This window comes from Colossoma macropomum, unplaced genomic scaffold (genome assembly GCF_904425465.1).
Source record: "Colossoma macropomum unplaced genomic scaffold, Colossoma_macropomum, whole genome shotgun sequence".
NCBI classification, from domain to species: Eukaryota; Metazoa; Chordata; class Actinopteri; order Characiformes; family Serrasalmidae; genus Colossoma; species Colossoma macropomum.
Genome location: NW_023494789.1, coordinates 19245549 through 19317637, shown reverse-complemented (window position 1 = coordinate 19317637; position 72089 = coordinate 19245549). Strand labels below are relative to the sequence as shown.

Here is a 72089-nt window from a genome sequence, read left to right as displayed (position 1 = left end):
CTGCAAAAGATATGCAAGTTTTGCAGTAATTCAAGGGTCAGGGGAATATCTAAACCCATTTAATGTTCATGAATCAAAAGGAGAAATATGGCAGAGAAACCTTTTTTTCCTCACTGCAGGCTGTGAAATGTGTTCTGAGTGGCCTCTGCTCAACAGAGAGCAATTTCTCACAATTCAGCACTGACTGGAAGCCAATTAAAAATTAAACGCCACAGAGAAAATGAAAATATAATATCGGGCATTAAGAATTCCTTTTAATTTTGATAATTAGACCCAAAAGGCCAATGCAGCAGAGATAATCAATGAAATGAAAGCTCATCCTTCAGGACTTCTATGTATTACAGCCATAAATAAATCAGTGGTGTAATGAACCCCTCACGTTTATTAAAAGTAGGCAGTTTAACTTGGTAATAACTTTAAACAGGGTAAAACATTTGAATTAAGGGAAGGGAGTGAAATTATTGAATGACTGGATGTAATTGTGAAGCTGTGAGTACTGCTGTTCAAAGGAGAAATGTAAAGGAATACTAACATATTTGCCTTAAGGTTAGAGTGTAAACCTTGTCTTAATGATCGAGAGGAGAAATCATTAATAAATAAAGCCTGCTCTGCACTGGATGTGTTAACTTTACCTTTTCATTGTGTAGCTTAACTTTGGCAGTATAGTGACCAAAACTGCAAGGCCTGAGGGAGGAACAAAACACACTCTTGAGAGAATTTAAGGACAACTTAATTCTGTCCAAATTACTGGCAACCTGTCCAGGGTGTTTCCTGTCTTCCGCCCAGTGACCGCTGGGATAGGCTCCAGCTCTCCCCGTGACACAGAAGGGATGAAGCGGCTTAAAAGATGTGTGTGTGTGTGTTTGTGTGTGTGTGTGTGTGTGAGTTAATTCTGTCCAAAATTTTTTTTATAATTGCACGATTAAAAACAAAAACAACAAAAAATCCCTCATTCATACTGGTTTGATGTGAAATGTTCCATTCTAGAGAAGCTTATCTTGTCAGAAATGTTCAAAGTGGTGGTGATAGGAACCAGACATCTGAAGAGATATAAAAGCTCCCTGGCAGAAAGTTATTACATGAAAAACGCTCTCTATTGACCCTAATAATAATTTTAATAGAACTTAAGCCCTTTGTCTTTAATATTTTTTTTATGTTTTTTTTTTTTTTAATTTTGCTTTTATTTACTTCATACTTCCTTTTAAAGCATCATTATGCAAGAACTGGTGTTTTTTTGCTCTTGGGCTCTCCCTACAGTTCCTGAGTGTAATTCACTTTTACACCGCTGTTGTAAACACAAATTGTGCTGTAAGCCCCCTTCATGGACATGTGCCTTTGTTACAAGCTGAAGGATACATAATCTGACTCCCCTTCTGAGTAGACTGCTAAACCTCGTAAGTCAACATGGTTCTTTCTTTTCTAATGTTGTGTTTGCAGAAGTTGTGCTGAATTCTATCTCACCAGCAAAATCCGACTTTGCGTGCAGGTGCATTACACAGGCATATGGACACTACAGATTACACTCACGAGCCAGCAAGACACCATTCAGCACAACACCTGAAAACACAATATTAGAACAGAAAGAACTTACTGTTGAATTACAAGGTAAAGTAAAATTACAGGATTATATTACAGGAATTTGCAAACTTTCAAGGCTTATTTAGCATGAGATTGACAAAGTCTGACCAAATTTTTGCCATGAGATGAATTTATTTCTTTGCATGCTAGCCTAAAACGGGACTGAGGTTAGATGACTTTTGGCATGCGGAAAAACTACAAAACCCAGTGAGACAGGGATGACGCCGAAGAGGTTACAGCCTACGTCACAATCTTTCATAAATAACATTAGCAGGGATGAACACACTGCTTCTGAATTTTTGTTGTTTTCCTGTTAGCTATGAGACTGTCCGGAACCCTTTTGTCTCTTTTAGCTCGCGCCAACAAGTAAAAGCCAGTCCAAGATTTACTCTTGCTTGATCACTCTCTCTTTTCCTCTTCCTTGCTTTTTCTGACAATATCTTTTTCAGCCTCTTTGCAGCCTCTGCCATGATGTCCATGCTGGGAATACCAAGCTAGCTTCTTCTTATAGCTAGCTCAAGAGCCATAGCTACTGATGTGAGCACTATAGCAGATGTTCCAGGCCAGAGTGGCAATGACAGAGACTCCATATTATACCATTCTCCCTATTGTAAGTCAGTGTGCCATCAAAATGATTTTTAAGCTGTTGTTGATCTGACGTGATATTATTACATAGTGCACTTTTTATCTTTTTAGCAATTTTATGTGCATTGTTTTTTACTCTTAAGCACTACATTTCCTTTTGATGTTTAGATTTATGTATGTAGCTTTAGCTTTTATTTATGTAAAGCACATTAAATTGCTTTATGTATGAAATATGCCACATAAATAAACTTGCCTTGATACCTGAGACATTGATTAACAATTGTTTAGAAATTAGACTTTTGCCTAAACTCCATTCATGGTGGAGAGGTACATGTAGAGTGATGCTATTATAGCCACTATAGTACTATGATCAACATTTCATATAATAACCCAGTCATACGCATGCTCACTGATCATTTGGTAATCTGAGTCAGTAGGTTTCTCTACAATGAACCATTTCACATCAAACCACTCTGAATGACTTTGTTTACATCAAATTGACTGAATTGAACAGAAATTTTGAAAAAATTAGTGGAACTCTTTCTTAAAGGACTATGAAAGCTTACTTGATTTTGTGTGTTTAATAGTGCATTATATTTCATTACAGGTGATAACCTTCGTGTTCACAGAACTGTGATCTGCAGGCCTACTTGAAAGTGGTCTGCTGTGAATGAGACGTCTGTCTGAGCCAGGTTTAGGCCTACCTGTAGTTGTGTCTGTATGTATAATTATACACAGTCTGAGGGGTGTCCTGCCCAGCAATTGCCTGCACCAAAATAACTAATTCAATTCCTCAGCTAGTTTATCCAGCCTGTTATGAATGAAACAGGTGTTGGAAAACACAAAACTGTGCAGAGCAAGGCTCACCCAGGACAGGGCCTGAATCCTGCCCTGTAAAGCAATGTTTCTCAGTCCTGCTCTGGACCTGTACTGCACATTTCCCTGTTTCCCTCCACTGTCACACTTTAAGTAACTTAATAAACCCTTTTGTGAGATTATATTGGGTAATTAGCATTAAAGTGAATATGCTGGGGCAGGAAAACACTAAAACATGCAATGTAGAGACTTGAATCCAGTGATTTCATTGGAAACATTGATTTAGCTGAAGCCTTTTTTCCCTTTCAAGCTGTTTTAACAAGCCACAGATCATGAAAAGTAAGATGTTTTTACATGTTTATACATTAATTGTACGTCATTGTAGTGGAGATCACACTCATGAACGGGCTTGATAAGCAGCTGATTAGCTAAATCAGGTATGTTTGGGCTGGGAATCGTTGAAAGGCTGGCCACTGTGAATAACGCTAAAAAGTGTTGACCACTCAGGACCACTGGAAGCAAACAAATGTGTATACGTTGTGTATTTACATGTTGTAATTTTGGTATTACAAGATTTTTAGGAATGAAATATGTAAAAATTATAATATCGTACACTGGCGTTTTGCTAAATTTGCTACAAAAGCAAGGGTGTTAATAGGAGGCATACATGTTGTTGGACTTTCTCATGCAGTGTCTTATTATTTTCCACGAAATGGTGCTATGATACAGTTTAGAGCACGGGTGTCCAAACTTTATTCAAAGAGGGCCAGATTGTACCGTGTCTAAATACCGGAGGGCAAAACATTATTCACCAATGATTCATAATATATGGTTTCAAAATATCAGTGCACAGAATCAGAGCGTTCCATGTGTTACTGTGTTTCCTATCACTGTATAAAAGATGCACAAGGCTTCTTTCACTGTTGGATTGCTCAGAGATACTCGGATTGGTAAGCACTTGTAACAAATAATTACATTGTTTAAGAGTAACAAAAAAACATGCCTGATGTATTAAGTATTTTCCTGGTCAAGTGTTTACTTCTTCAAAAATATAAATTGTGAGACAAACTAAGTATAAATCTATACAGTTGTGTTAGCTCATGTTCTTTATATGTCAAATAAATGCAGCAATAGCATTCGTAAATCACTTTATTAAATGAGAAGAGGAGATTAAACAGCATAAATAGCCAAGCTTTCGTTCAGCCTTAAATGGTTAATATTTACCAAACTACTGAATTTGCTCTGATAAGAAGTTGGTGCTGTGAGATTCAAGTAGCTGCAGTTGCTTTAGTTTCTTTGCCCTCCCCTAAATATTTATTGTTACGTCCATGCTTTGTTTGATGTCTATTCATATTAAATTCATTACTGTCTTTTGACATACAAGGCACATACATTTGCTGTGGCGTTCGTTAAAAAAGTATTCAAATTTCCATCTCACTAAAATTGACCGTTCTAATTATTATTTTTATTATTGTTATTGTCGTTGTTTATTTTCTGGATAAAAACACTATAACATTTACATTTCTTGTTTATATTCGAGGGCTTATGACGTACATGGAGTACAGAAACATTTTGGCTCCAGTTACCTTAAATCTTGATAGTTATAATTGCTGCTCGGTGCTGAAGAGTGTGTATCAGCGTTAGGCTCATATGAATAACTAACCTGGTGGAAAATAATTCATTGTCATAAGGAATTGTAAAAACTCAAGTTTATACATGGATTTGGCTTATTTTTCTTTGTTAATACATGTGGCCCCTATATGATTTAATTTATATGAAATGTATATAGAAGGTTTTTTTACATTGTGGAAATGACTTTTTCCATCACATCTCTGTGATGATGTTGCACAGAAAGTCCTCTTTTTTCCCCAATATCTTAAACTCATGTCATACTATTAAAGATGTTCAAATTGCATCTGTGTTTAGTATAGATAGATAGATAGATAGATAGATGTGAAACAGAGATGCATTTAACTGAGACCATGAATCGTTCAGGAGACCTATGTGAATAGTTAATGTTTCATTGAATGAATTTGGGGTCAGGAGTTCCTTTCTGTCTTGAACAAAAACAAAGTTCAGAATTAACCCCGAACAGCAGCTCCTTCAGCCAACACCGTGAGTATTAGCAAGTTACTGCTCTGAACCGCCATAATCTGCCACAATTTGTAATTTGTAGAGGTAAGAAACACTTTTTTCTTCTGGGCTGAGTTAGTCCTTCTTTATGTAGTTTAACACGACCAGCAAGCCGGCCTGCCTTTTTTTTTAAAATAGTTTTTCTGGCTTAAAAATAGAGTATTTCTTTAGAAAAACAAGGAAAAAGCTGTAAACAAACATACACAACACTGTATGCATTAAGGATTTCTAATGATAAAGTCCCTAACATTAGAGTAAGACAGAGGAAAAGCGGTGAAGCAGAGTTCTTTGCCTGCTGACAGGTTTAAAAATTAGTGTTTGTGTAAATCAGTGTGAATAAATTGTTATTATAATTATTAATATTATTTTAATTAATTATTTTATTTGTACTTAAACCGGTTGACGTTGCGTTGTACGGCGCTGCAGAACCGCGTAATTTGCGCATCCTGGAGACTCGGTGATCTCCGTTATTTCCCACGAAAATATTTCTGTTCAAGCCTGCGCAGATTCTGCGCTGAGCGAACGCCTCTTTTTGTTGCATTTACGCGATTGGTCAGTTCAGAGGCGGTGACAACTACGTCATGCAGAATCTGCTCCTCGGAAATGTAAAATATTGTTGTTTCGAGAAGGAGGCGAGTTTAGGAATTTGTTAGAAACTGTTTACGAGTGTAACAGTTACAGTTTAGGACTTTGTTATGGTTTAGGATCTAAAACCTGACCTGCAAACTGCTGGAAAAGGTAACGATGAAGTCTTTAACTGTATCTCGAGCACCTTGAAATAGAAGCTGTAAACGTGTAAACATGTGCTTTGACTCAGACAGTCACAGTGTGGGCATCTGAGTGAGGACAGAAGTGTTTACACACCTAACCTAATACGCTCATAGTCGAATACAGGTTTAAGTCTTTAAATTGACCACCGTGTCGTTCTGTCTGCTGATGAGGCTTAAGGCAGAGGACTGGAGCTGCTTTCAGACTCGAATGGACAGAGGTCTGAGTTGTCTGAGTGTCAGTACTAACAACCTGCAGCCTGTTTAAATCTGATTTGAAACCTGACTAAACCTCATTGGATCTGATCGCTGTCTTATTGTTTCCTGTCATTGTGAACAGTGGAATCTCATGCAGGCATTATTAGCCCTTGAGAGGAAATGTTTTATGCCGCAAAAGTGATATCGGCTTAATGTAATAGATAAATGTTTTAAAACATGTTAAAATGTATATAAAATCAGTAAATTGTTGAATGACCAAAAGTGGCATACAGAAATACACTTTTATCACTAGGCATTAAAATGTCTCGGTGTTATGATGGAGCGTTACATTCTAGGTGAGTTTTTGCAGATGGAGGTTGGGGTGGGCAATATGACAGAATACAGTATCACAATACTTAATGACGTTTTCACAATATACAATATATACCATGATCTTTAGTTAGTAATTTTGATTTTTTTTTTTTACAGCTACACTGTAAAGTTTTGTTTGTTTTTGTAGTTCCTAATAAGCCATACTTTGTTCTGAACCACATTCTCAAGTCTGCACGACCTTAGTGAAGAGCTGGGTGCAGTTGGAGTGGGTTGAGACAATTTTGGAGAAAAGACTTGGGCAACTGTTGACTTCGAGTGTTTGTTAGCAACATCAGCCTCGTAGCTCCAGAGCTAAACTAAAGAAGTAAAATTTGGACAGCAAACTTTCCTAGGCTCATCATTTTTTCTGAATGATTCCTATAAGTACTGATGATATCCACGATATCCAATGCTCAGAAAAGTGTATTGTGATGTAGCTTTTCATGATATAAAATTGTCATACTGCCCACTCCTAGCTGTAGATATAAAGAAAAAGAAATATTTATGTACATGTAGGTATGTATATATGTATGTTTATATTAGTTATTAGTTTGTTAGTGTTATTATAAAAGCTATTTAAATGGACTGGCCTATATGGGAAGCATATTAAAAGTGTTTGGATGAGTTATTTGGTAAAAAAATAAAACGATTTTATATCATTTCTTTCACAGATATGAATATTGCGCATGTGGTCCGTAGCTGCAGATCTGTTTGTTGCTTATTAGAAACTAATCCAACAAGAAAGTTCTTCTCCACACGAGTAAGTATTCTCTGATTAGTCCACCACAGTAATTGTTCCTGTGTTCTAATCTGACGATTTCATGTTTTCTTCTAGTTCAATATGGCATCAGCCAAACACAAGAATACTAAAAGGATTGAAGGGCTAGACAAGAATGTTTGGTAAGAGTGCAGTAAATTTGGACACTTGGCTGCCACTTGCTACGACAATAACAGATGGTTTCATGCTTTTCCTTTCTGTGCTGTAATAGGGTCACCTTCACTGCAATGGCAGCAGATCCAACTGTTGTTAACCTTGGTCAGGGTTACCCAGACATTCCTCCTCCATCTTATGTGAAAGAGGGTCTCGCTCAGGCTGTAATGGTGGACCAGCTGAACCAGTACACGCGTGGCTTTGTAAGACAGTCCTTATGCTTATAAACTTATTCAGTTTGTTATTGCTGGCTGGAATTGTTATACCTTACTGGTTTCCTGAAGACTACAATAAAAGGTCATGTGTCGTTGGAGAGGGGGCATAAGGCCCTATAATCCTATAAAGTTTGAAGTCGGTTCCTCTTTGGGCGTTTTCACATTTGAGTCCGCACTCAAGATCGATTCTGGGTACGTGTGGGGGAGGGGCTCATGATCGCTGGTTTGCTTTCATACTCACTACTTCTAAATACTAAAGTATTTGCATTTAGAATCACTCAGCTGGTTTCCTGATACTTTAATCTGCAACAGGAAACTGTCAAACATTAAAAAGTCACGAAGCTGAAGTCAGTTTCTCATTCACCAGTTTCTTGTTCGAATTTTCCCGTTCCACCTTAAATGGTTCAGCAGTTACATTCTGGTGCCTCAGGCACCATTTAAGGTGGAACTAATGGCAAATGACGAAGTGCATTCGCCGAAAATGGAAAGGTAAATGGTTAGGGCAAACAAATTAATGGCTAAATGAAATGTTTTAACATCTTTCTACTCTTTTTCGGAGTGAACGCGGTGTGTAAATCGAGTTGCCACTCTCATCTCGAGAGTGCCGATATTTCTTATCCCGTGCAAATCGCTCATTCACAGTACAGACATCCTGTATCCACCTCCCTATGGAAAACTAATCCCCTCTGAATAGGGCTAAGTTTGATACAAATTTGCGAGATTCCAGGGTCCGTATCTCCGGTTCCCTGAAGGCTAGCAGTGATCCAGGGCTCGTTAAAAAGTGCACGTTGTGCTCTGTGGAGTTTGGCTTTGTCGCTGATTTTTAAAGTGGCTTGTTGCAAAGCATTCCCTTCTCCTCTGGTTTATTTCATGACGTCATCAGTGATTAGTGGACATCGACTCGAATTTCATCACATAACTGTTGACTTTTAAAAATCTGAAGTCGTGTGGCTCCTAATGCAAATACATCATACAGCCATTAGGAATCATGTGGTGTCAACCAATGCTGCTATAAGCTAACACATATTTTCAGCCAAAGAAACTGATGTGAGGTATTTAGAAAAACAGGTAGTTACTTTGCTAACTGTAGTTTTTAGCTTCTTATCGTTCCCTTTCCTGATGCATCTACGTTGTTTTAGTAATCTGTTCACTCCATTGTAATGATGAAAAGTTGCCAGGGTTGTGGCTGCAACAATGTATATTCAGCATTCGCAAGGAAAAAAAAACAGGCCGCCATCAGAAATTCTCTCCAAAGCAGTTGTTTCTTTTTTAGCCACATTTGATCTTCACATTTGTGCTAAGGCAAAATGAAATGTAAAATTTCATACAAGGACATGAAAGGGTTAAGGAGCTACACAAGTTTTTTGCCCATTAGCCTTAAAATCACTGTCTAACTGGGTAAAACATTGTCTCAGTTAAGCACAGTTTATTCTTAATCCCAGGCGTCTCAAGATCACTATCGTTTAAAGAGTTTCTGGAATTTCTCTCATTTCTTTAAATGGCTGTATTCATTCTTTTATACAAGACTCATTATAGTCTCTTAACCCTCCAGCAAGGGACACTAATCTTTTGCACAACAGAATCACAAGTCATAGTGGTGTTCTTTTTAAATCTGGGAAGGATTTGGAATGATGTAGTTTCTGTAATTGTACATCGTATACACAAACCAAGAAAGTGTGATTTCTTGCAACTTAGTCTTAAACAGCCAGAAATTCACTTTTGGATTATGACGTGGAGGAAGAAGCTATATTGAAAAGCCCTTCTGTTCTATGCCTGTACAAACTTTCTGAATAGGCTGAAGGTTGATGTTTTCGACAGGGACACCCAACACTGGTGAAAGCCCTGTCTCAAGTGTATGGGAAAGTTTGCGGCCGTCAAATTGACCCCTTCAAAGAGATCCTGGTGACAGTGGGAGGCTATGGCTCATTATTCTGCTCCATTCAGGGGCTGGTAGAAGAGGGAGATGAGGTAAATTAGTAACAGCATTTTCCAGATTTGAGAAAGATGCATTGCTCCCTCTAGTGGATTGATTGTGTAGCACATTGACTGGTTTTCTTTTGTCCCCCTCTTAATTTAGGTTATAATAATTGAACCATTTTTCGACTGCTATGTTCCTATGGTTAGGATGGCAGGGGCCAAGGCGGTTTTTATACCACTTCGACTTGTAAGTTTCTATCTTTTATTATTTCTTTAAAAAAAATACTTAATGATGCGTTGAAGATCCACCGTTTTCCATCATGTTTTGTAGAAGTCCAATAAGAACACAGACATCAGTAGCGCAGACTGGGTTCTGGACCAGGATGAACTTGCAAGTAAATTCAATTCTAAGACAAAGGCCATCATTATCAACACTCCTAACAACCCCTTAGGGAAAGTAAGGCCAAACTCCTTCAGAAGTCCATTCTAGATGTTTCTCAAGTTAGGAACGTTTTGCTGTTATTGCTAACTGTTTTATTTTGCTTGGTTAAACAGGTCTTCACCAGGAGTGAACTGCAAGCTATTGCGGACCTTTGCATTAAGCATGACACGCTGTGCTTCAGTGACGAGGTTTACGAATGGCTTACATATAAAGGCCATGAGCATGTGAAGATAGGTATGGCAGTACATCTTGTGTAATAGTGTATTTAAAGGAGTAATGCAGTCAAAAAATGATGCTAACAATGAATGAAAGGAATAACTAACAATAAACATTGTGCAAATATGCCTTGGAAATGTGATTTCACAATGCAGTGGTCCACCTTTGTAGAGGGATTGGTTGGTCTAGGGTGGTTCTGAATGATTAAATGAATCTTGTTTTCCTTCCTGCTTTCCTTGAATTTGGCTGATGGACTCGCTAAGTATGTTTGCAGAGCTCGCTAGCATATGGGTAGAGCAAAAATCAAAGCGTAATCAAGAAAAGCAAATAGGAAAGGAAAAAGGAAAGGAAAGGTCTGAAACTCTATATGTCTGGCCACAGAGCTGGGAATACTGGGGGAATTCCCGTTTCCACTATTGACATTATTATTATTATTATTATAATTCCATTATTATTATTATTCCATAATAACTACTATGTAACTAAAATGTAAGTGATGAAGTTGAAAGTGAGGAAATGAATGGTTGTCTGGATCCTTATAGCTGAAGGGATTAATAACATAAAGGGTCCATATGATGGACAACCCAATTTCACTCACTTTTTTTTAAAATAAAGGAGTATTGAAGTAGTATTGTTATAGTAATTTATATATATATATATATATATATATATATATATATATATATATATATATATATATATATGTAGTATTGTATTGTTTGAAGTAATTACTGCTTTCTGTTTTTATTAGCATTTCACACCCTGTCCCAACTATCTTGGAATTGGGTTTTTATATGTGGATATATGTGGGGAAAAATATAAAATACAAGAAAAATGTATGATATGGGCCATTTAAAAAAAAACTTGTAGCCCAGTGATCACCAGCTCTGCACGGTTTAGTGTTTTTCTTGCTCTAATAGACCTATTAGGTTAAACTCATAAGTACTAAGGCATTTGTTTTTGGATAAGCTGTGTTTTGAGAGGCCACTCCACTGTGTGTGGCTGTGTTCTTCGAAGTTAAAATGTAAGATTTGTGCTATAGTTATATTTCTATCATTTATAAATTGCACATTCTTCAGCAACTCCTAAATAACACCCTATAGAGCAATGATTTGTATGTGAAGGATCTGCAAATTGTAGTAATTTTCTCCTGTTCTTTGTATAGCGACTCTTCCTGGCATGTGGGAGCGAACCATCACTGTTGGCAGTGCAGGAAAAACCTTCAGTGTGACTGGCTGGAAGGTAACAACTTAAAATGAACTGGCCTGTTGCTTATTCCTTTTGGAAGGTTAATAAGGCAGAACATATTCTTATAATTATTATTTTTTCTCTCTTCTCAGCTGGGCTGGTCAATAGGGCCCGAACACTTGGTGAAACACCTGCAGACTGTTATGCAGAACACGGTGTATACCTGCCCAACACCACTACAAGCACGTATTGCTCATGTTCATATGCGTACACTTACTCACAGTAATCACTGTGGTACCAAGCCCAGCCCTGCAAATTTTGATGTTTTTTCCTACTCTAATAAAGGCCATATTTATATCTAAGCTCTGCAGTGGGTAGTGCTGTCGCCTCACAGCAAGAAGGGCCTGGGTTTGATTCCCGGCCCGGGTGACCAGGGTCCTTTCTGTGAGGAGTTTGCATGTTCTCCCCATGTCTGCGTGGGTTTCCTCTAGGTACTCCAGTTTCCTCCCACAGTCCAAAGACATGCAATCAGGCCAGCTGGACATGCTAAATTGCCCCTAGGTGTGAGTGTGTGTGTGTGAATGTATATGTCTGTCTGTCTGCCCTGCGATGGACTGGAGACATGTCCAGGGTGTTTCCTGCCTTCCGCCCAGTTTTTTTTTTGTTGCAATGCCAGTGACAACAGCATAGATCAGTCAGACCATTGAGCAAGCATCAAGCCCGCTCAGCTGCTTTACTGTATAGTTACAATATGGCAGTTATGTTGATGTGACTTATGTAATAGGCTTATGCCAACTAATCACCTAATTAAGCCCTTTTTGAATTGAAGTAGGTGTGGTAGAGCAGGAAAACACTAAAACGTGCAGGGCAGTGGTGCTCTAGTCGCTTGTTCCAGTACTCATTTTAACATGCCCTTGTTAACTTGGCCTTGCCCTTTCCAACTGGGGGAATTTCTGATGCCATTAATGAAGTTTTTTAAATAAGCCCTCGGAGGAGCATGGGATCAGGTGTCTGTGTTGTCAGCAGAACTTGCCTAGAAACCGTTGAGATCTGAGGAAATTCCTGTTTCAACCCAGTTAAAAGTGGCCGACAAAGCTGTTTATAAGCAATGGCAATAAAATACTTGAAAATACTAGAGATGCATCAGTATGGAAATTGTGGGCCAGTGCTGGTATCCAACATTTTTTATGTACATATCTGCTAATGCCAATACATAAACATTTATGAAACACAGAATTTGGGACTAGAATTGCTCAGCTTTGCCTTACAGGGAAATGTGACACTTATTTATATATGTAGTTACAGGTGCAGTAAAATAAATAAAATAAATAGACATTTTGGCATTGAAGCCCAGCATCACCTGAACATTCTGTTCTTCCATCAGATATTGCTTTGGAATACCAGTCAGATCTAAGCATCTGTCATTTGTTTATATGTCATAATGCATACTAATTAAATACTTAATCTGTCAAAACTGTAACATTTAGTTTGCTATGGTCAGAATGATGTATGTAGCAAACTACTCCACCTGTTATGACTTCATGACTGCTGATACAATTATTACCCTGCTAGCTTGTGTTAGCAAGCTAAAGGCTACACAGCTGGCAACAACAAAAAGAAAGGCAACACACAATGGTTTTAAAGCACAGCTTGTAGTCAGACAAAGTAGTTATTAACAAAGTTTGCTTATTTTATATTTAGACTTCTCAAAAAATGTTTTGCATTATAAAGCTGGCATGGCTAGTGTATTAGCTCACCGAGGCTAACCTAGCTGAACATCATGTGCTGTGATTGGCTACTTGTGCAAGGCAGGTGTGATGCATGTCAAAATGGTAAGAGGTGAGGTAAAGTTGGTGAGGGCATGTTAAAAAAAAGGCTGGAACCACTGCAGTAATCCATTGTGTGCATGTATTAAATGTAATGTTTTTTTTATAATTCTGTGGTAATTCGGTAGGAGGCGGTTGCGCGGGGGCTTCTGCGTGACTATGAGGTGATGGGGCAGCCGGACTGTTACTTCTCTTCACTAGCGGAAGAGTTAGAGGGCAAGAGAGACCGCATGGCGACCGTACTGAAGCAGGCTGGAATGAATCCAGTGGTCCCTGAAGGGGGCTACTTCATGATTGCTGATGTCACGGCTCTCAGTGAGACGCTTCTTCACATTCTTTTTATTATAGTTTTCCAAAAGCAATATTATAGAATATTATGTAATTATATGGTACTTAGCATTATACAGTAAGTACCTTTGTGGGGTTTCTTGTATCGCCTTCTCTATCCATAGATCAGGATCTTTCACATGTGGAAGATGATGAGCCATATGACTACAAGTTTGTCAAATGGATGATAAAGGAGAAGGTATAATGGGCCGATCTTGTTTTCAGTGGAACTATGACTGATTTCCATCTTCTCTCCATGTAGGCAAATAAAGCAGACTGTGCTGATTCCAATTTCTTCTGAAGTAGCAAATCTGTCTCTTCTAGAAATTGGCTGCCATTCCTATGACGGCATTCTGTGGGGAGGAATCCATAAAACACTTTGAGAAATACATACGACTCTGTTTCATCAAGGTAGGGAGTGATAGATTATGAGACATACTAGTGAATGAGTGGAAAAGAAGCAGTAATGTTATTGGTTGGGTTGAATCAATGTCTTGTTTAGTCGTTATTGAACCTGGCGATTCAATTAAGAACACATTTTTTTTTACACTGATATTCTGGCCAGAAGAAATGCTCAGGTTAAAGTTAATACAAAACCAATAAGAATTGTGAGTTTGATTTATTATACTCTTCACAAGTTTGGAGTTTTAGCTCAAACCAAAGCAGATTAATCAAATTTATGAATGTATTTTTTTCTTCACGGCAGCAAGACAGCACACTTGATGCAGCAGAGGCTATATTGAAGAACTGGAACAAAGCTTGATTTTGGATGAAGCAGTATAGTGCTGCACTGGACTCCCTTCATCACTTTACTGGGGGAAGAAAGAAAAATCTTAAATTATAATGGAAGTTAATGTTATGATTGAATTTCTGTTGGTGAATTTATCATGAAATTTTAACACTAAGCAGTGTAATCAGAGTTTTAAAATTGTAAAATAAAAACAGCAGAGGTTATGTCTTTGAAATCTTTTTTTTTGATGTTGGTGTTGTTCTGTGTTCTGTGTGATGTAACATTTACCACTGACAGGAATCAGCTGCCTTGGGGCTCAGAATAAAACTGTTATTTGCATTCCTGAGCTCAGTTTCTGTTGCTGAGTTTCACTCAAGCTGAAATTCCACAAGCTGAAAACATGATTCAGGACAACTCAGAAGATCCCTCAGCACAGCACAGCAAAAATGTGCAAAGTAAAATAATTTTAGAATAGAAACAAAATTAAAAGGTCAAAGCTGAGCAAATTTCTACAGTACAGCCTTGACTAAAATGGTTTGTGCATGTTTCAGTATCCTTTTGGCATTTTCATGTGATGCTTGTTTTAACCACTAGATGGAATCATTTAACATTATTTGCATGTGATCACTGTCAGTAGTGTTCATTGGTTCGATTCAGCAGCAGCAGAAGTCTGATCTGACAGTGAATTCTATTAGAAATCTGTGCATTTTTTTGGCAAAGTTTTGTTTGCACACTTACATGTGTTTGTATATGGCCAGTCATATTTTAGAGGGTCTGAGTGAACAGCACCATTATACTCTAAAACGTGGCGTGTTAAGAACACACTAATGTGTTTTAAGACTTTTTTTGTGTCATATTGTTTTAGTAAATTTAAGTTAAGGACTAAATCTGGACAGAATTCCAAATTCTTTACAGAAGGAGAATTGACTCTCTGGTCAGTTGGAAAAGTAGCTCATGCAAATATGCTAACATTGCCTCCAATAACCACAATGTCATTGTGTACTAATAATTGGTGGCTCTTCATTCTCTGTTATCAACATTGGCATTTCTAACCTTATTATTCCTTTAATGCAGGGCTATTAAGTTCTGGTCTTGGGAGTCCAGTGTCCAGCGCAGTGTTATTTCCCTGCACAAACACACCTGCCGAACCTGGCATTTATCATGACCTAGTTTTTCAAAAACATCAGTATTAAGATTATTTTAACTGGTAGAGTGTTCAGTGTGATGCTTGTTCACCATGCTTACCATTTAATAATCATCTTTATGCCAACATGCTTTTGGGAGACTCAGCCCAGATGAGTTGAATCAGGTGTGTTTGAGCAGGGAAATAACCAAACTGTGCTGGACACTGGCCCTCCAGGACCAATGTTTAGCATCCTAGAGGTGCACCGATATGGGAGTTCTGGGTCATTGCCGATAAGCAGTATTTTAATGTGCATATCTGCCGATATATAAGCATTTATAAATTGTAGAAATTGGGACTGAATCAACCTGGACTAGCATTACAGAGAAATACTGTATTATTTCTGTAGAGCTACAGATGCAGTTAAGTAAATGCAAATGCAAATTAATATACGTTTTTTGTGTCATCATTCATTGGTTTGAAATATTAGTCAAATCTAAACATTTGTCTGATGATTGCTGATTTTTTTGTTTTTTTTTAACAATCATCTGCTGATACTGATATGATTCTAATGTCATTGTGGATCCCTAAGATATCTCTGCTTGAAAACATCTAATCTGTCAGTTTGCCTTTTTGCAGTTTGAAATACAGGGGGTACGGCCTATGGAATCACAGCCATAGATAAGCAGAGGACTTTTCACCAGGCCCATCTAATTCCAGTTTCTTTTTTTATCACCATCGTCCCAGACCACACTATTCCTCCACTTCCTGTGGCAGGATAGAAGATGGAGTCAGCGCTGCTCCCTGAAGGCCCTGCACTGTGGGGCGCAGCCGCTCCTCTCCGGCCTATTTCCCAGCTTCCCTTTCCCTTTCCTGTTCGTAAATCTGTCCCATGTCCTGTCATTCCCCTGGAGAGCACACAGCCCAAAGACCATTCCCACAGGGTCCCGTCTGCTCACTCAGTGCTGGGGGTCGACTCGGATAAATTCAGAAACAGATTGAAAACTCACTAAATCTGGATGTATATGGATGCTTGTGGGTGGGCTGGATGCGTGAAGTCGCAATGGAGGACGCACTTCAAGGCTCCAACAAGGGTGGAAAAAAGGTGATTTTACAGCGGTAGATGGAGTCCAGTGAATGAAAAAGGTCAGGGTGTATTCAAGCCCAGGTCTAGAGCTGTCATGATTACGTGGTTAAAATATACCTTCTCAATAAATGAGCAGTAATTAGTGCTCAGTTAGCATTATGACTGTGCATAAATTATTACAGGTCTCTCTTACAGTAATACAGAAATTCAATGTTTACCATATATTTATATGCATTTTTTTTGTTTTTGCTACAGTGTGCATATATGGATGGGTGACAAATTAGAGGAAGACCCAACATGAAGTGTCTTAGTAAGGTGTTGGGCCACCACTGTAACCATACTACAGTATTCCTCTCCAAGTAGTTGTGGATGGACCATTCTTGAAGACATTGTCTGATCACGTCCTGCACTGACATTTGTAGAAAGTAGAGAAAAGGGGTGTGAGGCCACAGACTCTAGTACAGAATGATTCTCTTTCATTGCCTATGTGATTGATTTTTGTTCCTACTTTATAAAACACCCTGTCATAAGACCAGTCCAACCAGTTCAGCCAGCTTTTTTACAGCCTCTTCAAAAGAAGTTAGGAAACAACTCACTAGTCATCCTTTTCAAGCTGAAGCCCATTCATGGGCTAAATTTCACCATAAGCCAATTATTATGATCTTACTGATAGGAATAATCCTGAATTTCCTGAATTGCCTTAATCTGTGTCCAAAAACCAAGTGCTATTTTTAATTTGTCCCTTTGAAGTACAGCAAAAGGATCAGCAGCATGACGTGAACCATTAAGGCTTCAAACTGGTTTTTAATCCGTTAGTGTTTAAAAAACTCATTGTAAACTACTTCGTTGCCAAACTAGTCAGTCAGGTTTTACCATGTGCAAGTGCTATTCAATGAAAATGACAAAAGAAAAAAAAAAAAAAAAAAACTATGACTGTAGCCAGTCAGCCTGAAGCAACAAGCTGCCTTCATGAATCAAATGCAGCCTGGAATAAACTCTCATTTAAGCCAACAAACTGCACCGAACTCAGTGGTTTGAAGAAAGCATGGGCTAAGCATCGGTTTATTTGGTGCACACATTCCTCTGTGAAGCCCTTACCAGGAGGAAAAGAGAGACAGACCAGACCTCGCTGTGTGTACAGAGTGTATTTGAAAGAAGTTTGGTGATACACTGAGTGAAGTTGTTGGCAAGAGTCCATAAGAGCTCCTTCTGCTGGGGCGGGTGGGAGTCCAGGGAAGAGCTGGATTTTTCCATGGGATTCATCCATGTCAAAGCATTAGGAATGCAGACAGTGCCACCAATTCCCAAATGTCAACTTCCCAATTTTGTATACTTGATCACTCCACATTACTGCTTGCTGTTGGCACACAGAACCACAAAATGGCTTAACTGTGTGAAACTGTCTCAGGCTGACAAGATCCTGGAAGAGTCACACTACGAACACCTTTAAAAAATGACTATTAAAAATACAGCCTGCTTTGGCATATCCACGTGCCAAAAAATATACATTTTTGTTTTTTTGAATATACATTTTTACATTCCATTTGAGAAGTTTATGATTGCTCTCAAGTTTGAGCTGCCCTCTCCTTAATGATTACCATACAATTCATATATTTAAAATCACACATATGCATACCATACAGCAGATCCAAGATGCTAATATCCTAAAAATATAGTATAAAACTATAACTTACATTTTGTTTTCAATGATAGGAGTACATGTTTAAGCAGAAATTAAAAGTCTGAAAACCACCAAAGATGAAAAATTAAAAGCAATGTTCTTTCATCTTTTGTCCGCCTCTAAAGCTCAAGTTCATCCAACTGTATGTTCTTGGCCAAGGATCCTTCAAATCCAGTGAGAGGATACGAGAAAGACAGTTTGGCAGGCTATTTTGGTAGGTTTTCAGTACCTGACAGTTACTGTCTGGAAGCCCGTTATCTGTTAAGAACTTAAGGCATCACGGGGAGAAAAGACTAAATAAATACTTGGATCAAAAGATAGTGTTCTTAAGTGGGACAATTTGTGGGGGGGGATTGTCTGAGCTTCAAGTAAAAGCCACCTCTTGTGTAGTCTGAAGAAACTATAATTTAGTCTTGGTTGGATTCAATGACTCTCCTCCTGTGTGTTTCTGATAATAAGTACATTTTAGGGTTGAAAACGAGTGGAAAAGGAGACAAACTGTGTTCTTCTCTGAGAAGCCAGCAACAACGAAGGGAGAAGACTTCATCGAACCTGTTCAAGAGGTTAGCTTGTAAAAGTCCACTTACCAAAAATCCCAGTGCTCTGACAAAAAACAAGCCACAGTGGGCTTCACTAACTATTTTTGTCTGAATTAGAGTTGGTTTTACATTATCATTTTCAGCTGAGAAAAAACAACAATGCCAGTCCCTTCCATGGCACAGGTTAGAGCAGAGAGAGGAAAAGCACATTTTGTTTTGTAGCAAGTCCTCCACGAGAGAGTTGCTTGCTCTGGCAGTGGGTGTTGTGGTTGTTTAGTTTGGTTCACAGTATTGAACATGTATGGGCAAGGGCTGCGATGGTCAGAGGGAAGGACTAACACCAGTCAGCTATGTAGTCAAAGTCTGTGAAAAACTCTTGTTCACTGGCCGTTAGAACCCTTGGCTCACGGGGTGGGGTCAGTATTGGCGCCTCTGAGGTGAACTCGTCATCAAAGTTACTGACATCCTCGCGGCCTTTAATGGTTGGGACGAACGGAGGCTGAATCTTCTTTGCCAGCAGCGCCCCCCAGTCCACGTTCTGAAAGAGAACAACAGAAGTCATAAGAGGCACGTCTATGGAAACAAATACAGAGGGTAGAAACAATAATGCAAACACCAGTCAATATACACAGTTGCCAGCATAACAAGAGAAAACAATTCTGTGACAATTTTGGACCTTTTCTATTGGTCTATTCACCATGAAACGATGGGAAAAAAAATAGAGGGGATATGAACTATATCTGGTCTATTAGCAAGGAGTTTGACTGGCTTCAGAACAGCTTCAGTCCCTCTGAATGGCTGCTATTAACATTTTGAGCAGTTTAAGTTAAAAACAGCACCTTTTTTCAAGAGCAGGACCACTATCGTGCTACGCAGACTAAAGTAGCCAGTATGAGTTCACTGTTTCTAGTTGCCTTCTGAAAAGGATAAACAGATTTTGGAGTAATTTTATAAAAAAAAAACCCTTGTCAGGACAAATCATGCTCTCTTTTTCCATCTTTTTTTTGCCCAATCGCTGAATTGCTGCAACTGGTTTGTAGATGTCTTTATTGGTTGTATGAAATCTAATGATGTACAGTTTTTGGTTAGAGTAGAAAGGAACATTAAAAGGGCACTTTGCCTAAATCCAGCATTTAATGTTATCATGTTATGTAATATTTTGCAGCACAGCACTGCATCTCTCAGCCTCATTAGTTTGAAAGAATTCAGGATTTTGTAACCTATTTGTTTTCATCCATCAGTGTTCTCTCATTACAATACCCAGCATGCATTTGACAAATACATCATACAACCTCTGTGAATCCCCCACAACAATAAAGACTGACTATCAGACATGATATCAGCTTCCTAGCAGTAACATATCTACTGATAGAAGCTGTCCAGCTTCTTTCTGCATTGCCCAGCTTGGGGAAGGGGAAAAAAAACACCAAGATTCTCTCACCTTCAAGATATGTAATCTGAATGGAACTTTCCTAGTCTTTAAACTAGAAAATTTAACTCTAGAGTAGGGGTGTCAAACTCAACCAGTAAAAGGGCCATAGTAAAAAATCTCAACAAATCTACAGGCCAGAGAATGCCTCTCTTTTTTATTTAATTTTTAAATAGCATATTGCTATAACCTGAACTGGACATTGTTTATTCAAAATACAGCAAAATATAGGCACTTGTGGTAGAACTTGAAATAGTGCATGCAGTCCCCGACGAGGTAGGTCCTTTAAACCTACCTATGTGCTTGATCTAGTCACCTGGCATCTTTGCTGCAAGTTCATTCATTCTTGGGATGACTTACTGAGCTGCTGAGTCTATATGTTTATACTGGTGGAACTGCAGCTGAAACACTGGTGTGGTACAACTGAAATGTAAGCGCTGCCCCACAGATTACTGTTGGAGAAGTGGAGGTGGGAGTGTTCATTACATTGCAGCGCATGCTGAGGATTGTAGTGCAGGGCACTGTGAAACAGGCTAATATTAACAGAAAATTAAAAGAATTTCACGGACTGGATAGGATTGTGTCGCAGGCTTTGTTTTGGACATTTGGGTTCTAGAGACTACTGTGGCACTGCTGCACGAGGCTAGCAGACATGTTTATAACAGCTGCAGTAATCATTATTTTTTATTTTGTCTGGAGTGCTCCTTTGACATTCCTGGTAAGTAAACAGTGTTTTGATGTGACTTCTTTCTTGAAGTACATCAAGAAAGAATTTAAAAATTTTCCTTTTAAATTACATTATGACCAAAGTTTTGACCCCTTTTTCATCTCATGTTTCCACTACTTTGTCTGGCCTCTGCACCTCGGTGGTCAAATAAGAATCAGAGCATACTCTGAAAAACGGATGCTTCTTCACTTCTTCAGCGTCTCGCTCCCCTGCACCAAGGCGCCGCTCTGGATTTCTTCTCAATAGCTGCAGAGAGTGAACACAGTCCGAATGAACTCATGTTAAATGCATACATCGCCTTTTCTAAGAGCAATAAACAGGATTTATGTTATTTGGAACATACCCGTCTCATTATGGATATGGCCTCCGTGGAGAGGAATCTTGGATAACGAACTTCATCATTCACAATACTATCGAACACCTCTTCTTCATCATCACCTGGAAATGGGGACTGCAAGCCCACAGGAGCAGGTTTTATGACCATGTTGTCAGGAAAGTCATTCTGCTTTAATATGTTTATATCAGTAGCATAGCTGCTTGACTTTGCCCTGCTAAACAGTTTCATGGTGAATGTTCAACTTAAATGTTCACCTCTCCAACCAGCATCTCAAAGATGAGCACGCCCAGACCCCACCAGTCGACTGCTCGTGTGTATGAGGTTTCTGTCAGAACTTCAGGGGCCAGAAACTCTGGAGTGCCACAGAAGGTACTAGTGCGATCTCTGAAACCCATTCCTAAAAGGCAAACAGTAAGCTTAGCATCTTAATTCTTATTTTCTGCCTCACAACAATTAACCATACAACATAATAAGGATTATAAGAAGAACGTTATAAAAATACTATCCCACAAAAAACAAGCTTAAGAATAACCTGTATTAAATCAGTCAGTCATTCAGATGATATCAGGTTAAACTGAGCATGAATGGGTCATAGTACCCACTGTTGTGTAAACCAGGTGACTGTACACCTAGGTGATGTACAAAAGAACTCTTTGAAAAGCTAAAAAAATAAATGGAAATGTCAGAAAGCATTACTGAAAAGTAAATGGAAACCACTACCACCCTCACCATGACCTGCCTAGAACAATTCATTTTTCCAAACTGAATCACCAAGCAAGGAGTGGACTAATCAGAGAGGCCATCAGGAAGTCAAGAACAACTACAAGCTGCCTGAGGCCTTAACGCCCAGTTTTTCTCAGTGGCAAAAACTGAGGGTCCTGATGGCATAGAACCACAGAAGTATAGAAAAGTACTAAATAGGACAAAAATAATAAAATGTGACCAAAAAAAAAAAAAAATCATTTAAAAGAAATTCACTTCTCAGTATGTGAAAAGTCACTGCCACACAATCTACACATCTCTGGGTAGATCTTAGTTGTAGCCCATGCAAGAGCCAAATGACAAATAAATAAATGGCAAGTTGATAGAGACAGATCCTAAAATACCACAATACCATTACCACTGACATATTCATTTGTACTAAGTAACAGGGGGATTTCTTAGATCAAACGGATGGATAAGGTCTCACACTTTCTCTCAAGGTAAGATCAAGTATGTCCTGTTAAAGTGTGAGATATAAGTACTAATCAGACGTGATTAGTTTTCCATGGGGAGGTGGGGTAATGCCAATTTACCACAGCACAAGAAAAGAAGAAAAGAGCAGCTTACTTACCTTCTTTACAGAGACCAAAGTCAGCAATCTTTACATATCCTTCAGTATCCAGCAACAGGTTATCTAGCTTCAAGTCCCTGCAAGGGTTAAATTTGTAATCACATGGGAGGTTTATGAAACTCAGTATGAGGGCAAACACAAAAGTCACAAAGGTTTTGTTTTCTAAAACCGAAACTTACCTGTACACTATTTTATGCTCGTGCAGAAACTGCAGGCCCAAGACTACACATGCAGCATAGAAGCTGCAGTGGGGAGAAAAAGGAAAAGGAATGTGTGCATTAGCAAACACTTTTTATTACTTGGTAACTAAAAGGGTCTGAGAGTAAATGCGGTCACTCACACGGCTCGTGGCTCTGAGAACACATCAGCATGGATGTGCATCATCAGATCCCCTCCAGCAGCATACTCCATCACAAAGCACACATGCTCCTTGGTCTGGAAGCAGGCAAAAAGGTTCACCAGAAACGGGTGCCGAACACTGTTCACCGTCTCAAAGATCCTCTTCTCACACATAAGACTGTGGATGTCAGCAGGAAACGCACAGAGACTCATTGTTAGAGTGAAAAAACTGGTACACAGCAACAGACCATCCAACGTGAAAGAAACCATGTGATGCAACTACCAGCCATGCATCAACACTTGGAGAGAACTAATCAGTACAACAGTCACTAGTCTCTGTTCTGTTAATATGTAAAAGACATAGGATGTGGTCCAAAAACTCTCACAAAATCTTTTAATTTACTATTCCAGGCTTTACAAGGTGACTTGCACCAGCACACAAACACCATACTTGAGTGTGTTTTTTTTCATCCTGACTAAGTAATGCTACTTCTTTAAATTCAAACCAAATAAAACCTCAGTGCAGCCTTAATATATGGAAAATGTAAAAAAAAAAATCAATTATAGCTGGTTTAGATGAATTTTTGTGACAAAATCACAAAAGTTTTTACCACTGTACCAGAAAAGAGTGTCCTCCATATGCTGTTAGTACAGCATAGGAGCTGCTCTTCAGCAACCGCCCAATCAAGATCATTACACTGTAGTAAATTATTATTTTAAATATATTTTAGAACACTACAGAACTTGTGAGATTTGACTACTGAGATTTGAGTGTTGAGTTTATGCTCAAGGTGGCTGTTGGATGTAAGACATGAATCTAGCACAGCCAATGTGAACTGAAACAATGATTAAAATGGAAGCGTATCTGTTCTGTCTGACCAATGATTAAAATAAAAATAAAAAATAATTTTTTTTAAAGGTGATTAAAGGAGAGTATTTGAATACTCATTTGAAAATATAATTTTTTTGCCTTTGCTAAAAAACAGACTAGTATTTCATGTAAAAATACTGCCAAAAAATACCTGTTGCACTATGACCATCAGGCTCCATTCCTCATCATAAGATGGATCAGTATGAGAATTTAAAATACACACTGTAATCATGCAAACATCATAATCCTTGCCAATTCATTAAGAAGAATTAATCAATGATTTTTTTAAAATCAAGTAATCAGGTTCAATCGATTAATCGTGACAGCCCTTAAACATACAGATTATATTAAGTGCCGCTTTGTTTAGCTACCCTGCTAATTCTCCCTTGCCAAGACAATGCAGTCAAGTGTGTTCTGGAAGACGTCTGGCCAAAAAAGGCCCAGCTGTGCTAAGAAGTGTTTTTTCCTCAGGAGCATTTGCTGGCAGGAACTTTTTTGGGACTGTACAAGATCTGTCTCAAGGACACTTAGGCACAAGTAGCTGTGAAAATGTTTTACCTGTCGACTTCATCCCGAGCGACAATATCCCCTTTTTTCAAAGCTTTGATGGCAAACATTTCTCCAGTGCTCTTGTATTCAGCTAGTAAGACCTGTTGAATTATAGAGGAGACTAGACTGAGCCAATGAAACTGTAGCTAAATGACATCAAAACCCACAGTGACAGACAATGTGCAAAGAAACAAGGCTAGATTAATAGTTGTTCTCTCTGAATACTGTTCAGACATACTGCACTCGGTCAAACAATGTACAATCCTTTTACCAGTGTGTAAACACATCTTAACTGAGCATACCTTTCCAAAGTGTCCACGACCCAGAACTGCCACACACTTAAAGTCTTTGAGACTGAACTGGACCTCCTGCTCTTCCCTAAAAATAGATCAATATTAGATAAGCCGATTTCTCAAACTGACATGATTTGAAATTCTGTCTCCAGTTAGTTGAAAATCCCCCTCTTTAGTATGTGTATAGGAAATGGATGGGTACGACACCTTGTTTCAGTTTTCTGGATATTGGTGAGCTCCAGATCAGGCTGCTGAATCTCATCTTCTACCAGACTGTCATAGTCTGATTTGGTTACCGTACTGTTCCGACTGTCATTCAGGAAGTCAAAGGTGGCTAACGCATCCTGAGGATAAGAGGCACTTCAGAACAGGCCTACAGACTGTGCATCTCAGTTGACACCCCTCATCCCCCAAAAATACAGCAACTAATAGGTCAAACACATGATTATAGTTAAAGTAAATATGTACCACAGTTCAAATACTTAGAACAAGTAGAGTAGTAGCATAACATGGCATAGTCTAGTGCTGAGCGATGCTGAAAATATTCAGTACTAGTTTTTGACAAATTTATCATGGTATCAGGTGATATTTAAGTTTCCAAGTGTGTAATGAAGTTAATGAACATTATTCTAGAGTGCTGCTACTCTATGCTAAAAGTATGTCTTATAAATCTGATGTAGCTTATTTAGATTGGACTGTTCTGTTGTTCTTCCTTCTTACACAGACACAAACCACATTTCCAGAAAGGAAATGTACAATTCATGGAGTTTTAATGATCTTTGCACTGTTGTTTCAAAATAATCTTAAGCACCAAGCAAATGACACAAATTGCAGTTAACTAAGCTTCTGTTATCCATCATCCATCAGTACTACTAACACTGAAAAACAATACTGCTGCGTGACACCTTTATACCTTTATATCGTCCAGCACTAGTGTAATTAAATTTTATTTGCCTAAATGACTTCAGTACCTGCACTTCCTTTCCATCAGGGATTTTGTTCTGCGATGGTGGTTCCACTTCTAGTTCCACAGCATTAGAATGGCGGTTCGAAGGAGGAGTGGCCCCTTTGTCAAAGTCTAATTTGGTCACAGTCGGGTCACTAAAGGAAAGGGTCAAATCACAACACTGTTGACAACATTCCAATTTCCGTTTTAGCCCTGGACTATGGCCATGTTTGGGCCTGGACTCTTTCTAGTCAAACCAGACTCCTTACTGAAGGACTCTCATTAGAGCATTCATGTTCAGATAAAGTAAGGCACCTACAAGTCACATGTACTTCCAAACACTGAGTGAATGGTTACTATATTTAAATCAATACTAATTACTGAGATAGTTGGTTGGGCACTTTTTTCAAGACAGAGTGTAATTACTGTGACTCAGCAAATGAAGGTTATACTCCGTAGAGTAGGAGCATGTTTGGTTCCTGCTTGAATTTGTATGTTTTTTGAGAGCATGTATGTTTTTTTGAGGTTGAAACGTTGTCATTTGGTCATGAGCAAGAAAAAAGTCTTTGTGTTACTGTGTAGGTTTTGATGGCTCAGTTTCTTCACACTGCAACTTGGCCTGAAACCTGGCATTAAAATTGTATATTACTTAACTTTATTACTATTTTCCACTGTACGTTTCATACTATATATGATTAAGCATTAGACAAAGAGTGTTTCACCACTAAGACACCACAAAAGGAAACTTAGTGTGTGAACCTGCAATGAGATTTTATCAAGTAAGTAATCTCAGGTGGGGACCAGCAAAAACGTTTGCATAAATTAACAAGGGCTGGCACTGGGGTTCTGGTGGCAGCGTGTAGCATGTTCAGGCATTAAATACTATGTGGGAACTGACATGTCCACAATCCAGCCACAAACAGGTTCTTTCATAGCAACTGTTGCTACACTGTTAAAAATCACATTTAACCTAATAAGAAATTCTAATCAGGGTTGCTGCACAATTTTTAAAATTAAATTCTTTTAAAAAATCTTTTAAACAGGGGAAAAAAAAACCAAAACAGAAAATCCATTTTCACAACAGATCACTGCACACAAACTCAAATATAGCATGTTCTAATGCCTGTTTTATTCAGACCAACCGGCTGAAAAGCCCGGATATATGCTTTGAGACTGCATGTATTTGACTTGCCAGTTTTCCCGCCCCCAGCCCTTTATCAATGGTCAGTTTCTGACCACAGGACTGCTGTTGGTTGAATAGTCCTATTTGGTGGACTTTTCTGAATTAGTTTAATATATAAAACTATTCTTTGGGAACTATGGACTCATACTTGCATTTGAATTAGGCATGTCCTGATTCATCCCTTTCATCATAAGAGTTCTTTAATGTGGAGTATCAGCTGATCCTGAGTATGAAATGATCTTTGTGTTTTCATGGATAACACATTTTCATTCTTTACCTGAAAGTAGTTCCATAGTGTAAACATTCGAATTGAATAAACTTTATTTGTCCCTGAGGGACCAAATAAAGTTTATAGACGGTGTATAGCACTGTGCGTGTACCTGGACAGAGAGGGTGAGTCTGGGTGCGGCCCTGGTTCAGGGCTCAGTGCTGACCCCAACTCTGCCACAGGAGGACTGAAGGAGTTGTTGACGGACGGGATGGCTCTCCTTACCAAACGACCCCACGTGGCAATGTTTATGTTCATTTGAGGGGCGCGCAAAAATGTTTTGCCTGGAAGGAACAGAGAAGCAGCTTTACAGAAGCACATCATCACAAATCATATCACAAAAACGGCACATCTGCTTGCATACCTGACATTAATAGGCCAAAATTTGTCCCTTCTGAGAGGGAGAACAGGCCTCCTACACTGTGTCTAGGTCATCAACCAAATTGCTGGTTGCTTAAACTAATCTGTTTAAAGCACATAATAGTAAATTCATTCGTAAGGATTAACAAAGTGATGGAGCTTCGAAGACAAAGGACGACTCCTTAATAAGACAGGATACCCTGACCAAAGTCAGCTCTCTGACAGAGACATACTTTCAACTTACCTTGCTGTTTCGAGAAGATTTTTTTCTGCCTTTGTAGTTTTGGTCGCCTCTCAATAACTGGGTTGAAAAACGTAACCTGTATGAAGAGTAAATAAACAAATTAAGTAAGACAAAGAAGAAGAAGATGAAGACGAAGAAGTATTATTAGATAATAAAAATATAAATAAGAGAAAACAAAAAGACTAGACAAAATTAGCACGTAATGCCAACTGTGCCACATATAAGGTGTTTATGTCTGTGGATAAGTGGTGTTACAATTCATTTGCTTTCCTAATGTATCATAATATTCCTTCAGAAGCAACTGCATCGATCGTGAAAGAACCAAAAATACTGAATTGTTTACATCAGTCAAACATCGAATGTAAACGCTATGAAATGAATGGAACATGATACATTAACAAACACTTCTTAAACAAATACATGTGAAATTCTCTTCCAAGTGCCTCACAGTGCGAGTGGGTCAGGTAGCACAATCTAACACAAAGAAAGATATACAAACCACTGCTCACGCACTGCTGATCATAAATAAATCAAACAACATGTATCTACTTTTGTTTTAATTTTAGAATTTGATAAGTGGATGACTTGTTGATGCTCAGTACAATAGGTGGCTAATAATAACACTGAGTTGATACACATAGGAGGCAGTAAAGTTAGAAGTTAGTTTCTGCTCAACAGTGCCAGTCAGACACCTTTTTGCTTCAACTCAGTATGACTCAGTATGAGGTTTAACTACCCTGACAGTTCCTCTCTTTTTGGTTAGAAAGCATAAAATTGTACCTTTGACAGTAAAGAATGAGGCAGGACATGCTGCAGTGAATCCAAAGCTCTTTATTTGGAAAAATACTTGGTGCGCAAGCTATACTGAACTCAAGGTTACAAGTCCATCTCCAGAGATCTTGATGTTCCTTTGTCCACGGTGCCCAACATAATCAAGAAGTTTACAACCCATGGCACTGTAGCTAATCTCCCTGGATGTGGACGGAAGAGAAAAATTGATGAAAGGTTGCAACACAGGATAGTCCGGATGGTGGATAAGCTGCCCCAATCAAGTTCCAAAGAAATTCAAGCTGTCCTGCAGGCTCAGGGTGCATCAGTGTCAGCGCTCACTATCCGTCGACATTTGAATGAAATGAAACGCTATGGCAGGAAACCCAGGAGGACCCCACCGCTGACACAGAGACATAAAAAAGCTAGACTGCAGTTTGCCAAAATGTACATAAGTAAGCCAAAATCCTTCTGGGAAAACGTCTTGTGGACAGATGAGACCAAGATAGAGCTTTTTGGTAAAGCACATCATTCTACTGTTTACCGAAAACAGAATGAGGCCTACAAAGAAAAGAACACAGTACCTACAGTCAAATATGGTGGAGGTTCAAAGATGTTTTGGGGTTGTTTTGCTGCCTCTGGCACTGGGTGCCTTGACTGTGTGCAAGGCATCATGAAATCTGAAGATTACCAAAGGATTTTGGGTCGCAATGTAGGGCCCAGTGTCAGAAAGCTGGGTTTGCATGCTAGGTCATGGGTCTTCCAGCAGGACAATGACCCCAAACATACTTCAAAAAGCACCCAGAAATGAATGGAAACAAAGCACTGGAGAGTTCTGAAGTGGCCAGCAATGAGTCCGGATCTAAATCCCATTGAACACCTGTGGAGAGATCTTAAAATTGCTGTTGGGAGAAGGCACCCTTCAAATATGAGAGACCTTGAGCAGTTTGCAAAAGAAGAGTGGTCCAAAATTCCAGTTGAGAGGTGTAAGAAGCTTGTTGATGGTTATAGGAAGCGGTTGATTTCAGTTATTTTTTCCAAAGTGGTGTGCAACCAAATATTAAATTGAGGGTGCCAATAATTCTGTCCAGCCCATTTTTGGAGTTTTGCATGAAATTATATCATTTTTGGCTTTTTTTCTCGTTTTTTTTGTGTTGTTCCAATACACACAAAGGAAATAAACGTGTATAACAAAACGTGTAATTGCAATAATTTTCTGGGAGAAGTACTTCATTTCCTGGAAAAATGACTGTATATGCGCGTATGAGAAGGCAAATGTGACTACCTCCGCAAACAGCGTTCCTTGAGGCTCCAGGTAGAGGCACATGCCATGGCGCTGGTTGTCCAGGAAGTCCTCCAGCCGCAGGAACTTCACAGCACACAAAGAACGCCAGTCCCTCCAGTACACAGATATCTCCAACTCACGAGACTACAAACACAAAAGAGAACTTCTATTAAAACACAGCAGAAATAAATGCAACTGATGGAAACTGTGAGATGGAACGCAACTGATAATAAATAACGTACCAGTTTTGACGTGAAGGAAAAAAATATGGAAAAAAGAAAGGTAAGCAGCACAGGAAATCAAGGTTAGGCCAGACTATCTGGAAAAAAGCCTGCACATTTTTCACCTCTGTAGTTAACTATAAAATACATGCTTGAAGATCAGGAAAGCAGTCCAACACAGCTATTACTAACAACAAATCTGCTAATCCACCCATAAGCCTGACTTTCACAGGCAGGGTGAACTAACAGCAGCTTTAGTGCTGTCTGGCTGTTACATTCAGCCTTTCATTGCTCAACTACAGATTACTGCCCTCACGTTGCCTGCTGTGACATAACCAACAACACATCAGCCAATAATGTAATGAAACACACAAACTCATGTCAGAAAAACATCAATAAACACAAAGATGCCCCTGAAAATCACTATAAAAGCCATAAAGATGAGTTCTGATTATGTGTATGATGTTAGTACTGGAATCGCTTGAATGCACTCACTCAACTTGGCCCGTCTTATTCTTATCAGGCAGTCGTTAATAAATACATACACACAGTGGGTCAGTCACCTCGCAATTGTTGAAATTCCGTTCAGGATGGTTTATGTAAGTGTGACTAAACTATCGACACAACCACATCACAGAGCACAAAAGAGATTAAGGAAGAAGACCGAAGAGCCTAGCACAGGTTTTCATAAATACTGGGCCAAGTCTGGGATTAACATTCTTACACTTAATTGTGGTAGTTCTTGAGGTGGTGGGGGGTGACGCAAGGTGGAGAGCATGCAAGCGTCAGTGTGAAGGTGGGCATTTATTTGTGTTGAGGGGATTATCAGTTTTAAGCCTGTGTTTGTATGTGCGTGTGTGTGTCTGCGAGACAGAGTAATATTGCTCCATTTACCCGATCGAGCTCCAGTGTGAACTTCTGGTCCCAGGACTGATTGCTGACTGGCTTCCAGGTAGTTTGTCCCACAACTGTGTTGTCCAGTTTCAGAACAGCGCTGATCTCATCTGATGATGCAAAACACAAACACTACCTTTCAGTCTCAGCCATGAAGACAAACAAATGCATAGTGAATAAACAGCTGAGCAATATTTCAGTTAGATGTGAAGCTCTAGCTACAGTAGCCTTATGACTGAGGCAGGCAGAAATACAGATGATCACAAGAAAATGTGATTCCAAAATGCCTTCATTTAAATTCAGGACCTTGTTTGAACAGAGTCATGAATGGCTATGATTCAAAGTTCTCCAAGAATGTCAGTAATTTATCCCACATACATTTCAAACCAACAATTCAGCATCTTAGTTTGAAATGGAGAAACGGTGAAAAGCACTCAACTGGACAGCTCGTCTGCTTTGGAGAGGTTTTTGCTACTGCCCGGTCTGTTCTTGTTTGTTCGGCTCATGAAGGAGGAGCGTGTTTCGCTGGGGCTCCAGCCAGGCAGGGACACAGACGCTGCTTTAGACCGGCCCGGAACATTTTCCAGCAGGTCCTGACAGCCCATGAGTCTCACCTCTAACGTCCCTGTACACCATACATACACAGGGAAAAATCTCCATCAGAAATCTATGTAGCATAAAAGTATAAGCAAGCTATATATATATATATATATATATATATATATATATATATATATATATATATATATATATATATATATATATAATGTATATATTTCAGAATTACAATCAGCTGATTATATCTGATTATATTAAACGAAAGGGAGCATTAAAGATTATAAAAAAAAATAAATAAAAAAAAACAATGCTTCAGGTGTGCATTTTATTTCATCAGGACTGGCTTTTTTGATACGCCCTATCAGAATAAAGGAAAGGGCCGATTAAAGGGTTAAGAGTCATGTCTGTGCAGAACCGTGAAAACCTGACTGTGGTTGACACATTAGCTAAATATGTGTTCACCTTTGGCACCCACCCTGACAGTTACTATACCACTACAAGTTCTTTGGTAACTTGAGGACATGAACAAACTCTTACCTAGCAAATATTAATAATAGCAATAACAGCAATTGAACCTACAAACTCCCTCGTGGCTTATGAACACACAGACTCACTTATGCAAAAATGTTTTAAATAGCAACAGATTATGGAAAACATCAATAACATTATCTTTTCAAGACATATTTTTGTGTGTAACATCTGTCAAACTTAACAGAACATCCACCAGATTGGCTGTAGAGAAGTGTGAGTCAAGAGGATGAGTCATATGTCATGTTTACCGGTGAGAGCAGCAGGTTTGGCCACAGTGCTGTACTGGTTTTGTGAGGAGATGATGCTTTGCCGTGGGCTTTGAGGAGGAGAAGCAACCATGGCCAGCTCTTCTGAGATTACACTGGCCTTTGGATGGTTCTTAGGCAGCTCGCTTAGCCTCTGCTCCAGGGAGAACCTCAGCAGGTCCAGCTTCTGGCTAGATTCATTAAAGCGTGCCTGGGCCTAGACACAGAGAATTACACCATTATCAGCATCAGATACTGCAGAGCACCATATGTATGGATGCAACCTCTCATGCCTGATAATGATGTACTGTTTCAACCTAGCAAAGACTATATTATTTGTTGGATGTTTAGTTTGTTTTGCACTTGGAGATTAGTGGGAGTCTAAGCATAAATAAACACTGTGAAACCCAGAGCAAATTCAGGGATGAAAATGCAAATGAACACACTGCTCTCATAACTCATCTTGTTGGTCTGAGTAGATTTAGACATTGGCATCCTGATGAACCATCTTCAGCTTTCAGCAATCTATAAGCTTAAGTATATGTATACATATAATATGTATAATGACAAAGTTAATAAAGTTAACAAAGTTAAACAAAATATTGACTCTGCTTATGCTGAAAGATCTAAGACAAAGCTTCACTGTAAAGCACAGGAGTCTGAATGAGACATTACATGCTATATAAACAAGACCTAGGCCAGAGATGGTATAATGTCTGATGAACATTCCACACACAGCTGTGACACTGCTGCTAGCATCGCTAGACCTTCAGTAAGAATTCACACTGCCCTGTTACTAAACATTTTCTTTCATTACTGCAAGCCTGGATGGCAGTTCCTGGCCCATGTGCTTGTAATAGATTTAAATACCTCAATTAGCAGAATTCCATGAAGGCTTTGTTTCCTTTCTCGCATAAATAAAGCAAAGCACATGCTGGATTGTCATACGGAATACCGCTGGTGAACGGAACGCACCTCTGAATGGGCTTTCTTCTCAGTCACCTTCCCCGAACCCAGCAGCTTCATCACATTCTTGGCTCCCTCTGCCACAGCAGATTCAATCCTCAAGTGATGACGCAGCTCCTCCAGCCGCAAGTCCAGGGGACTGATAATGGACTTGTTTGTAGACACTGAAGGGTCAAAGTGTAATTACATTAACTACAGCTGTGTGCAATGTCAAAAGATGCCTCTTTACCTCCTATAAAACGCATCTCATCTATGTACATGAGAAACGAATAGCAAACACTTAACAGATCTCTGAAATTTTGGGGAGACACTTTGGAATGCATTATAATGAAAGTAGAGGCGTTCAAGGTGCACTGAAGGTACTACGTCTTTATGAGTCTTTTGGTGCACATGATTTACTGAATGCCACAGAAGTGAAACATGAGATTATTTGTCAAAATATCAAATTGAGTAAAACAAAATTGTGTTCAAAAGCAAACTCAAGTGTACACATTATACTGTCCCTACCATCATTATTGTCATAGGTCATCTCATTGGTCTGGCTAGCTTTAAGGATCTGCATCCTGATGAACTCTATTTTTGTCTTGCTGTCCTGGAGCATTTGCTGGGCCATGGCAAGCAGCTTGCGATCCTGCACACAGCAAAACAAGAGGAAAGTACAACATCATAAAGCATTCGGAAAGACGGCTTTAATGTCTCTGACTGTGTGTTTACATGCTAGACCTGGAACACAAGCAATTCATTTTCTGCATCCAGTGCCTGTGGAACTTTAGACTACAATAGACTCATCCTGTTGCAAACTGCTTGTCCAGAGCAAGGCTATGTTCTTTGCAACACATTGTTTACTTTTGGGGTCAGCTGTTTGACTGGCTCTTATTTTGTTGCTCAGTTGTAAATGATCACATTGCTAACTGTTTATTTCTCACAATATACAGTCCAGAGCATGTAAATATGTCAGAGCCCTCTGAAGGGCTGGACTTCCTCTAGACAGCCATTAAATGCTGACGTCACCTCAGAGGCCTTTCCTGCAGGAAGTGCTTTCCACTTCCACGGGAAGTTCACAGCAGCTGGGAACCTGCATGCAGGCTCCAGCATGTCACAGGCCCCGATTTAAATGCAACACTACAAGCAAAAAAAGTTACTTCAACTCATTGAAGCATGTTTTGTAAACAGATCACAGACAAAGGCGGTCAAAGGTTAGAATATCAAATATCATTTTTCTTTACTTGGCATTTTTGTTTACAAGGGCAGCTACAAGGGAATTCCTTCATATCATTCAGCAGGCATTATTATGTTCAGCAAAACCCATTTACAACAGTTTCTATACCGGGGTGCCCAAACTTTTTGGCTTAGGGGATCAGAAGGCAATATACAAACAAAGAAGGTAGGTAGGTTTTTAAAAATGTTTTTTTGTAACTAAAATAATAATGATTACTTAAAAAAAACTACATGCAAAAGTTATACATAGTAGGGATAAACTGATTCAGATTTTTACAGCCAAACTGACCAATGTTGACTTTGTAGGCTGATTTTAATCAGCCTTTTTCTCCCTTAAAAATGACTAAATGAACACAGCAGCACATTTCCAGTACTTCAGTGGTCAGTAATCAGACAAAATTGCAATATAAACAACACTATTTGCTCTTTAACAGGGCAAACCAGCATATTAAATTCTTACATGAAATCAGTGGCTAAATAACATGAATCAAATAAAGAGCTACATTGAAAGTAAGAGGCAACTGGCTATTTATCGTAATAAGTTATGCATAATTATGCTATGACATTTTTGTACAGGTGTAGCAGACGCATTCCAATACAGTGCAGGTACATGACTCATGTTATTTTTAGGGATGCAAGCTCAGAATCAACAGATTTTTTTTTTTAAACATAAAATCGGCAAACAGCCAATTTATTGTTTTTATTTTGGCAGATCTGTGTTGCAATTTTGTGACGCAAATAATGAGTCAGGTACGTGCACTTGCCCTGTTTCTGAATGCTACTGCTACACCTATACCAAAATGTCACAGCATAATTATGCATGATTCATTGTGCCAAACAGCCAGTTGGCTCTTACTTTTGATGTAGGTCTTTACTTCACATTAGGAGGCAACTGATCTAAAATAAACATGTTTTAAAATGCCAGTTTAAAGAACAAATAATTGTGTTTATTTTGCAAGTTTGGCTAATCAAAAGGAAAGGAAATGTGCTAGAGTATTTCATGTGTTCATTTAAGCCACACAGTGTTCAGATTTTTAAAAAAGCCTTCTAAAAGGCTTGGCCAATGTGGCTATAAAGAAATCAGAATCTGAATTGGCCATTAAAATTCACGCTCAATGCATCCCTAGTCCTTTACATAGATTGGCCAGAATCATAATAATCCTTCACTTTCAATGATGCATCCCTATTATATAGTGTGGAAATGTTCGTTCTCTCATTGGGTGACAGGGTGAGTTTAGGGTAACTTTCTGGGAGGCCACACTTTGGGCAGCCCTGCTCTATACAGACAACAGGGTTTGATAATGTCTAGATTGTCTGTATAGGTAACAGGGCTGGGCGATAAAATGATATTGATAATTATCGCGATATAACTTTTCCTCGATAGAGCGATACGACATGTTCGATAAATGTTCGATATAATACCCCATTCTCACACTTCCACGTTCTAGCGAAAGCCTTGGTGGCGTTTTCTACTGCAAGGTAAGCGACACTACTCTGCTGTCGCCAGGAGAGGGCGCACTTCCGAGTTTTTCTACATGATTAGAGAGGGAGGGGGCCACGTGTAAGATGAGTCTTTAGCAACGGCTGAAACGCGGAGTTATACATTCCGTTTGAGTGGAGCGACCGGCGATCTGTTCTCCTGTGACCGAGTGTGAGTGACGAGGTCAGTGGTGTAACTATACTGTCCAACAGTGAACTCACCTCTTTCCTAACATCCTAACCAGCTTTAGCAGCGTTAAATCACAATCATTATCCTCACAACTAAAGCGCTGTTACAGCGCTTGGACAGTCATGTTTAAGTATTAGTGCATTCCCAAGCAACGAAAGTGAAAGAAAGAAGTGGGTTCATGTAAATTACAGCCCTGATTTAAATGAAAGTAAACTAAGGAAGCTGTGAGGCACTGGAAAGTGGGAGAGCGCTATCTTTCCAGGCTAGCTGTTTTTAGCAGCTGGCTAACTTGAAGCAGCGCTCCGTCAATCGCACAACACGGCGAACTGATGATGCTGTAGATCAAACACGACACAAAAGCACCGCTTTCAGTTTAAACATACCTAAAAAGAGGACTCTGTCTGTCTGTTGTTAGATATTTTGCGGTTCACCACTTAAACTACCACGATAGTATAGAGAAATCCAGTCGTCGCTAGCTGGTGTCTGAATACTGTGATGTCATTTGTAGCGGGGTAGCCGAGCGCTCGTCACCAGCTAAAAATAATCTGTTTTCTTTCTTAAATTATGACTATTACAAAATAGCCATGCTTTTCCAGAAACTTTCTCCCACTCTCCCATGACAGATTTGTGAAATGTTCCACTGTTTGCCGAGTGTTTGTCATGTTCCGACCATAAAGGATAGTTTAAAACAGCAACTGACCACTCAGGAGCAAAAATCAGCCTTCAAACTTGAAAGAAATAATGATTTGACATTTATCGCGGTATGTATCGATATCGAACGATATGAATTTTGTTTATCGTGATAACATTTTTGGCCATATCACCCAGCTCTAGTAACAGTTTTTTTAAGGAAATACCCTATACAGAGAATGCACTGCCACTAACAACACAAAAAGACAATATAGAGGGAAATATAAGAACTGTGAAAATATGTCCAGACAGTAATAAACAAGCACTAACAGTAAAGTGAAGCTAATGAGAAACAATCAAGACATAAACCTCCAGAAAAAAAACAAAGCATTAACACTGGTATTTGAGGAGAGAAAAGAAAAACTCTTATAAATACAACACAGGCATACATTCGCATGCACAAAGAGTGACCATTCCACAAAATTTTTCAAAGCCCCATGCACTGCACCAGGTGGTGGGTGTGTTCTTGCTTGGGTTGGCATGTGAAAGGCCCAGTACACCAGAGAAAGCACTCTCTAACAATGCTTTCATGAAATGTATTGTTTATGAAATGTAATGTTTTTCTTTCGTCCAAAGAACATACGTAGGTGAATCCTCAGTCTACACAAAAAGTAGAATTTGGAAAAGCCCAAATATATGTGCATAATAACACACGGCAAAGCCCACTAATCCTGAAACAAGACCTGGACATTGCTCTACTCTAAATCTCTAATGTCAGCTGCTCCCATGAAGTAATAACCACTACACGTAGTACACATGTAGCCCATGAGCTGGTCTGGTCAGTTTCCATTCATCTTACATTTTGAAGTCATTTTACTGACCATTATTGGATGTTTTGCGCACATCTGTTTTCATTTCATAAGATGGAACTTACACGTAACCTCGCTCAGAGATCAAAGACTTCATCATCTCTGAGACAGCACTGGAGTAAGAAGGATTCTTACCGATTTAGTCTCACTATTTTTAACAATGTCTTTGTACTGCAGCTTCAGGGTTTTGGCCTAAAATGGCAGTTAAGTGATACTTCACACTCAGCATTCAAGACCATTAAGACACGTGCACTTCATCATTCTGACACACAGACTGAGAGGGATTCAGAAGCAGACTACCTTGTACGAGCCGTTGGAGTACATCTGTATCATGTTCTCCGCTCCCTGTTTGACTTTGAGCTCAATGTCATTCTGTTTCTTCAGTGCAGCCAGGCGGCTGCTGTTGGTGCATGCCCGAGCCTCGCTGCTGGGGGTGTCTGGGGTTAGAGGGCACTCGGAAACTGAAACACAAACAAAACAAACCTTTATCACATCATCAAACAAAAGATGATCTTGTAAGTCTTTTCAAAGGCTTCCTACTTTTTCTTTTACCAGCAGAAGATTTAAAAATCTCTTGAAAGGCTTTGCATGGAAGGCAATGCATTGAAAACTCTGATTACATGACTGTCAATTACGTGCATTTTATTACATATGGGACAGCATTTCAAAAAACCAAGCAACATACACAGGGGAACCATCGGCTGGATGTCCAGACACCGGTGAAGCTCAGCATTAGACTACAAAGCATTTATAAATGGAAAATCCCCAATGACAGCACAATTTGGCTTAACTGGAAAACTGGTTGATGCAGAGTTAATTATGCAAGAAGGCTGGGCAGCATATACAAAAGCAACACAATTCCTCTGAAGAGATTAGAGAACTTGGTGAAGTGCGTGACTCCAACAGAGAAACAAAGGTCACCAAGATTACAGACGGGATAGACCGTTCTAAATAGTTTATTTCCTATGTTGACTGCTGATTCTTGATCAGGGTTTTCCATGCCCGTGTCTTATCCAGTAACGTGCGAAAGGGGACAAGGTAGTTGGGGACGAGCTCGAAACTTGGGCATTTTAAGGTTTTCTCTTTTCCAAAAGATTAAAAAATATTGTGAATTCTTGCAGAAAAAATAAAAAGAACATCAGGAATACCAAACCAATTCAGGCCACAGCTCCTCAGTGTTTTATTCTACTAAGGCCTCTTTCACACATTCTGCCTCACTGAATCTAGAGAATTTTTCCTGTATCCCACACATGCCATGCATTAAAACAGTAAATTAAGCAATGATAATAAATAAAACAAAAAAAGTGTCAAAATGTGAGTTCTATTAACGGCCACTGTCAAATGCAAGATTAAACAAACTTTCATGCTACATACACATTTTTTAAGTGACTTGATATGACTGTCCATTTGAAAAAGTCAGTAAGAGACCTGAACAGAGTTGTAACTATTTATCCATCTTTCATTTAAAACTTGTTGCGCTGTATCACTCCAAAGTGCAAAATCTTTATATAGGAACTGTGAACACATGCAAGCTGTAGCAGTCATGCTGCTGCATCGTTCATGTCACATAGGTAATGTGCGTGAACCAGGCCTTACACTCTTAATTCAACTCATGAAGGCCTTGCTAATCAGCTGATGCGTTCAATCAGGTGTGTTTTAATGGGCAGAATGCTAAACTCTGCAGTGCTGTGGTCTGCCAGGGCTGACGTCTGATGAGTGGTTTAGGGCATCTCATTTCGACAGGCCAATTTGTGAGCTGTTGTTTACCTTCAAGCAAATCGCAATGCCTCACTAAAGAACCTAATGAAGTATTACTCATTTTTTTTTTTTAAATGGGATTCACTTGCAATGGGGATTTCCTTCTGACTCATACAGACCGCTATTTTGAAATGTGGAATAAACAGAACCAATTGTGATATGGAAGACAGACAAGACTTGTGCAGACATGTAAATACTCTCTGGTAGTAACGTGAGCTGCGATGTAGGAAAAAGGCCTCTCTGTGAGAACGGCCTGGGTTCCTCAGAGTGGGTAAATAACAGCATCGGAACACTTCAGGGGACAAAATAAACTGAAGGAATGACAGGTACTAGCCGTTTTTCCTTAAGTTTTCCTGACAACACCTTGACTTTTGCTGACGACAGGCTGGAAAATATGAGATTAAAGTTGGAGAATACAAAAACCTACTGCAAAACGTTAAATGTACAGAGGCATGCCTATAATTCACTGCCCTTTGAAACACTTTATGAAATGAGTGAGAGCATGGGACAAAAACAAATGACTAGCAAATTTTCTCACTGGATTCCAGCTCAAACAACCACACACACATAAAACTGAAGTTCAGAGCGATGAGATCATACTCTCATGCCAAGACATGAGCGCATAACCACGTATACACCTGCAAAGGTAACATCAACGTTCTATTTTTGTATGCCTTTCTACTGCATGCAGACACACACAAACACAGAGCCTAAAATACAGAGGGCCTAAGGATTAAGGTTTTCAAACATTTTAAACCATAACTCCTCTAGTGCTGGAGATTTCATGAAAAAGTGATTCTCAAAAACCTAATGTGAGGTGAAATCAAAGTTTTTTTTTTAAGTAGATAAACAAGTTCTTTTGTCCACTTCTTTTGGATATTTCATGAGATACACCCTGAAGATTCTTTTTGTACCATTAAAGCAACTTCTTTCATCATAAGTGTTTTCCTGTTACTGGGTTGTGTGCATGAGTCACAGAATGCACATAACAATGTATTTCTTGGTGTCCACATAAACAATTCACAGCAGACTAGCCAGGTTACAGTGCAGCCTCCACATAACGAGGTTTGTTTTAACACTGTTACAATCTCAGAAAGTAAATAATTAGAGCAGGCCATACTCACATCATACAAATTAAAAACATTTACAAATACATCAAAAACATTCTATAGATGTCATGTAAATAAAAACAACATGTTTCTGATTAATTGTTAACTGGCAAGCTCAAAAATCAAGAAAGCAATTCATTTAAACATCAATGACAAAACAGATAGTTCATGCTCTGGCGGGCCACATTCATTATCTGTCTTATTGCTTGTGGATTGTTGCTTGCATTGTGGATGAGGTACATCACTGTTGTTGTCTCATCATCTTCATGAGAAGTATTAGGTGTATTACGTGGAACCAATTGCACCCTCATGTGTATAATTTTTAAAAATGCTCCTCAACCTGAATGATAAACCTGCATAATCAAATAGGAACTGTCGTTTACTGGAACTTAAATACAATGTTTATTTGTTGTTAAATGGGTAATTGTTTACGTTCCTAAATTCATGTAAATAAAATAGATTTCAATTATATCAAGCTGATATTTGCTGGTCTCTTTTCACTAGTCATATTTATTTTGATGCATATAATTTTATGTAAATAGGTTGGAAAGGTATTTCCACTCACTTCATTTCCAGCTGAATTGTTTACAAATATTAGATGCAAGACACAGAGATTACACTCTCATTTGCAGCAGTGACATGCAAGCTGCTTGTATTAAGGAAACTGACTGTTGCTCAAATGTGGCCCACTTTTTTGCAACAACCATCTCATACACCTAGTGGTGTTGATTAAAGAACAAACACAGCATTTAAGGGATCTACACATCTATGGAAGAAATATGTACGAGTTGCACTACTAACCAAACAAGCTCTGAAGCCAATGAGAGAAGGAAACTATTACTGTTGTGCAACGTAGTTCTGTGTGCCAACCGATTTAGACATTCCTGTTTGAGTCTTGCAGATAATCAGAAACCACAGATTCTCACAGCCTGACAACTCAAAGGTGTTTTGGCCCTGTGTTTTATGAGTAGTTCATGATGTGTAGTGCACAACAGGCCAAATAGCAACTGTACCAGGTACTGACTGGCTCTTTCATTTATGCCTTGTGCTTTCTTTTCGTTGAGGTATTTATGACCAACGGACACACACACCTTTATGTTCACAAGAAATTCACAGATTAGTGCATCAGTAGTTTAGTTAAACTGATATCATATCAACTGTAAATTAACTGACTGAAACTTTAGAATCTGAACCACTTAAGCCAGGCACTACACAGTTTTTAACCCGATTTTCACTTCTCACAAATTATCACCACCTGAAGCGATTCTGCAGGTTGGAAGCTCAATTAGGGTTAGGAAGCGAATGACGGCACAGATGTTTTGGTGGTGCGAGAAGGGAAATAAATCTTCAGTTTTCCAATCAAGCTCTGAAGTTATTAAAGGACTTTCGATGTGTTCAAACATTTGATTTCTACAACTCAAAATGGTCTGTAGTGTGAGATGGTCAATGACAATTTAACAAGATACAGGCAAAAGCCAATGAGAGAGCTAGGAAAGTGGAGGAAGAGGCAAGATGACATATGCTTTGTGATGGAGGAGCTGCTTGCAATACCAGCAAATTTGCATGTGCTACTATAATGTTAGTGCCTTAATTACTAGACCTACAAGAAATTCACTCTACAATTTCATGTCAGCTTGTCAGTTCGTAGAACAATGCTTCTCTAGCTCTCTGGAGAACAGAATAATATCTGTTTCCCAACCTCATATTCATCCAGAAGTTGTGTTTTTGCTGCATAGTGCACAAAAAAGACAAACAAGTCTGATCCTATTTCATCTGGGATTTTTAGCACTTCATAGCCAAAACTCCATATGAGCATTACACACTCTCTGCCTCAACGTCAAGTCAGTCTCGCGTCAGACAAATAGACAATAAGTTCTGTTCCCCGTTTTTGCAACCTGTTACGAAGTGTGCAGTGTATGCTTGGTTTTATTAGGACTAAGAGTCATATTACCGAAAACAATTTTACTAATTCTGCCACAGTCCCAATTACAAAACAAGCTTTCTTCATTAATTGTTATGTGCCCGTCCTATTCATGTAAAAAAAAATAAAAAATACATTAAACTACAGTATGACCCATTCCTATACAGAAGAAGCTGGTTTTAAACACACAACAGCTGCCAAAATAATGTATTCAAGATACTGAGTGGCATGTTTTAGTATTATTTACATATTTTCAGTTTAACATCTTTGAGCATCATTTGGTCTGCCCTTATCCATCTGGAACATGGCTGGAACACAACCTGACCAACAGAGATAGTAAACAAGACTTATCTTTACTGTGACAGGAAATATGTAAACTAAATATAGAATGTCTACAAAGCGTAATTGTGGGGATTAGAGTTGCTTGGCTGAAAATGACTACATGCAGTACAGCATGATCTTCAAGAACAATCTCAAAAATCTAAACACTTTAAATTTCCTTCCTGTAATCTACAGAGCATGTAAAAGAAAAAAGAAAATGAAACCAACAACAAACTATGGCATGTCTGAAATCTCTCTGACGAGCAGAGTGCTTATAGGCTCAAGATTCCACAGGTACAAGAGATTAGGGGTCTGTTTCCAGAGTCAGCCAAAAGAGAGATATTTCTTCTCACGTAACAGGTTACCATGTTAGCATGTGGGCGAGAGCCATAGTTAAACATGAATGAACAGAAGAAAAACAAACATAACACTGAGTCACATGTGAAGATGTCAGCTAATTTGCATACTGCCATCATTTCCCAACTAGCTCAGCTGGTAAATATTGTGCAACTAGTGATACTGCTACACCTTAGAAACGAAGAGAACGTTCATGATTGCTATCTGGGCAAATGAAACTGGTGACTGTAAACGGCAACTGTAAAATGATGAATAAATAAGTAAAGGTATCACTTTAATTTCTCATTGACACTGCAGTCTTAATCCCTGTGTCATTAATGATACTTGTGCAAGGCTGTGTGTACTGAAGGAGCTTCCCATACCGTTGCACACAAATATCTTATTTTTCCCACTATAATTGCATTGCTGCTAGGTGAGTAAATGTCCTCCATTTGATCGTGCCTCATAATGATTCAATTCAACTACAAAAGAGCATTATCAACAATCAATATTCTTGTAATCGATTATAAGCAAATATAACATTCCAAAATCAATGCAATTGTATATCTGATCATTTATATTGATGGAATTCATAAAGGGTTGTTGTGACTGACACCAGTAAAAGTCTGGGCTAGAGAGACACTTCCTACCCTAATCCCTCCATCTCTCTAATCCCACTCTCAATCCTGGCCCCTTAAACACAGTCTGAAAGCAGGCTGGACTCTACTGTCCGCCTGACTTGTCCAAATAACAGTAGTAAAATTCAGATCACCACTTTTCAAAGAAAATGGATTAAATAAACCAGCATGCGGTGATGGACTGGTCCAATATACAGGATCGGTACTGAGCCTTTCACGATTTGAACATAAAATACGCTGTTTGAAAAAGCAGTTGATTATCGTGATGACGATATAAGAAATGTTCAAGTGTTTTTGGATATTCCCACCATTCTAATGAATCTCTCCCCTAGATACAGTCACACACACAGCCACTCCCTTTATCTATCCAAGTGAGGTTCTAAGATATCGTGTTGTATCGTCATCATAATTAAACTAACTGTGAGAATTTCTGTGCAGTGCTGCAAGTTTTCAAAGGAACAGCTGTGGCCAGTAGATATCATTTACAAGCGAGGTAGAATAATTTCAATTATTTAAAATGCAATAACACCTTACACTGTATTTTAGCATCACAACATGCAACGTTTACAGTTTTCTTTCAAGTCATTAAAGTACATACTAGTTCTCAGAGACGCTTGTTCGAGGAGTCTTAAAATTTTGAATGGAAGCTAATCATAATCTGGAGAATGTGCTTCTACCATAATTTAACTGAGACAAAATTATATGACTGTGAATTCAAGACACTTCTCCCAAAGTCCTTTAGGGATCAGTACTAAAAACAGACATCCTTCTGCCCTTCAAAGCACAATATTTAGAATAAATAATGGAACTGAATGAGATGCAACAGTGGACCACAATACCAAGTTCTTGATAGTGAATCACAAACATCCGCTTACACACTAAGTGGTTTAAGCTAAAACCAAAGCAGAATTACTAAAGAGGCTAAAGAAGAGAGTGAGTCGTACCTAGAAGCTCTTCTGGGTCCTTCACTACGATGTGGGCATTCAGTTCCTGCAGCTCCTGGTGCAGCTCCTCCACCTTCTTGCTGGACTTTTTTAGCATGTTGTCCACGTAGGCCAGGCTCTTCTTGTCTGTGGTGACTTTCCGCAGGTTCTCCGCTCCTTCCTTAATCTTCAGCTCTTTACGGATCTCGCGTTTAATCTGATCCTTGATCTCATCTAGCTTCTGCTGGACCATGGTGTCCGACAAGTCCAAGTTGTGGCCCAGTCCCAAACGGTCTGACACCATATGGGCTCGAGCATCACCCTGAAGGATGAGAAAGAGAGAGAAGATTAGAGAATGTTTAAAATGTACTGTGACTGCCACTGGGCAATATATTGTCTATACCAGTATAATGATATTGGCATCATACTAGTATACTGATTTTTAGTTTCAGCAGTATTGAAAAAAATCTTAAATGTTAACTGCAAACACAACTGGAACTTTAGCAATACCATCCAGAACTAAATGTGACATTAAAATACCACGCCATTCAAAAATCAATGAGCCATTGCATCCGTCTCAATCTTTAATACCCTCTTATATGGGCACATTTCACTCTCTACACAGGCGTGTGTGGCGTCCGATTGTGTTTATTATGTAATGGCATAAAGTACAAGCTAAGCCCTTCATGGTGTTCACTGGGAAAGCACAAAAGCCTGGCACGGTTACACATTAACCAAAGACAGGTAACAAACACAAAACCTCAACAAATGCCACATAGATGGACAAGACAGTGAAATGTTGACACATCATATGAAAGCTTCACAAAGACAGAGACACTACAAATACAAAGATTGCATCCCAACATGAGATGAAATACAAAACTTGACACTAATATTTACAAAGAGCCAAAAAACACAACAAATCCACCCCATCATAAACAATAACTGCTCTGTAAGATGACAATTTTGTTATCATGGAAGGCTTGGCAGTGTTTAAGGCAAGCCCAGACATATTTTAAAAAACAGCTCTCTAATCACTCCAGCATCAGGCTGCCTTTACAGTATGGCCAGAATATCATATTGTGATTGCACAGCTTATTACAGCTTGATTGATTGACATGACTTAAAGGAACAGTCCAGCTTTTCTTAGCCTAATCTCTACCGTGCAATGCAATCTCAGCATCTGTCCATTGGCTTCTATCATGCGTTGACTGTTTCGAGTCAACATATTGAATTTCTTTTTGAGGGGCAACTGGCTGTTTGCTACAGATGTGGCAGATGGAGATTAGGTTAAATGCTAGAGTATTCAGTTCCAGGTCCTAAAGCTGAAAATCAAAACTTTCACAGCCGTTAGATTAGGTGAAAGCAGATTTGCTAGACCACCCACAGACTTTATCAGGAAGACAGATACAGCACATTTGCTAAAAACTCATTAATTAAGAGCTTTTGCCAAGTGGCATTCTAATCACTAGGAAGGGTGCTTTTTGATGCTGTGAAAAAATAAGTTTAATCACTTGTGATGTACTACAGATGTCAAGACTAGATTGTTTTTTGGGAATGTATAGTGATTTTTCTGACCACTGTGATTATTTTCTACAAATTAAGCCAAGCCTGTATCAGAAGTCTACATTAAATGAAATGATGAGCTCGTTGTTACTGGACTACATCTCCACCCTTAAAACTTAGGATCATGCTGTTGATCCTAAGTTTGTAAGGGTGTAATTAAAATCGCAGCTGTTACTGTTTGAAAACCACACTTTTTCAAATTGTGGTTACAATTTAAAAAACAATCATCGTTCCATTCTGGTCAAGACTAAAAATATGAACACACAATATTTTATAAACCCTGTAAAACCCTGTCTTTACAGAAGTAAAGCCTTGCTAGACTAGACTGCTTACTCTTTTACTCTTTTGTCAGGCAAAGATCACACGAACATATGGTTCCCTTGAACTGAAAGTACCCCACAAGCCTAACATATGAAGAGACCCTTTTAAAGCCTCTCTGTTGTTGATTTATATCCGAACTGCAAACACTGGGTCTTCCATTCACTAGCTATGCTATCAGCAGGGTGGGGTGAGCGCACACAGGCCGCCAACTGAGGAGTGTAACTGCTACAAATCAGCCAGGCAGAGCCACACAAAGCCCAAAACCCCATGCGAAGCCATATGATTTAAACTGGAAGCACCTTAAAATAGTGTCATGTAAAGATTGTGGTAAGAGAGGAATTCTGCATGCTGCCATTTTTTTAACAATCCATAAGATTAGTAGTAAAAAAGTTGGTGTTCGTACCCCACTTCCAAGGATAGTCAATACAACAACCCAAGAACAGCCTAGCCTGTAAGAAGTGCACTTACAAATAAAGCAGGGAGCACAAAACAACTATAATAACTATAATAAGTGCAGAGTATTCAACTGCAAAAAACGGAAATAACAGAGTATTTCTTACCAAGACCTCCACCATTGCTTCAGTACACAAGGATCCCAGCATTTTCAAAGGATCTTCTCAGTTCCACAAAAACAGCTTATCAGCCGAGTCTTAAAGAACCAGAGACAGAGCAAAACATGCAGACATCCCCACTCGAACAGTAGGAGTCCTGCTCTAATCTGTGTGGTGCTCTAACTGAGGCAGGCCTGTGGAAATCAGAATAGAATCTAAGCTAGCCTTGGCAGAAACAGGTCCTGTTAAGCCTGGCGTGGGATAAGCTTGTGGTTAAGTGCAGGTGACGGCCACTCTGGTTGGGAGATCCTAAAATAACAAAGGCACAGCAAGGCCTCAGACAGGCTGCAATCCACACTACCAAGTCACCTCTGCTAATCCAAACACTCAGTGCAACACATAACCAATGAACGACAGCAACAGAAACACAAGGAAGACAAGAACAGCAGTTATACTGCATGCGGTGCTTCCGTTTCCACTAATACCTTAGAGATGAGGTCATATAACTATATTGAATCTGCTTCCTCTTGGTAGGTGAAAGCAATTCATTCTAAAGGGTGTTAAAATGCCATTATACATCACTTTGAAGCTGGCAATTACTTAACTACATTCATTCTGGGATGTTAGAATCAATCACAGCAATAAACAACAAAGTATGTTCTCATTTTTGGCCCCCAAAAAATTTTTGGCCTTTTCAAATATAAAGATCCTCCCCTAAAAGCTTGGTGTAATCACTTTATTGTTTGTATTACACGACTATGTTCTAACAGTCATTTGTGTGTGTGTGAAATTACTTTTTGTGTTTATGTGCGAGTCCATATTTATGGTACCTTCCGAGTCAGATACTATACTGAGAAACCTAGTTAGAATTCAGTAGCTGTTGGTGTAAATGTGCAATATATCTTAAAAATTTAATCATTAAAATCGAGCTGATTTTAAATGAAGTGCCTTAGCAAGCTATGCTACATTAGATACCTTGGAGAACAGCGGGCAGAAAAGCGCTTCTGTACAGCTATAAGTAAAGTACAAGTCATTTTGCTCCGCACATCTCTCTTTCAACAACAGTCTCTGTAGTACAGCGACAGCAGGAATCATTTCTGAGGCTATTGCATCTGACGAGCTTACGTTTCGAGGTTGTACATCTTGTTGCGAGTATTCTGTTTGGCTGGTTGAGCTGTAGCTGAATGTCCACTAAAGCCAGACAGACACTGTGTGATTTCAGAAATCTTGTGACTCGCACTGTACCTTTGAAAAGACCATTGTGTACAAACAAAGCCTAAGATTTAAACTACAAGCGCAGTCTCTACAGACAGCTCTGTCTACGGACAGTTTCAAACAAAGCTGCTTCGTTCAAAACAACACGCTGCGTGCCGAGTACTGAGCAAACCTACTGAGGGCAATAACAGTAAAGTCAGCGTAGATGGACTTTGGTAGCAAATGTCGACTTTTTCTCCGTTTAGTTGACCTGTATGTCTCCACCCATACTGGGGAAGCGGTTGTGATTGTGTTTGTGTTTGAATCACACAGTGAATTCCTGGTGATAATCTGCGAAGGCAGAATGTTTGAAATGACTGACAGCTTTGTGTCTGACTGTCCCAGAGCCAGTAACAGTTCAAAGCCTCCTTCACTACCCACTAGCCTCCTACCACATCCCACTTAACACGCAGAACACAGCAAAAGAACAGAGGCAGAAAACTCCTGCAAGCACACCAACGCTATCTTAGCGTTTTTTTTACCTTTTAATTTGTTGTTTTATGTATGCACAGTGTGTGGGTCTGTAAATGAATAATAATTAATAACAAAATGGCAAATTAAAAGGTTTTTGGTTCTTTGGTTCTTGTTTCAGGAATTTGAAAATGTCAACACATTATTGAATTCTCTTATAAGAAAGTGCATTGGCATCAATTATAAGTGTGTTTGAGTTGGTGTGGTAATCTGTATGCTACAGATGCACCATTCAGAGATTAGGTTAAAAAACACTGCTGTAATGTGGTATCTTTTTGTATACGAGTCAGAGAAAAGAGGAGAGGCAGTGCGTAAAGTAACAGGGCGTGAAACTCTTGAGGATGAGTCACAAACAGGTGAACTTGAAGGTGTTTTGAGTAAAAAAAAAAATTTCCAAAGTGGATGGAAAAAGTTCCTTGTCCGAGAGAATCAGGAACGGCCTGGAAGTCCTTGCTTGGGCCTCCCTCCTGCTGTTTCTCAATGCTCCACCCAGCAACAAGGAACTGGCTCAGAAACAAATCCACTCACAGGGGCACACAGCCGCCACATTGCATAACAAACTAATTCCCACACAGCAGATAACAGGTGGCCACGTGCCCTATAAAATGTACAGGTTAAAAGACCTTTACACCACTGCTACACTTGCTAGCAACAGAGAGAAACTGACTGCTACTAGCAAGAGGGGAGGAAGTTTTAAAGAGAAATAAAAAAAAAAGATCAGCCGCCGAAAATTTACACAAAGAACGCGTGAACAGAAGTACAAAAATATTTTAAATTACAGTATAGACAAGCTTCTTGTTGTCAGCCACCTTGTAGTGAAGGCCCATGAATGAAGCAGCGTGGATTAGGACTTCTAATGCTACACGCTAGACTCTGAGGACAAGCACAATAAACACCAAACAGCCAAGACACACACATGGGTGAATGAGCTTGGAGGTGAAGAAGATTTCGTCTGATCACAGAACTCATCCTATTACTTTTACTATGAACTCCCTGACCTAAGACAGTAAAATACAGAACTTTTCTTAGTCAGTAACAGCTTCTCACTCATTAAATTACAAGTCAAAACACTATACATTTCAGATCAATTTAACATTTCAATTGTTCCTTTAAAAGCTATTAACCTGTAATATGAGCTATTTTTAACTGAAGTACCTAGGATCTACAAGTAGGCCATCTTGCTCAAACTATTCAAAAATTCTACTACCCACAGGAAAAAAATACACACTAGGATTGGACCACAATGTAGATGCGAGACAGAAAAATATCTTCTGCAGAATTATCACGCTAAACAACATTATAGTGATCCAAATTCAGTTACAACGTTTCACATACAAGCATTACAGAGCCTTACCCTATAGTTTCCATTTTCCTTACTGGTCATAAAATTATCATACAATGTAATTATTCGCTGAGTTAGCTTCAAATATTACTTAATAATTTATTGTTATTAATAATATTAATAAGCTTAAGGCAGCAACACAGATAACAACATGACATCACACAATGTAAATGTGTAGCATTTCAGGGTAATTCATTACAGACTGAAAGGCTTTCCGAGTTCGTGTTCACTGAGAGGAACTGCAGCTCACTAATGTGGTACAAATGTTTTACTGTAATACAAAAACTAATGCACTAGGTCACAGTTTATGTTACTACACTGTGTGGCTTTACTAAATGTCAGTTTTAACATTTTTTACTGTGGCTAAACTAAAATCGCTTTCAGACCTAGCTTGGTTGGTGCTCACTATTGATGTTTCTTTAATTCGGTCAATTTTTATACAGTATATGCTGCACATCTTTACATCATACCTAAAAAGGAAGAGCTTTGTTTACCATATAGAACTACCCATAAGAAGACACCTAGTGTGGGCAATATGACAATATATCATAATTATCGCCATAAATGACGACACAATGTTCTCTTCAGATTATGGTGTGTAATATCAGGTCTTCTAAAAAACTTAACAACGGATGGATCATAAAAGAGACAGATTTAGACCAATTACTCAGAGCTTAGTAAGAGAACAACCAAGGCCAGCCAATTAAATTTAAGTTTAAATTAAGTTTTTCTTCCTGAACTTTCTTCAACAGCTTATTTTTGCAAATGCTGAATTAAAAAATAAATCACTGTAATCATAGTTTTTCATAGCCTTTTTCAACTGTAACAATTTAGCTAGTGCATTTTTTCTTTCCAAACCAGGAAAGCAAAATATTGCAATATGCCTTCAGGTATCACAATGTTTTTAGGGATACATCAGCATGGAAATTATGGTCTGACACCAATACTGTTGATGTACATATCTGCTGACACTAATACCAACACATAAACATTGTAGAAATGTAGAAACTGGGGCCAGATCCACATGGATTAGCACTACAGAGAAATGTAACATTTGTAACTGCACACGTTTTAGTGCAATAGCCCAGCATTGCCTAATTACTGTGCTCTTCTGGAGTGCAATAAACATGTTATCAAATATCAGTTTGAAATATCACACACACACACTTCATATTTTGGCAAATATCTGCCAATGCCAATATGATGCTGATATCATCCAGCATCCCTCACATTTTGCCATATCACCCACACTTAAATACACCAGTGGAGTTTGTGGAGGTCCTTAAACCAACAACAGGACTCTTACAGCCAGCCTAAAGATGTACATAAGTCTATGACCTAAAAGCTTTTGACTTATACTACGGAGAAACGGCCTGGACACCACTCTATGAAAGCCACACACACTCACACACTCATATGCTCATACACTAATCTCATTTTCTCATGAAACATTAAATTAACAATTCATTTCCTTGCCTCTGTATCAATCCCTTTCCCCCTCCATGCCTATGATCCATGAGTGCTATGCTAACTTCCCACCCTGAGGCTGAGGTCACTCTGAGCTAATGAGCCTTTCTCCTTTCGTAACTCAGGTGATCTGGGTCCAGATAAGGGCACTAAAGAGTATACCTGTACCACACTGTATTCAGAGCCAAGGTGCCTGTATGCCCCTGAACACTCAGCACTAGCGTATCAGTTAACCCGCCGAGTTTCAGTTGTGCTACACTACAATTAGGCAGGGGAGGAGTCTGAGCCCAAACATGGCCATTACTGCTGCCCAAACCAACAAAATGACAGGAGCTTTTGAAATCATCACACTGAAGTGCTCGTAAGTTGTTAATGACCAGTTTAAGTTCCACATTTAGACATAGTTAACAATTTGCCAAGCTTTTAAACTAAGCCAAGCAGAGGCAGTCTTGCTGACATTTCAAAAACACACGAACATCACCAAAGCCACCTTATAGGAAAAACTTTAAAACTTAAAAAGAAAATTATAAAAGAATCATTACAGTTTAAAATAGTCCTTAAACCACAGCAGAATTAAGACACTGAGAGATTAGACTAATGAGAAGAGAAACATTACAGGCCAGTTTTGAGAAGCGAACAGCAGATCTTACAACAGACTGAGGGCCACATTATGACCCTACCAGAGACAAACTTCTTGAATGACACTCTTACCTGCAAGGCCTGGCCAACCACACACAAATATGACAAATGTAACTTTGTCCAAGAGTGCTGCATGTTTTCTATAGCGACCCTACACAGGGGGAACATCCTTTGAACGCTACACAGTCGAAGACATAAAAACCCTAGTAGTGAAGGACCACTGCACAGTTAAAGTCAAACAAATGACTCAGTTTTCCGTGGAGCCGATTCCCCCTCACATATCCGAACACTGTCCAGTAGCAAGTTGGTTTACAAGGGAGTTGCCAGTCTGGTATGGTACAGGATATGCTGCTAATAATAGATTTTGACTCGAGTTTTCCCCCTGCCCCTAGCCCTCAGGAGGCTGAACGTTTACAACACACGGTGCCAACACATAGCCTAAGATCCCTCCAGTTTCAGGCCCACTCTCCATTAAGCCATGTTTCAATCCTCCAAAACAGCATGAGAGTCCAAGTCTGCAGCTCAGCCATGCGATTTGGCAGACACTACAGGGGGCACATTACAAAATGTTTCTGGGTCTGAAATCAGTGCCAAATGGCGTTATTTTTTGGAAAAGATGAAACTTTGTGGGTACATATGAACAAGCAACACGACTGTCCCTGTGTTGTAGGAGCCTGAGCTGATTTATTTGTTTCTAACATTACCTCAGACCTAAAGAATCAGCCAGTAAGCCTATGGGTGTGACAGTACTGAGCACTGACTGTCAAAACATTCCCAAAGAGACACCGCAGCTGTAATATATTCACGAAATGGCTAAATACTATTCTTAACGAAACACAAAAATGATAAAGAAAGCGATTTAAGTAAAAGAACGTATAACTTTATATCAGTGTGGTGCTGGTGCTGCTCATTGCCAAGTTTCTCATTCTTGAACACAACGCCTTGCACATTTGAACTGCTGCGTCCTTAACAAAACACATTTTTAATGTTAATAATTTTAAAAAACTCGACCAGGGAGATGAATAATCCCCATTTTAGACAACATATGCTGCTGTTAGTGAAGCAACAGTTGTGCTGGTTAATGATTTCCTAGGCCTTGGCTCCTCTGGGCCAGTTAACCCTTTAGCAGCGAGCTGGAAAACTCTACATTTGGTATCCAAAATATCCAAAAAGCTGATTCAATTACGCTTAAAATAGCTTGTTGAAAATGGAACACATTTAAACGTACGTTTGTGTTGTTAGATAAAACAAAAAGTGGATGAAGAAACAAGAATTTAATATTTTTACCTGCACGGAATCGGCCGCCATCTTGCCCCCTCAACTTTTGAATCAAACTCGGGAGAGCAAACGGGAGCCAAACTCCAGCAGTTCTCCTCACGATTACTGTATTTATCCCCTGAAATGAGTCAGTAAAACATTGGGAGAGCCAACAGGAGCCCACCCCCACCACTTCTCCGCGCGATTCCCTTCACTGTATCCTGAATAAAATCAGTAAAACATCGGGAAAGCGAGCAGGAGGCGAAGAGGAGTCGAGCTCCAGCACTTCTCCCACTTCTCCTCCTCACGAGTTGTCCTCGTTCTTCCAGATATAGTTCAGTGAACCACCAGCAGAGCAGACGAGAGCTGAACTGCAGCTAAGCACGTCTCCTCACGATTTCTCCTACTTTCTATATTTTCCTGCTTAAAAAGTCATTAAAAAATCGGCTCTGAGACTTTTCCATCGCTCGGTCTGAACTCCCCGATCTCCATGACGGCGCCTTGGTTTAACTTTCTTTGTAAATTCTTCCAGTCTGAAGAAAAATATCACAAAAAAGCAAAAGTCCACCCACAGTTTAAGAGACTGTGGTTCGGAGACGGAGCCGTTATTTTATTCCAGATATTTTTAAACGGCTCTCCTGCGCTCGCGCTGCTACTCCACTCCGGCTGACTCAGTCACGTGACCTGTGTGTGTGTGCTGGGGGTGCAGTCGTTCCCGGAGCAGGACGAAAATAGTGACCCCCTCACTCACTGCTGTTAGAGCGACCTTCAACAGCCCTGCCCTGTCCCACCACCACTACCACAGACAGAGCACTGTACATTATATTAATCTACTCATCAGTTGCGATCATGATTATTTGCTCTTGCTTTTAAAGGCAGCCTAAAAATGTTTTTGTTAATTCACATCTCGATCATTTTAAAGACAATTTATTATATATTTAATATCGTTACACGACAAAATTCTTGTTTTGCTGTACTCTTTCATTAAAATATAATGATGTTTGCCTGATTCTTAAAATATCTTTTAAAGTTTGATTACACCACCATGCACCAGTGGGCGGGGAAAATAATATTGACCAATGAAATTACATTTCACTTCCCTCTCCCACCATCACTATCTAACAACAACTGAAAATACTCAGCTAGCTCTGTTTCACTCTGAAATATGTCACATATGGAAGGAAAATGCATTATGATTTTATATTTAAGTTGACTTTACTTTTAAATGTTCCGATGTTTTTTTATGAAGTTTCTTTAATTTTTGCCAATTCCTATTTTACTTTATTTCACTATTTATTAGAATTTTTGTGATTACCTTTAATCAATGTCCTTTTTTTATTTCTTTTTTAACTTTTCTGTTTTTTGTGTATTCTTCTCAGTATTTTATTTGTAATGTTATATGTAATATATTGTTATTATTTTTATTTTGTTTTATTTTTTATTTTCTAAAGCACTTTGAGCTCCTTTAAAGATCTTTGTATGAAAGATACTGTTAAAAAGTATTACTTTATTTTATTTTTTTTTATTAGTTGCTTTTGCTGTAGTAATTTTAGTTATAAAGCTGGATATGTTGGCTGAAGTATTTGTGTATGCTGTTCTTTGCTGTACTTTTTTTTGAGAAAGAGACCCCGTGTAATACGTACACCCTCATGCCACCAAAACATTTACAGTTCACAAGCTTAGCTGGTCCTTCAGACCACCAGACCACCACGAAGGCAAAGCCCTGCCCCCCACTCACTCTCTAAAGTGTCGTTGTAATTTGATAGCATCTGTAAATGAACTATTTTGACCATGACACATGAGAAGGCCATAACAGAGTCATGGCTGGAGCAATCCAGCACCTATTCTTTTTGCTCATCCACTTTAAATGTACTCGGAACTGTTGATGAGGAAAGTTTGCTTTGTTGTAAGTGCACAAGCCTGTAATACGATACTTCAGTAAGAGATGGATAGCCTGGTTAAATATTAGGATGTTGCACAATATTTAGGTTTCAAAAATGAATTCACATGTGTCACTTTATATTAGTGAAATTAGCAGACAGAAGCTTTGATGCAGGTGGAGACAACTGTACCTTTGTTCACAGCAAGATACAGAGGCACAAAGGGGTGTATATGTGTGTAAAAAATTTGCATGTACAGTATCAGCAGTCACTTCATTCTGCTCGACAGACAGCAAATTAGTGGCCCTGCACTCCGTACTCCAAGTGCCCGACTGACAACAAGCAAGTACAGTACAAGAACTCTCCTAATGACAGGCAGTGGAACTGCCTTGGAGGCTTACAGTTGTACGCAAACATTTGAGCCCCACTGGTCAAGGTACATGTTTTCTGTACATTTTAATGTACAATTACTGTCCATTTGCTGAATTCAACATTTTGGTGGAATACAGAACCTAAATGAGGCCTGTGCAAAAGTTATAGCAAATTTTCTATTTTACGTTTATTTTTTTTCCAGTATGTTAAACTCACCAAATAGAAATTGTACACAAAAAGTGCAGAAAAATAACATTTCAATTTGTTCCCTGTAGAGGATGTGTTGACTTATTTACACTTCAACTAAATCTAACTCTAAACTTACATTAACTAAACGAAACATCTGATTTGATGACCAGAGGTGTTCAAACTATTACGTAAGACTGCATATGTGTCTCTATATTATGTCATGTATATGGAACGCTAATTGGGAAAAACAGTGCAGAATTTCCTTATTAACTGTATTACTTCAAAACTGTCCAGTGGGAATTGTCCCTTACAAGTTCTCCAGCCAGATGATTTTGAGTTACATTTACATTTAAATTTACATATAATCAGTTAGCAGATGCATTTTACAAAATGTAACATCACTGGGAGCCAAATCAGTACAAAGTACCCAGAGAATCTGTTGTTATAAATGAGACCTATCATAGCTTGATGTAATTAATTAATACAAAAGTAAACCTCAAGGACAAGCAATAAGTGCTGTTTTTTTTAATTCACTCTCAAAAATAAAGGTGCCAAAATGGGATCTTTAGAGTACTGCCATAGAAGAACCACTTTTAGTTCCCTAAAGAGCCATTCAGCAGATGGGTCTTTGAAGGATTGTCTATGTAAATGTTAATGCATTTGCAAATTTTTGAGTTGTAAATGAGTTTGCAAACCTTTTACAGTTTAAAATTATTGAAACTTCATCATGTAAAACTTAAATACTGGTTAAAGATTTTTTCCTAGAATTGTAGGTTCAAGCCAAACATCATTTACAGATTTTTATTTTTTAAGAAAATAAAATTTTTTAAGCAAAGGTTTTGCTTCAGACTCTTGATTTATGTCATCCATGATCATTGAGAAATCATGTTTTGTGAAATGTGTCCAGATCTAAAACAAGCAGAAAATATGGGCTGCATCTAAAACCACATAGTATACTATACTATACAACAGTATGTTCTTTGTATTAAACTAATTAAGGCATTACTAATGGTGGTGTACTATTTTGACACAGTATATTTTGTATGGCAGTTAGCAGTTTTGGACGCAGGCATGGAGATGGCATCCACTGGTGAAAGCCTGAGCTGTAGGCCCCATAGACTTAAGCTCAGCTCTGTAGCTTAGCTGTTGTGTTGTATTTACTCATCACTATTGTTTGTCTTGTTTATTTTCTCTCACCTCTGTTTGTGGTTTTCGGGTTTCGGCTCTAGACACGGATCCTGCGTCTGAAATCCCTGTTACCACGACTGGCTTCTTTACTCAGTAGCTCTTAAGGAAGCTGAAAGCCAGAGACTTCCTGTGGTAACAATTGGGCTTCCTGTGTTAGACCGCGTGTTGCTCTATCAGATGTGATAATCTTCTGCGGCTTTCATCTAATAGGTTATAAAAATGCACACAGCAGAATTCTCTGGACATTAGTCTGAGTTTGGAAATGGCATTGCTCTCTCTGGGCCGGCTTGGACGTTAGAACAAGAGATTAATGTTTGCTTAGACTTGAAAGGTTACAGAGGTTGGCCTATTTCTTTAAATGTAAGAGGGATTACTTCTTAACTCATTATTGAACTTTGTGTTGAAAGGAAATGTTTGGCTAAAAATCAGATTTACACAGTTTTCTTCTTTCCCAAAATGTAGTTAATCAGCCAAGATGTTTCTGAAGCTCTTCTTTAGTTTTGCAGATAATAAGGCTCATTTAGCTAACAAGCATTGGAAGCTTAGGTATAAGCATCATGCAAACAGCAAACATCATCACATACTTTCCTCAAACTATTTTTGTTCAATAATTTCAGATAAACATATCTGGTTTAAGACACTGTGTGAAATACTGTTATCTATTAAAGTAGCTATAAACAGTACAGCAGCAATACATACATACATACATACATACATCATCTAAACCGCTTATCCTTCTGGGTCACGGTGGAGTGCTGGAGCCCATCCCAGCCGTCATTGGGCGGAAGGCAGGATACACCCTGGACAGGTTGCCAGTCCATCGCAGGGCAGACAGACAGACATACACAGTCACACACTCACTCACACCTAGGGGCAATTCAGCATGTCCAATCAGCCTGACTGCATGTTTTTGGACTGTGGGAGGAAACCAGAGTACCCGGAGGAAACCCACGCAGACACGGGGAGAACAGGCAAACTCCACACAGAAATGACCCTGGCCGCCCGGCCGGGAATCGAACCCAGGCCGTTCTACAGCAGCAATAATGAAGCCTAAATTTGTACTATGACTTTGTCCATGTTTATAGATAACAGTATCTCATAAAGCGTCAGGAAACACGTAAGCAAGCCTGTCTGAGATTATACCTGAGATTAACTGCTCTACTCATTTTGAAGTAGGCTAGCATGATGAGTACTTCCAATACTTGCTAACTACATTAGCCTCATAACTCCAGTGCAAAACTAATGAGGCAAACTTTGAGCATTAAATATCCCATATAATGGAAAACTGAATTTTCCGTTTTTTAATATAAAGAATTTGCTGCTCTATATAAACATTTTCAAGTTTCAGAGTGTGCCACTCACTCCCCAGGCATATGACTCATATACAGAAACCTAGCTGCAACAGCCCATTTTGAGTTCATTGTTTTTGTGATGTTGCAAAAAACCAATGTATTTACATATATCCACCTATTTAAACTACAGCAGATTAACTTGCCCATTCATGCTGAAGGTATAAGGAGTGTTTCAGCATGGACTGCTTTTTGAATGAGGCACAAGACAGGGCAGCCATTTAGAACAGAGATCACTTGCATATGCAAAAATTTGGGCACGCCTGGTCTAATGACACATTTTGTAAGTGAAAAGAAGTTAACACATCCTCTACAGAGAACACACTTCTGCACATTTTAATGCACAATTACTGTTTATTTTTGAATTCGACATATTGGAAAAATATATATGGCCTGTTTTAAATGTATTATGTTTTATTTTTTCCCAGTATGTTAAACTCAGCAAATGATGGAAACTGTGCACTAAAATTTGCAGCAAAGCTTGTTCAAACTTTTGCATAGGAATGTAGATAAGTCTTAAAGGCACAGTACCAAAACAGGCTCTGTAATTCCATAAACATTCCATAAAGAATGCCTCACCTCATGAGAAAAAAATGAAATACAAGAAAAATGTAGGATTTGGGCCCTTTAAAATGCTGACTACATGTGAGCGTTGGGGTGGCTACTTTAGTGTAAATGAATTTTGGGCCCTTTAAAATGCTATCACTTCAACGTCACATTGAAGATGACATTGCCACCTCACGCCTTTGGCTCTATTTGCCCTGCCTGAGTACTCAGAGGCAGATAGGTCAGGTATGAGGAGAATATTAGTCACTACTGTTTGCACCTGTCCTACAGTGAGAGCAGGTTTAGGTTGGCAGTCACTCTGACGGTAGAGATAAGTGTGTGCATGACACAGCATGCAGTACACGGGCGAAACCATCAGAGACCTGTTACACCTGAGTGGTGAGGATAAAACTGGCCTGTGTGTCATCACTCTCTCTTGCTCTCTTTCGCTCTCTATCCGTTTTACACATAGCCACATACACAAGTTTGCTTTAATACAGTGTCAGGATGTTGAGTTATCCGTATGGCCAATATTATATTTTCTGACAACTGTAGTGCAAAATTTCTATTTATTTGAATTTAACATATTGGGAAAACAACACAAAATTTAAAAGGTGCCTTAACTTTTGCACACACCACATTTTATGTTTTAACTTTTCAGTATTTAAAAAAAAACAACAGTGCATTATAATATACAGGATGTGTTCTTTATAGAGGGTGTGACTGAGGAAATCGAAACGTCATTTGACCAGGGGTTCCCAAACTTTTGCATTTTACAGTATGTGTAATAATCTATATATATATATATATATATATATATATATATATATATATATATATATATATAGATAGATATCTATATATATATATATATATGTATATATATGGAATTGTTTATGGAAATATAGTAATATATGTATACATAAACAATACACACACACATTCAGGCTGAATAGATGCACTACAGCACCTACAGTGCCTGTTTCTCATAATCGTACATCTGACTGACAATGCAATACCTGACTATGCATCCCTGACAAATGATTAACCTGGAACACAACTAACTGCCATAAAAGTGACCAAACTGCTTTTTAAGCTCACTTGATTGTTACCACTCTTATGCCTATGGTCATTCATACTGAGTGCCTACATTCACATGCATATAGGCAAATCACACTGCATAATAAATGTACTTGAGGGCTTGATTTTATGACTGACAGTTTTCACTGTAGGGGATAACAACCTCATCAAGCACACCAGTGGCAAAGTGGAATTACAGTTGCACTAAAATATTGTGTATACTGAGCGCCCTCCAATGGTAGAAGAATGACATTACAGTACACTGTTTCTTGGTATTGTTACACTTTCTCCCTTACATAGTCCAGTCACTTCACTTGAACGTGGTCTCACCTTGGAAATAAAAATCTACTTCTATGAGCATCTCCATATAAATGGCAACTCATTCAAGTAAAAACTGGATGTATGATCCTTCAAAATGCTACATTCTGTTGTGCTGTACCAGAAAAGCAGATAAAACCAGTAAACCAAATAAATAAAAACAGGAAAATAGAAAACAGGAAAATCACTTAATCATTATCATGCGATAATTATTCTCATCTTTATTTCGCAATGATCTAAACTGATTATACTGACTCACTGGCAGGGCAGGAAAAAAATACTTATATACTTACGTATTCAGTAATGCATTCCTTTACAATACATAAAAAACATATTCATATTCATCTTGACAAGGAACATGAGAAAACTTTTTTTATTTCTCACTGTTCGTCGCTGTTACTGGTTGCCAGTTGTCTTCCAGTAACTCATCTGTTAATATGTTTCATAAAAAAATTAACTTATCATTTAAATAAAGTTCTGAAATTCTCAGCATTTTTTGTCTCCATCTACTTCACTTAAATGCTGCTCCTATAATCCCCTTAACAGGAGTTTGATCATTCCTCAAAACAGCTTAGTATCACTGAGATTAATAACTGATCATCATATTGATTCATCAGTCTACTCAGGCTTCAGCAGAGCTCAGTAACACTGAGATTGATAACTGATTGTCGCATTGATTTATCAATCTACTCAGGCTTTAGCAGGAACTTCAGTGTTTGTAAAGAAGCTGTTAACTGAGGTGACCAGCACTGATGCCGTTTTTTATACATAAGTGTTCTAAAATAATTTTCCTAAACATGTAAAAAGTAACTGTGCTCAAAACTACCTTTGCAAAATGTAACTTGGACTAAGTACAGATATTTAATGTCTATATTCTGAATACATGTTCCCAATACTTATATTGTATCCCATTTTATGTACGTAACTCTTTGTATATCTTTTAACATTTTATTTTTGTTGAAAAATAAGTGTAAAGTAGGTGTTGTGTACAGAGACTATAGCCCATCTTTTGCAACAATTTGTGTTAGCCATCCTCCTTTAGTACTTCATTAATGGTCAGTTTCTGACCACTAAACTGCTCTTGGGGGTGTGGCCTATCACTTTGGCCTACAACCAAAACCTTATACTATACTGTACAATAAGAACAAAACTAATGAATGCACCATTAATGATGGAGGTGGACAGTTTTGACATTTTAAAAATCCCAGCAGCACCGCTGTGTGTGATACACTCACACCAAAACCACATGCATTTTTTTTTTTTTACCATTGCAGAGCCTGGATCAGAACATCATTTAATGAGTTTGGGATTACTTGGATTGTGAGAAGCAACCAGCTTCTAAGACTGAACTTTGGAGGTGTGCAAAAAAACCTTGAAGAAGCTTTGAATAATAAGTTGGGAGGACATGCTTAATACTGAAAAAAAAATTGTATTTAGCTGTTGAGACTTGTTTCCTCGTGCTGAAAAATATATACAACTTCACGACCATTTTGACTGTACTTAGTAACCCTTTTGACTCTAAATGAAATAAATGATGGGAGGTAGGGGTGGGAATCTTTAGGCACCTCACGATTCGATTCGATTACGATTCAAAAACGATTATAAAACGATTATCGATGCATCTCGATGCATCTTTTTTCTCTATACATGATTTCTATCTTCCTACTGTCTGAGGACTTGGTAGTTTTAAAGCAAAGTATTTGTAATGATCCATAATGTAAATGTATTATGGATCATTACAAATACTTTGCTTTAATTATCTAAAATATCGTTTATTAATAAATCAAATGGAAGTGATGTGGCAAGTGAACTAGAAGGTTCTCATTTAGAGACGCTGCTGCCACTCATCTGCGATAAAATGCGCTGTTGCCCTGAAATAAAATCCAGTGGCAATGGGTGTCCACGCAGCACGTTACAGCCACCCTTTTGGTCTCGTTGGAGAGAGGGTTGGGGTTGTTTTCGAGACTGGACGCTGAATCTCGGCTCCATAGTGTGCAGCATAACGCGAAAGCCCTGGTTCTCAACGACTGAGAACAGACAGCAGACAGCAGGTCACATAGCCCCGAGGTCTGGCCTCGCCAGTAGCGAACGAAAAAACAGATTAAGACGAACATTTGGAGGACTTATTCGCATTTATAAGCCGCGCGGTTGGTTAAATCTGCTGAGAGACTGTCTTTCTCTAAAAAGTTGCGAAAATGAACTCGCTCTCTTTCGTATTTTCCCGTTCCACCTTAAATGGTGCAGCAGTTACATTCGGCGCCTAAGGCAGAATTTAAGGTGGAACGGGAAAATTAGAACGAGAAGCTGGAGAATGAGAAGCGACTTCAGCCTCGTAAAACAGCCGGATGCTGAGACATTTTACAAGAAACTCTTCTAGTTTTGAGGTTCTCTGACGGAGATGGGAGGAAAGCGGCTAAAGCTAAAGCTTAAAGCAGAGCGAAGTAAATCTGCGCTCTCGTTTATATTTTTAGCCCATACTAGGACATTATCACATACTGAGACATACTGGACATTAAATGTTGTGGCTCCTAAGGTGGTTTGACTTTCGTTGAAAGGCAACATGTCTCTTCTTATCATTTGTGTTGTGACTCCTGACCTAACCTGGCTTTTAAAGCAGAGGGAGCTTTTCGGATTTCTCACTCCTCCAGTAGTGTTTTTGTTATGTGCCGCCACAGACTGTCCGGGCGCTGCACTTTCCCACTTCCAGTTCAGCCTTTTGCGTTCCGTCACCATTACATTATAAATGAAATATTTAGAAAATCGATTTTTGACGTTGAATGAATCGATTCAGAATCGTTCACATCCGCATCGCGATGCATCTAAGAATCGAGTTTTTCCCGCACCCCTAATGGGAGGTATCTGACTTCTGCTTTGTACATTATGTTGTTCTGTATTGTGTTTAGTCCTGATTAGTTGTTGTAATTCTTTGCATTGCTGCTGTGTTACATCGCTGAAGTCTGTAGAAAACAACATGAGCGTTAGAATTCCATTGAACTATTTGCACATGACAATAAAAAACTTTGACTTTGACTTTGAGAATGATCCACTGCCCAAATAAAACCTGGTCAACAGTGGTCCTGTGGTAAGAAACTGATCAGTGAGGAATAGAATAGATGGAGGCTGGCAAGTTGTGCAGCAACATCAACAGGGCTACAGTCTGTAATTGTACACCTAGATGGTGGACCTTTGTACCCCCCTGCTGATGCTTGGCATTGGACATGGTGACCTTAGGCTTATATGCAGCTGCTCCAGAGCATCCCATTCTGCTGTCAATGTTTTTCTATGGAGATCAAACAAGCTTTAATTTTCATTTGTGTTGTAATGGACTCACCAGGGTAAATAAAGAGCAACAACATTACTCTCAACATTAACCATTACCTCTTCCATTTTAAGCAAAAACTAGCATGTGAAAACATGAGCTGCAGCAGATAATCAAAATAGCAGTTCAAGACTTGAATCGCAGGTTAAAGTTTAAATCTCATGTTTAAAGTGAAGTGGTGTATCACAACTCAATTTGAAGTCAAATATAGCTTAACAAATTCCTGATCAGCTCTATACTCTGTTTATCATCCTCGTTGGTACAGCCTACAGTGTCTTAGTACTACTTTGCATTTTGTTGTTTTTGTATTTGTATTATACTACAGTTGAATACAGCATTTGCCTGTAGCTGAAGTTCAGTATCTCCACCAGAAGGGGGAGACAAAATCCACAAAACCAAAAACGTCAAATGCCAAAGACAAAAGGCATTGGAAATGAATACACTGCTGGTACAATAACCATTTTTTCCTGCTGTTTGCCTGTGACCTTTACAGGGTGTCCTGTTTTTCTACACATTCAAATGTTTGATGGCTGCTTTTGCCACCTGTTTAATCTCCAGTGTGTGCTGGGTGGTTATAATGAAACACTGCAGGCCGTCAGTGTCAGGTTTAAAAGGCCCTGACACCTGCCCGAAGTTCATATGAATTTGGAGCAAGCTTGGCCTGAAAACAATTACAGCTGGATAGATCCTTTCACCCCAATGTTCATAAATTAGGTAAAACTAGTCCTGGTTCAGGCGTCAAAGCCGTATGCGTTCATGTCTAAGGGTTTACAGTTTCAGCAATGGTTCTAAATATACTAATTAGAAAAAAGCAGAGGGCAGACAGTGATAAATGTTGGATTATGCTTACTACATTCATAGTTTCAACCAAACTGTACAGCTTCATTTCCATGCATATCGTCATGGTCACTTTTACAATATTTGAAAATATCAGCTAACCTTTATATCGTGTAACCACTGTGTGATGAATGGACTGACAAACAGGGCTCCAAAATGAATTGGAATAAAATTGTTGCATTGTTACATTAATGTATATTAAAGTTAATACCGTAGCGTGTTCAAGAAATGTTTGGCATGTTGATTTTAGGTTATTTCTTCTTCAGCATTTATGTATGGGGTTATTCTGTAAGGACTGGTACGGAAGCACAGGGCTAGTACGCCCAGGGGCTACGTGTGCGTGAGCGTGCATGAGCGGGCAAAGTGAGAGAGACGTGAGATGTGACTGGAGTCAGAGAGCGAACTGTTAGAGGAAACTCTGCTTATGTGCGCTGTTGCTGTGGCCAACAACAGCTGGAAAATAAAGCATCATGACTTGTGCAATAGCTGTGTCTCTTTAAATAGCAGTGAATGCTACAATATATTATTTGTCTTGTTATTGCAGTATTCTGTACCTCAGCATTGTATACTTCAGCCTTGTTTTCATGTTTTCTCTCATTACTATTCTCTCACTTCAATATCCAGCATGCATTTCACAAATATAACATACAACCACTAGTAATCCATGTGGTGTCAATTAATGCTGTGTTCGAGTGGTGTCGGAAACAGAAATATCATATTTCCTATTGGAAAAAGTGTGATAGAATGGCCAACGAAGTCGTACTTACAACTAGTAAACTCGGGATTCTAGATGATACATGAATTTATGAGATGTGACGTATAATGCGATGGTATATGCAACCTCCGTTACAGTGGTGGTTTAAAGACAGTTACTACAATTACACAGCTGCAAAAATACTCAGCTTCCCAGTGGTAACGTTAGCTATTTGGCCTCCTTCTGCAAATGGCAGCTACTGAAAAAAAAAAAAATTCAAACAGCCCACCCTCAAAGATCTGCTCCAAAGCAGTTGTAGTTTTTAAAATGTACCTAGCACCTTCGAGATACATCAGAAGCATTTTTTTTTGTAGTTTTTAAGCCTTTAAAGTTTCAAAACATAATGGTCCATACAGTCCATGTGTGCAAACTAAGCTGCAAAAACAACTCAATTCATTTTCATACATCCACCTTATAAGCCTGCAGCAGTTTAGCTCCACCCACTCATGCTGAAGTTATAAGGAGTGTTTCAGTTCAGACTGCTTTTTGAATGATGCACAGTACAGGGTAGCGAATTGGAACAGAGGTAATTTATACATCAGTCTTAAAGACACAGTAACAAAAACAGCCTGTTTAATTCTAAGGGATAAAGAGAGGTTGGAAACGGTCATGTGACAATTATGACCTTGTATTCTGAGACACAAGCTTTAAAATATTCTAGTCTTATTGCCGAGAGCACAAATATAGCCCAGCGGGTCAGCATGATTGTTCCCATAACCTACAGTATATGACTGGATTTGTTGTCAGACATGAACTAATAATTTGCATAGGGTTTAAAGCTCACTGATACACATACATGCACAGTCACAGATTCCTGTTCTGTTTCCTCCGTCTGTGGTAGCAGATGGCAGTGGTCATGTTTATAAAGCAGCGTGTGGGTCGGCGTACAAGCCAGGATGCTGTGACATTCATGAGTTCTAGTTCACACAGGCGTCACCTGAGCCACCTTACACATGCATGCAAGGCCAAGTTGGAATAGCAAACAGCAGTGAATATTTAGAATGAGGGAATGTTGCCAGTTTTGGCAATTCAACGAACAGGAGAACGCCTGCCTTTGGATAATTCCTCCGCTGTATAAAATAAAATCGAATCCTGCTCCTCAGAGATCTCTTCTGGCAAAATCTTAATTAGTAAAAATTAATTGAATGATTTTTTATAAATCATTTAAATGCACAAATATTTGTAAAAGGCTCCTACCTGCCTTTCCAGAGTCCATCACACATGGTTTGGCTAACAAACAGTAAGGAGAATATGTTTAGCAACTTTAAGACAATGTGGCTATATATAGGGTACATCTATACAGATTATACACATATATTCACATCTTAAAGATGAATGAGACCTTTTTAAAAAATATTTTTTAATGTTTTTTTTTTTTCATCACTAAAATGTTACGTTCTAGAGAAACTTACAGAGTCAGAATTGTTTATAGTGGTGAAAACTTTAAAGAGTAATTCCACTGTTTTTTTTCCAAATTGCTACATAATTCAGTCATTAAGATATAAATAAAGTCATTCAGAGTGGTTTGATGTGAGATGCTCCATTTTAGAGCAACTGTCAGAATTGTTCACAGTGGTGGTGAAGGGGAACCAGACGTATGGGGAGTTTTTAATGCCTCTAAAAGCTACATCACATACAGTTACTACACAATGTAAAAAACGGCTCATCAGTTCAACCTAAAATATAGTAACAAGCAATTGAACTAGTTTTATTAACTCAAAAAATGACATTGATTTAAAGAATCATTCAAGTATTTATTTAGGTTGAATAAAGCTAGTTAATTTTTTTGTTACAACATGAAGTAATTTTTTAAGGTTGAGCCATTTTAAACAGTGCATGAAATGGTTATGAATACATCTTTATTTTACATTAGTTTTAAGAAGGTTTTGACATAAAACTTATATTATTAATATCCATTCATAGCAGACAGGTACATGCAGGGTACTGTAAGGCAAAACAGTCCCCAAAGACAGTTTTTCTCTTGATTTAACACTATTTGACTGTCATTAACATTACAAATAAAAACTCAGAACTGGTGGATTTGGATAGTAAATAAAACAGCTATGTTTGTGTTGTAGACATTGTGACCCCTGGTTCCCATCACCACCATTGTATAGAAATCTGAGCTGGTACATTTTTCTGTGAACCATTTCATATCAAACCACTCTGAATGACTTTGTTTACATCTCAACCATTAAATTATACAGAAACGTATTCAAGAAAACAGTGTAATTCTCCTTTTGGCCTAAATGCATATAAAGACCCCACATCATGGAAAACTAATTTTCCTAACTTGTTTAAATAAAAAGGATCTAGTCTGTAAACAATCTAATGTGTAAAAGCTTCAAAACATACCAGTCCAAAAAGTCTGTATATGACAACTAAGCTGATAACAGCAAATTCTGAATTCAGTATTTCTGTGATGTGGGAAAAATCTATTTATTTGCCTACTTAGGCTACAACAGTTTAGCTCACCCATTCATACTAAAGTTATAAGGAGTGTTCCAGTTCAGACTGCTTTTTAAATGAGGTGTATCACAATGCAGCCAATCAGAACTGAGATAATTTACATATATTAGTCTAAAAGGCATGCTTACAAAAACATTCTGTTTAATTCTAGTGGATACAAAGCAAAATGTGAAAATAGTCATGTGAAAATGACTATTTCTGATCACATAAACCTACAGAAACATTATAAGTCCTAAAGACCTAAAATACAAGAAAAATTAAACACATGGGCCCTTTGATTAAAGCTAGTTCAGTTTTGTCTGTATAGAGTTTTCTACAACAGATATATCCCAAAGCAGCTGTTTATTAATTCTGAAAGTAATTCAGCCTGTAATTCAGTAAAATTTCAGTTAGATTATTTTGTAAATGGTTACTTTCTACCTTGACAGCAGCCATCATGCAGTACCAAGAAGAGTAAAGAGAATATGTTCATCATTGTTCATCACTGCTACACTTTGTACAACATATACTTACATAGTTACAAGCTGTTCATTCTTTAGCTTACATGAATACAATTCCATTGCATTCAGTTCCATCTAATTCCATTTCTGTAGTGCCTTCTACATCTGAAATAGTTCCAAAGCAGTTTTCCAGTTTACAAAGAAGATTACATTGAGGCATTTGATTGAATTTGCTCCTCTAAAGCAGTCAGATTGTAGTGTTTGTGTAGCGTTATTCTCAGTGTGTCCCGGAGAGGGTGCTGTTACATAATAAATCAGCATGGCTTAAGTCACCACTTACTTTCTGTAGCAAAAACAAAGCATTTTGGGAGGAAATGTCAGTGAAAATAACATGATTGCTCTGATTTGATTCCTAAAATCAGTCATAATTTTTGTGCAGCCCTCCACATACAAAAGAATCCCAGCAGATGTAAGTCATAGTCAAGTCATTACTAGTAAACAAGTAAAGACTTCCTGTCCATGACTGTTGGAGTATCTGTGAGAATCCAAGGGGTGCCCCCTGTACCCCCCCTAAAAACCATAGCCGCTCTCACACGAGCCATATGGCCCACACTGCCTGCGCTCCGATGGCAGCTCGGCATGGAGCGCGCTGGCTAACATCTTGCTGGACACATAATTAATTTGCCCCGGCGTCTGCCATTTATTTTCCAACCTACATTTTGTTAATTGGACGGAGGAGGTTGAAATCAGATGATGTCTGTGGGTGTGCGAGGCCCTGCTAATTGTGCAGGATTCGCACGTGGGGCATGGAAAGCACTGGCTTGCGGGGAATTGGAGTCACGGGTGATGTTCACAGGACGCTGGAGGGAGGAGGCCGTCGTCGCTAAATAAGGGAAAGTGTCATTCATATACGCGCTTTGCATTAAGGCAGATCCGCGGCACTCACAGATGTTCGTGGCCTTGATTAATACTCTAATGAGCCCAGGGATTATGGTGCTAATGACTTTGAAGGTGTTGACGCCGCAGTGGACAGATCGGAGGTCAGATTTGCCTACAGAGGTTGTGGTGGAACATGAGGGCAGAACACACGCAGAGAGAGCATCCAGAACATTCTCACCTCCAAGGCCTAGTGGCATCCCTGCTATCCATGCTTTGTGTCTGCATTTCATCTCTCTTTCTTTCAGTTTTTTTCATCCTTCCTGTGGCAGCTTATCTGTCTGACATAAAACACTAGAATTTATGTAGCAAAACAGGAAGTAGGCATATTGAACATGAGTGAGAGTAGCCACGGGTTGTATTGTCTAACATACAGTTTTAAATTATCTATTAACAATTACTATTTGACATTAGCCAGTTAGCTTTGCAGCTTTAGCTTTGGAAACCACTTAACTGGCAACTGGTAGTACTGACAACTACATTTTGTTTGCTAACATTAATGATAGACATGGGGTTGTCTAGCAGGAAGGGTTGTTGTTATACATATGTATCCATCCGGTGATATTTACAACACAAAAAGTCCTAGGCACCTTGTTCATAACCATTTATCTTGCACTTATTGCATTTATCTATCTTGGCAATAAGTACCAGTTTTATTGCTAGTAACACACCATATATCATTAGAATGCTTGCAAATGAACAAAAATACAGTAGAAAGTAGCAAGAAATTCTTATTTTTAAAAATGTAGTGTAGTCGTAGTATATATATATATATACACACACACACATATATATACATATATATTTCTAGCAAAACTTGGCAGTGTTACTCCTACTTGTCCCCAGTAAAACCTGCAATTATTTGGCAGTATAACAGACTCTCTTCTTTTCAATTATGAAGTCAAAGCACCGTCTTTTATCTCAGAGACGATAAAAGAGAGGGCTGAGTGACACTGTAATATAATGGTGACTATCTTTCATGTATTTAGAGGTTCATTTCCCACCGAACCTGTTTGTTTTATCTGGAACGTGGCGGAGGTTGGTGTAATTGTCATACCTCCATATCTTTATTAATATCTTGTGTAACTGATGTCAACGATTCAACAGTTGAGATATTATTATCCGGTTTGTCACACCAAACAGCAGATCGGTTTCTGTTCAGTTGGAAGGGGGGTGCGGGGTGGGTGGGGGGGGGTAGAGAGACAGTGAAAGAGAGAGTCAGAGTGAGTGAGACTTTTTTTCACCACCAATGTCTACTCTCTCTCTCTCTCTCTCTCTCTCTCTCTCTCTCTCTCTCTCTCTCTGACTCATGGAGCTGAATCGCACTTGGGCGAATGGCAACTGAGAACTCACACATTGAGAGTACTCTCATCGCCCATCTGTTGTTTTTTTCATTTGTTGTCTTTTTGATTATGGAGATATGGGGGGTGGTAGGCATCTCACACCAAATGGATAACTCAACCTCGCTGCTGCCGCAATTATGACTAACGACGATTTCAACACTTAATTATAAAAACACAATAAATATAAAATGATGCTAAAACAACATAACCTTCTCATTAAAAATACATTTTAAAACAGCTTATCTGAAGAAGTGAGCCAAGTAATGATCAAACAGAGCGAAGCATAATCAGAAAGAAAAGGGCACTAGCTGGCGTCTCCAGTGGCTGCATTAAAAGTGTGTAACGGAGCCCGGAGCACTACACTGTGCTTCCTGATGGACACCCACACACTCCAATAGGCACAGACTAGCTTCCGGACCCTCACGGCTCAACTGGCTTCAGAGAGACTATAGGGCATAAATATTCCTCCTGCCCATTCTCCAGAGCCAGTTTGCTCAGAATGGAGCCAGCAACCATTTCCCCCCCGATTATACATGTAATCAAGTTAATTGACTATTAAGTACAAACTCAATTAGGACTATAAGAGAGACTGTATAAATGTAGACAATGATTGCTTTTCAGACAGGCTAAATGGTAGAAGATGCAGTTATTATAGAAATGATCGCAGAAATCTGGTCTGGTTAAGTGAGGCTATTAAGCATAAGAAGCAAACACCTGCAATTTGAGAGAAAAAATGAATGTGTGGTCATGGAGCCTTGAACCAAATACACTGGGGCTTTGTAGCTTGTGGCTTCACGTTGGATTGGTATTAAATGGCAGCACTATGGCTGTTCGCAGTTCTAGCAGCACCTTTTCAAGGTGGCTTTTTCTTCATATTTTTGTATTCATTGTACTGTAGTTGTAGTGTGTACTGTAATCACCTAGCTGGACTTCAGCCATGTTGAGAAAGTTAAAGAAAGCACTTTACTTTTATGTTGATATATCTTTATATCACATATGACTTTAGGCCTAAAACTCATGCCTCTAGAGGCATGTCTAACAGGAAAAACCACCATTAACTTCTTACTACCTGTTATCCTTAGCAAGCTTGTCTTAAAAAGTGTCAGTAAATCAGTGGTAAAAATATAAGGAAATTCCACGAAAGATTCTACTTCATGTTGTAGTTCATTCCTAGGATCTGGTTTATATGCATCATAGTGATGCTATCTAACCAAAAACATACAGTGTCTAACCAAAAAAAGACAGTGTCATTGATGTGAAGCACCATTCTTACATAACACTCCTGCTGCTTTTTTGCTTAAGTCTGCACAACCTAGCTAAAGTATTGCCTAGCTATAGTATAATTAAATACATGTTTACCATGTCAGTAATGTGTAGCTTAGCTTTCATACTGCAGCAGGAACAGCGTGAATTAGTGAGATTTTGTGCATTAGTGAGATTTTTTGGTGAAAGTTGATATAAGTTTCTTCCCTTTCAGTGATGCACACAAAAGTGACTTGAGTGCTGGTAGTTCCCCCTAATGGAGAATCTTTAGCCTGCTGAATGTGAGCGAGTGTGAGAGTTACAAGCTTTGTCCAAATCTAAAAATCTGTAGCAACAAATGAGACTGAATACATTTCATACTAAAATTTCACTTTTCTATCTTTATGCTAAGCACTTGTAGCTTGTGATACAAGTTGTGTTATGGAGATTTATGGGACTTCATAAGTCTTATTTTAAAGTATGTATATCTTTAAATTGTAAATGTGTTTAGGCCTCATCCTGGGGTCTTTTCTAACCGGAAGGATAAGA

The 72089-nt window shown here is 38.8% G+C and overlaps 2 protein-coding genes across 6 annotated transcripts; one reads left to right on the top strand and one right to left on the bottom strand.

Moving 5' to 3' along the window:
- Positions 1-4989: 4989 nt before the first annotated feature.
- On the top strand, positions 4990-14480 carry LOC118808061 (kynurenine--oxoglutarate transaminase 3-like). Of its 4 annotated transcripts, none has more exons than XM_036570432.1 (14): positions 4990-5094; positions 7121-7209; positions 7285-7349; positions 7439-7583; positions 9414-9563; positions 9673-9759; positions 9844-9969; positions 10068-10188; positions 11336-11412; positions 11511-11573; positions 13313-13499; positions 13637-13710; positions 13836-13922; positions 14218-14480. In XM_036570432.1, exons 1-14 carry the CDS (start codon positions 5007-5009, stop codon positions 14272-14274), a joined length of 1416 nt encoding a protein of 471 aa, XP_036426325.1. In that variant the 5' UTR covers positions 4990-5006; the 3' UTR covers positions 14275-14480. The 4 variants fall into 4 exon arrangements, with proteins under 4 accessions (XP_036426325.1, XP_036426324.1, XP_036426327.1 ...); XM_036570431.1 differs by having other exon boundaries at positions 11511-11600; XM_036570433.1 differs by lacking the exon at positions 4990-5094 and adding an exon at positions 5689-5850 and having other exon boundaries at positions 11511-11600.
- A 3876-nt stretch (positions 14481-18356) lies between these two features.
- zgc:153916 (serine/threonine-protein kinase N2) lies at positions 18357-54037 on the bottom strand. Of its 2 annotated transcripts, none has more exons than XM_036570429.1 (22): positions 52094-52440; positions 44432-44732; positions 37705-37865; positions 33526-33649; positions 33028-33182; positions 32056-32269; positions 31158-31343; positions 30719-30828; positions 29604-29747; positions 27551-27626; positions 27059-27230; positions 25521-25650; positions 24757-24893; positions 24559-24634; positions 24266-24357; positions 22838-23014; positions 22677-22739; positions 22498-22574; positions 21419-21561; positions 21171-21278; positions 20993-21073; positions 18357-19209 (listed from the first exon to the last, which is right to left on the bottom strand). In XM_036570429.1, the coding sequence occupies exons 1-22, from the start codon at positions 52187-52189 to the stop codon at positions 19006-19008; spliced, it is 3027 nt and encodes a 1008-aa protein (XP_036426322.1). In that variant the 5' UTR covers positions 52190-52440; the 3' UTR covers positions 18357-19005. The 2 variants fall into 2 exon arrangements, with proteins under 2 accessions (XP_036426322.1, XP_036426323.1); XM_036570430.1 differs by lacking the exon at positions 52094-52440 and adding an exon at positions 53309-54037 and having other exon boundaries at positions 19006-19209.
- Positions 54038-72089: the final 18052 nt, after the last annotated feature.

Excerpts from the sequence above, each read along its gene's own strand:
- LOC118808061 (XM_036570431.1), top strand. The coding sequence starts at position 5,007 with ATGAATTTGGGGTCAGGAGTTCCTTTCTGTCTTGAACAAAAACAAAGT. Across the intron at positions 9,970-10,067 it reads CTAACAACCCCTTAGGGAAA|GTCTTCACCAGGAGTGAACT; the intron begins GTAAGGCCAAAC and ends TTGGTTAAACAG. Across the intron at positions 10,189-11,335 it reads CCATGAGCATGTGAAGATAG|CGACTCTTCCTGGCATGTGG; the intron begins GTATGGCAGTAC and ends TTCTTTGTATAG.
- zgc:153916 (XM_036570429.1), bottom strand. The coding sequence starts at position 52,189 with ATGTTCCCCCTGTGTAGGGTCGCTATAGAAAACATGCAGCACTCTTGG. Across the intron at positions 32,270-33,027 it reads AGAAGAAAGCCCATTCAGAG|GCCCAGGCACGCTTTAATGA; the intron begins GTGCGTTCCGTT and ends CTCTGTGTCTAG. Across the intron at positions 24,358-24,558 it reads GTCGTGGACACTTTGGAAAG|GTCTTACTAGCTGAATACAA; the intron begins GTATGCTCAGTT and ends ATAATTCAACAG.